Source organism: Carassius auratus, chromosome 42 (assembly GCF_003368295.1).
Source record: "Carassius auratus strain Wakin chromosome 42, ASM336829v1, whole genome shotgun sequence".
Lineage (NCBI taxonomy): Eukaryota > Metazoa > Chordata > Actinopteri > Cypriniformes > Cyprinidae > Carassius > Carassius auratus.
The window spans coordinates 3,916,266-3,988,354 of record NC_039284.1 but is presented as its reverse complement, the minus strand read 5'-3'; the positions used below and the strand labels follow the sequence as shown (position 1 = coordinate 3,988,354).

Here is a 72,089-nt window from a genome sequence, read left to right as displayed (position 1 = left end):
GGGTGGAGGGATGGGGATGAATGACCACATACAGAGAAACACTGTGACCTTTCACCCCTGACTACACACACACACACACACAATGAGTCTGAGGCACATGTGATCTACAAGAGTACAATCCTGAACTGTGTGTCTCTGAGCATTTTAACCCTATAAAGCTACTGTATCATATTTGATAGTCAAGTTTCTATGGCTCTAAATAATCAACATGATCAAACTCCATGTCTTCCTTCTCTGATTGATAGTTTAGAGTCAAATCTCTTCTAGTGTAACTGTAGAAGCGTCCAGCTTCAGCTCGTGTCAAATCTTGTCTGATTGTGATCAAGTAAAGGTCAGAATGAGGTCAGTAATATCTCCAGATGAACTCTTACTGGACTGAAGCAGCTCAGCTTTACTTGATTCTCCATCAATCATGTTTTAGAGTCTCAAATCTGATCCTCAGGATCTTTTGAGGAGCGTTTGTTTCCAGAAGCTTTACTTTCACTGTTCCTCAGTATTATAACTGTCTCATTTGCCGCGTTTCCACCGAAATTACCTGGAACATTTGTACCAGGAACTTTTTTCCCCAGGAACTTTTTTCCCCCCAGACCTGTTGCTTTCTGTGTTTCCACCGCGGTGTAAAGTACCGGGTAGATTAGGCAAATAGACTGGTGACGTAGGTCTGCGTGCGTTTCTCAAAACAAAGTACCGCTGATTAAAAAAAAAAAAAAAAAAGTACGATGATTTTGGACGTGCATCCTTGGTAGTTGGTTCAGACTTTGTGCATTCGTCTCGGGAGTGTGATGTCCGCGACGACGCAAGTCCGGTAAATCTATAAACAGCAGAGTACTTGATAACTCTGCTCGTCATGGCTACTCCAATTTTCCTTACTGTATATTTACAATAAAACGAAATATGATATCAAATACCACTGCCTCCTTTCGTTTTCATTTAAGCATAATAACAGCTGCAGAAATGTACTTAGTTCAGGGATATGTGTATATGCAGCCATTACAATGAAACGAAATATTATATAAATTTGCCTTTTTTATTTTCATTTTAACATATAGATAAATTGAATACAGACCAAAGAAAACCTGTTAGATTTACCCCGCAGCTGAATGATATTTTATGTTTAACCACTAAAGACACATCGGAGCCAGCGGCACACATCAGAAGGTCTATCCCAGGAGAGGCTGCTCTCTGCGGATACATGAGGACTGAGCTTCCGCTGATCGAGTGGAGCTCACCTTCTACGAGATCGGCGAAACACATTTTTAAATAGGCGCTGTCTTTATAAATAAACAACAGATTTGAGTTTTAAACAACTACATTCTCGCCTGAAATACTTTTCAAATTACATTTCATGACACGATAAAACAGTAATATTTTGAAAATGTTGATCTGAATAAATGGTGGTTGAACTCAACCAATGCTGCGTGAACTCAACCAATCAGCATGTTTAGCGCCAAAGTCCCGCCCCCGAAAGTTCCGAAACTTTAAAAAAGTACCGCCTCGCCAGCACGGACTTTCTGGGGGGCATTTTTTTACCCGGAACTTTTATTTAGTTCCTGGTTCCTGCGGTGGAAACACACCAAGTACCGGACCAAGTCCCTAGTTCCTGGGTAAAGTTCCTGCGGTGGAAACGCGGCTATTGATCTACATCACAACCATCAGAGCTTCATCATATAAATTTCAGCAGCTGCACCAGATTGCAGCAGATTTTGATCACTTTGAGTCTCTGAATATGTTAAGCTCTCTCTCTCTCTCTCTCTCTCTTTAATATGTTGTCTGCAGGTTCCATAAATGCCCTTTTTCATATGTCAGGCTTTACAGAATGAAGACAACACGAGCCATATTCAGATAGAAGTAGTTTTCAAAACAATGTTGAAGTCACAGTTCTTCTATGGGTGTTTCAGAAAGTTGTTTTGTGGTTGTGTGCATCATGATTTCATTTCATTTTATTTTAAACATCTTATTGAAATAAACTTTACAGTGAACATTACAGAGATTACAGACATGGCTGCTTATAATGTATTTAAGACTGAGAAGATAAATGAAGGAGATTATCTTACTTAACACTGAAATGGCCAATATTAGCTGTTTAGATGGGTCAGGAAGAAAAAAAAAACAGTTGTGGTAAAACTATATATATATAAAAAAGATATAAGTGATGAAATCATCTAGATACAGTAAGATCAAATAAATGGAAAGTGCCAAAAGTGAAAAATGTGCAGTGTGAAATTTTTATTAAACATTTCAAATCTGGATGTGCCAAAATATAATCCTGCATATGTGAGGAGCACACACAGGAAGTGAGGGCTGTTTGATACACACAGTGAACACAGAGCTTCACACACACACACACACACACACACACACACAAGCTCCTCCTCAAGCGTAACTTTTATGTCAGGTGAAGCTCGGCACATCTCATCTCTGTGAATAGCTCCTCGTCAATTTCAGGTTTAAAGTTTTATGGGAAGGATACTGTTTGATGCAGTCAACCAGCGGTCCATAACAGCAGTCATTTACTGTGCACTGAAAAGAGGGAAGAAATATTACAGTCAGGAAGGGACGGGCCTCTCAGCATCCATCACAAACACCCATCATGCACTGCAGCATGCCACACATCACCTTATTAGCAGTTCAATCAGACTAGCGATAGATTCACATGAGAACATCTCAGAAACTAACACAGACCCTCCAGGTGTTTCACTGACCACCAACTAAAGGATTTAGCAGATTACAGATACAACTAATATAAAGACCACTAGAAGAACAGCAAACAATGAAAATGAAAACAGAAAAAATAGAGCTATCACATGACTCAGAACACTCAGAGTATAGAGCATGATAGTGTTATGAGTATAGTTTATTAGTTTTACCACCACTGATCAATCTGCTTACATTGTATAGTGTGAACATTCTGCCAAAAGTCTTCGTTTGTATTCAATGGAAGAATGAGATTGAGAAATAAATGAAGTTTGTTCGGTGTCGGTACCTGCTCGACGTGCTTCGCTAACAGCAGGTCTGGAACTAAATAGGCTCGCAGGACGTGTCTGGAAGCTGCTGATGGAGAGAGAAGACTGAGCAGGAACACATGCATCAGATCAAAGGTCAGAGTTCAGCTGCAGGGGTCTCGATGAACACTGCAGTATTTCTGTGAGGACACGAGCTGCAATATTCTGCATGTCTTACTCCATTCATTCAACACTAACATTACAAATCAGCCCACGAGCCCTTAGATAGATTCCCTATTACTCCAACACAAAATCCATCATTCTCAAACATATTCAGATTTAATGGATTGAATCACCGTATGTCATTCTAATCATATGTCCGTATGAGAGGAACAGCGGCACTGTGTTCTTAAAAGAACCATTGTTTTCTGAGTGAAGAACATTAATCAGCTCAAGCACCTTCTCCCTCTTTAGAGAACCTTCTGTGGAATGGAAAGATTCCATGGATGTTAAATGATCTTCAAGGAACCACCCATGCTAATAAAGAGCCGAGGTGTAAAAGTTCTTTGCCTTTAGTATAACCAAACAGCACGGCAGAAACACTCAATGTTTTCAAACAAAACTGGTTCCCCAAACACTTCATCCCATCTCAAGAAGTCTTGTTGCCTTTACTGGACACCTCTGTGCTCTAGTAGCTGTTTTCTCAGAGTATGATTGTTTCTCAAAGGCTCTTAAGTAGTAGTTACAGATGTACAGTACTTGTTTGAGATTGAGTCCAAAAGATCAAGACCTTAGCTCTTTAGGCTTTCGTTACACAGCCCTGTCCTCAGCATCCAGTCGCACACAAACACACAATCCTCCTTCACTGGACTCTCTCTCTCTCTCGCCGTCGTAACATCAAATCCCTGCTGGAGGAGAACAAACGCTCGCTGTTATCTTCTTCTTCATCCTCCTGCTGAAAGAAGACGTCAGGAAGAGAGAACAAAGCCAAGTCAGCAGTCCTCTGCACCGGCGGCGCCTGGTTTTTCAGCTCATTTTTCTCAGAGATTGCTGCCTTCACACGCAGATCCATACACTGCTCCGGCGCTCCGCTCGGCATTGAAGAGAGCTATATTTCCCCTTGAGTTAGGACACCTCGTGACAAATGATAATGGATAATCAATAAAGCGGGAAATATGAGGCCGCAAACTTTATGAAGCCGGGAGACATATTACTCCCCAACACCACTGGTTTCCCTTAACAAAGTCACTACGCCGCTGCGCCTAATAATCTGAGGGAAAATCAAAGAAGCCGCAACCACATCAGCAATATTGGCAACTTATTCCACTTTAATGGCATTTTGATTGATTTTTTCCTCTTAATGGTACTTTTATAGATTTGATGCTGGTCCTGCAAAACAGCAGTGTGTAATAGAGCTCCCCGAAGGCAAGCAGCAGCCATTAAAGGCCTTGTCTTACCAGCACTCGTAATTGGAGGTTGACCACCATCGCATTTCACACATCACACAACACCACCTGCCTCAAACGGCCATAGCAGGGCCTTTCCTGAGCGATGGGGTTAAGAAGAGTCGTAAAAAGAGGGTGACCTTGCGGCTGACATTGTGAGGTTTCAGCCAAGCACTGACCTGATGAAAATGGAGGCCAGAGAGCTGATAAATCAGGGCGCTTTTAAAATGAGTTTACTCTAACGCTCATTCATCACGGAACATGATGCCATTTGCAGCGGCGGATCTGCAGCGAGCGAACGGCGCAGTAAATAACAACAGAGCCGAAGATACGAACACGTCGCCGCAGCCTCTGGCATCAGCATACATTTATTAAAGATGCCTCCACGAGCACACACAACACTGTAAACACACCGCGAATTTAATGTAATTGTCCCGTGTCGACATAAATTCAGACTGAGGCGTCCTTATCTGAGGAGGGGAATATTAAAGAGGAAAGACGCCCTCCGCCGGGAGTTGTTCAGGAGCAGGGAAGCGCTGTTTACCAAAAACACAGCCCCCTTTAATAACCTCTGATGAAATGATGAATGAGGCGGAGGAAAACATTGCAACCTCCACTTGCTCTCCGGAAGGATGAGCAAGCCATTATCAGACTCTGAAAAAGCGGACAGAAGCTCATTAGAAAGCAGAGCATGTTGAGGGTCGATCGTCGTAAAAAAATAACGGATGACAATCGTTATCACCCCTGATGCTGATGAGCTCCGGAGTTTGTTTATTAATTAAAAACCCTTCTTCTCATGGTTATAATCAGGACGCCCCCTCCTCCTCGTGAACGCCGTCGTACATCAAACTTCATGATGCGCGAGAGAGGCGCTGGCTGATAATGCGCCCCTACTAAAGCTGATTTTCCATGATGAATCTGGGAGCATATAAATTGGCTAATATCTAAAAACATTTACAGATACTAGAGGAACTGACTACTTGCGGGTCGTGATGGATGAGGCTGTTAGACGCCAGAGGACAGCTCTGCAAATCTCTGCAGCTCCCTTATTTGATTTTCATATTTACTTCTTTAAACCCATCCTCGTCTCCTCGGCACACAGAGAAAACAGTGTTTGTTCCTCCGCCTCTGGTGCGCTGGAGATCGGCTGATGTGCTGGGGCTCCCAGCAGGGTTAGTGGGGCAGGACTGATCTGTCTCCGTCTGATTGCGTCTGATAGCAGGGCTCCAGCTCGACCCGTGTCTGAGCTCCAGACTCCCGCTCGCTGCTCCACGCTAGTAATTACTGTACTTGTCAAGGCAACTGCTTACCTCACCAGCCTCCTGCAGCTGCTAATGAAGAGCCTGCGTCTCAGTATTCACAGGCCAGACTCATCCGCCCACTGCACTTACCTTCACCGAGCACAAGTGCAGATCTGCTTTTGCTGTAGCGATGAGCACGAATACTCGAAAGAGACAGCGATTATCAATCAAGAACTGACGATTACTTTTTCTAATTGGTTATGGTGCCATTTTGGACACCCTTAAAAATTACTGTAAATTGTAAAAGACTGTAAAAATGCTGCAACAAACACCTAATTTGTTTAAGTTTCTGTACTATGCACTGTGAAAAATACTGTTACATATATAAAATGTTAACATGTTGACTAACAAGGTGAATATTATCTGATTGATCTCATTTAAGAGTCTGCCTCAGATCACGCAGCTCAACATTACTGAATATGATTGGGTTATTTGAAATAATCATATTCCTGTTTCTTTTCCAAAACCTTTGATGCGTTATTTATAATAACTAGAAGTGTTATTTCACTCATATCTTTAAGTATGATTTAAATATGTGCATGTGAAGTCCAAAACGAGCAGGTCAATGGTCAACTCAACAAAAAAAGAGAAATGGACTTTAAACAGGTGCAATAAACAAAACGCTGCTTATGTCAAGCATTCACAACCTCAACGCCATCAGCGCTGGAATGAGTGGAAAGCATTATTCACTGGATATTCAGAAACAAATGCCTTTAAAGAAATGAAAAGGGAACGTGAATGGAGCATTCGTCTAATTTAAGCAGAACTGAGGCATCCAGCCCAGAGACACAAACACCAAACAGACTGGAGTAAAAAGCCCAGCAGTGCTTCAGCGTCTGACACGCTTTCGAGGAGAGATCCCCTCCCAGACGTCTGCAGGAGAGGAAGGATTATAGATGTTGATATCATATTCGATATGTGCTGGAAATGCCCTGAATGTATTGATTTATTTACATGCGCATCCATCTGGCCTGGTCTGGGGAAAACACGGACACAACACTCACCGGAGAAAAGACTTCAGAAACAATCTCAAACTCTCTATTGATCCCGCTGAAGCGAGTGGATATATATGCAGCCGTCCCAAAGGCACAATTTCTGTGTCTCTTCAATGCAAACAGGGAAGAAAGGAATGAAAGAAAATAAAAGATGGTGGTGCGTGAGGAGCACGGCTGGCGTATATGAGGCTATTGATCCAAACACAGAGCGAGCCGGGAATGATGGATGCACCTGCCGATAGTGCTGGACAAACCTGTTAGCTAATTGCCAGCAAAGACAATTATCCAGGCATTGTTTGATAAAAGCAACACATTACAAAAGTCTAATATTCATCTGAGCTGGGCTGGTGGGGACGGCTGGCCTAAGTTCAGACCGCTCTTTGGCCACTGACATAGTTGACAGCTATTAATGCAGGATCACAGTTTAGGATTGATCGACTGGAATACTGCAGAAGATCTCCATTCAAACTGAATGTATAAACCGAAGCGATGCACCACCGGTTTCAGAGCAAATATACAACACTGTGACATTTCATTCACTGACGTGTTTCAATCAGCGGTGCTAAAACTGGAAGCACATTTACTAACCTGCCGGCAACCTGCCAAAATAAAAGCTTTTTTAAATAAAATAAAAATGCTGGTGAAAATGTAAATATTAGCATTGCATTTTTATTTTATTTTATCATACTTTAGTATTATTTTGTTTAAAAAATAAATAAATAAATAAGTGCAATAATGCTATTATAATTATTATTATTTTTTCTAGTTCTGTTTAAAGGGTCACACTATGTACAGTGAGTGTGACCTCCAGACACACAGCATCCCTGGTTACCAAATAAAATTAAAACCATAACAGAGCATTTAAAATAACATGTTAAGTAAAAGAAGGAATAAGTTAAAACTGAGTAAAACTAAAATCTTAAAACTATTCACTGCTATTGAGGTGTGATATGGATATGAGTTTATGGACACGTTCAGTGGAATGGATTGTTTTAAGGCACGTGAAGGTGTAATTATAGATGCAACTACAGAAACGAATTATAGATTGCAGGTATTTTTAAATACAGGTACAATATTATAAAAGCACAATAAGCACAATATATCAAATGATTGATTTAAATGTTAGTACACAGTAGTTCAAGACACTTCACATAAAGTGGGTCCAAAAGCTCATTATACTTACTGAATTAATACTAGAGTCTGAAATATTATTTTATATTCTCCCTAATTACGCCATAGTTACAAAAGTAATAAAACAGTTTTCTACAGAGTGCGTCGTGCTGTGCAATGCTTCTGTTTGAGCTTCACGGGGCTTTATCAGAGTGATGATCCGTCAGGACTAAACCTATACGGCTGTGTTTGCCGAAGCATCAGGCCAGTGCAGTCTTGAGGAGATGGTGCGGATTCATAATGAGTTTCCAGCAGAAGAGGGTGGTCTATGTCACACAGTACTCTTCCTTGTTCTACACACAGTCTGACACGCAGTGGATAACAGCGCTCCAAAGTCATCACACGCTTGACTTTGACACACGACTGCGTGGTGCACACATGCACTGGAATCTCTCTGTTGATTAAATCCAGCACACGAGTCTCTGACGCACATGTGTGTGTGTGTGTGTGTGTGTGTGTGAGCAGAGAGGAAGATGGCGGACGCTTTTTGAGTCTCTACACACTGAATGTTCAAAGGACAAGCGTCGTCTGACATCCATGTGCTGAGAAACCATCTTTCCTCCTGTGCATTATAATATTTGGATGAAAAATATCTCCTGAAGCATTTACAGACAAAACAGTTCTGACTTTTTATTTTTGCCATCAATAGTTATGAGCTATAACTCAACAATAATTGACTAACTGGCACTTCTCTTTGCATATTATTATTATTATTATTATTATTATTATTATTCATTTGCTATATAGTTTGTTGAAATGTGTAATAAAGAAATGTCTAATTTGCTCAATTTGCACACACATGATTAATATTTTATTGCTATTGTTAAAATGTCTGTATTGTTGCTCAAAGACACAACTGTGCATTTTGACTATGTATTGACTCGGACTCGAACATATTAGGAATCGAGTCCCAAAATATTTCATGATTATTACTGTATGTTAATATTTCTTTAAATTGATATATGACTGTAGGGCCCTATGATTTCCGCGATGTATAAAACGCGAACGGAATCACGGAATCCAGTCATAAAAACTGAATTTACAGTTTAACGTGGAATGTCACAGAATTTGTCAAATTTTGAATGAATTAATCAAAAGTAGGTCATTGCACTTACATAAAATAGCAATATGGACTAGTACCTGTAAATATTAAGCCGGAACAGTCTGTTTAAATATGAATCCTGCATGTTTTGCGTGTCTGTGTTAATGAATGGCGCAGAAGTGCTTCTTCGTTTATTAACGCACACTGAAGTGCGCGTGATGCTCACAGTGATTTCAGCATCTGTCGTCTCTCTAAATGAGGGTGTGAACACATGAACAACATCTCCAGACCTGTTCTGACAGTCACTTCAGGAGCATTTGACGTTTGATTTGAGTAAAACTAGCGTCATATCACATACACAGAACTGTAAAGGTGTTCACGGTAACCCGTCAAAATAAAAATCCAGTTTAATTTAAATAAAGACAAGTATTTGCCAGAAATGTTCAGCAGAATGTACATAGCCTACTACTACTCAAATGAAACAAACATTATTTTATTAAGGAATAATCACACAACATTTCTTCCATGTTTTATTTTTAATGGCAAATCCCCTTTGTTTACCAAAAAATAAAGTTTGCTTAATTTTCAATAATTAAAATAAAAATGCAATGAATGGCTTCATTAGATAACCAGAAACATGTAAATACACAACAGAATTTTGGGGGTATTTTAAGAAAAAAAAGTAGTTTTTATGCATTTAAATAAATAGACATGCTAAAACACAGAATTAGATGACAATAAAACATGTGGTGAAGAAAAAATAAAATATCTCACAGGGGCCTGTAATTTTTTTTTACTTTTAATAATGTAACTTATTAACTTTTTAAAACATCTGATACATCATCTATTATTCAGTTTGCATATAAGAGCCACAGAGACTTTGTGTGCAGTAAGACTCAAAAAAAGAAACATTCTGTGATATGTGGTCTTTTTACCCTTAACTGATAATATTTTTAAACCTATATCAAGTAAATAAAATATTTTTCTTTAGGTCTTGTCTCAGACCCAATCTCTCTGGTCTTGGTTTTGACTCAGATTTGAATGAACTGGTCTCGACTATAAACACTGACTGATACATCTAAACTTAGATTTTTTCCCTGTATGTTATGCTGGATGTGATGAACCAATGATGTAATTCTGCATGATACCAATAAGATAACTTATTATGTTACAGACAATAACTGACAAATGACCAATATTGCCTTCATACTTTGTTAAAATCAATAACTAACTGTTTAATTGCTGTTGGGTTGCTGAATGTTCTAGTGCAGCGAGAACAGAAAACCGCAAAAGCTCACACATGTGTGGTATTAGTTGAAACTAATCAGCTATCCACATTGATCAGCACATGCCTGATCCTGATAAATGTGCTCCAGGTGTTTCTGTCAGGTGTGTGTTTGGGGAAGTGAGAGTGTGAAGAGGAGGAGGCGCTCAGGTAGACCAGGCTCAGGATAAATGTTGGGTTATAAATAACACCGCACTGATCTGAGCAGCAGTTTAGTGCTGGATCTGGATGGCCTGCAGGACACTTTATTGTCACTCAGTAGTGCTGGCTGGAGCCTGTCTGTCCCTCATTAGGACATAAACTCAGCATAGCAGTTATAAATAGTAGTCTGACCTCGGGTGTGGTCCTTGAAATTTTAAAACATGCAGTAGTTCAACCTCTGATTAAAAAACCTGCTCTAGATCCGTCAGTTCTTGCTAATTTCAGGCCTATTTCCAAATTGCCTTTCCTTTCAAAAATCTTGGAGAAGATTGTGTACAGTCAACTATTGGCCTTTTTGGAAGAACATAATATTCTTGAGGTTTTCCAGTCCGGTTTTAAGACCTTGCACAGCACCGAAACTGCTCTTTTAAGAGTTTTTAATGATATCTTTTTAGCTACTGACTCTGGTGACTGTGTTATCCTTGTGCTTTTAGATCTAACTGCTGCATTTGACACAGTGGATCATGAAATATTGATTTCACGTTTAAGGCAGTGGGTGGGCATCAGTGGCATAGCACTGGAGTGGTTTAGGTCATACTTAGCGGATCGAACTTTTTGTGTTAGCTTAGGTGACTCTGTATCCTCCTCTAGTCCTCTCTTGTGTGGGGTCCCACAGGGCTCAGTCCTCGGCCCTCTACTTTTCTCTCTGTATTTGCTTCCACTTGGTTCCATACTTAGAAAGTATGGCATTTCATTCCACTGTTATGCAGAAGACAGTCAGATTTATGTACCTCTTAAAAAGAAAAATTATAACTCTGTTGGACAACTACTCAATTGTCCCGACGACATAAAGGCCTGGATGGCTCTGAACTTTTTAAATTTTAATGATAAAAAAACAGAAGTGATGGTTTTCGGAGGCACCACTGGGACCCCGCCTGTAGATCTGGGCTCCTTAGCACCCTATATTAAACCTATTATCACAAACCTAGGTGTTAAAGTGGACCCTGAGCTTAAATTTGACAGTCAGATCAAAGCTTTGGTCAAATCAAGCTTCTTTCATTTAAGGCAGCTGGCCAAAATAAAGCCAATTCTGTCAAGACAACATTTTGAAACTGTAATCCACGCCTTTGTAACTACACGGCTGGACTACTGTAACTCACTATATGTGGGGGTTAGTGGGTCCTCCATCACCCGTCTCCAGATGATACTAAATGCAGCAGCACGTCTTTTAACGGGCACACGTAAACATGAGCACATTTCCCCTATTTTAGCTTCATTACACTGGCTGCCTATTCAATTTAGGATCCATTTTAAAATTCTGTTATTTGCTTTTAAATCACTAAATGGTCTTGCTCCGCCATACCTCTCTGAGCTTCTACACTCTTATAAACCCGTCCGCTCTCTCAGATCAGATGATCAGCTGCTCCTGACTGTGCCTAAAACTAAGCGTAAGCTCAGAGGGGACCGTGCCTTTGCTGTTTCTGCCCCTAAACTGTGGAATGATCTGCCTTTGCATGTTAAGCAGGCCTCTTCTTTATCTGTTTTTAAAACCCTTCTTAAAACCCATCTTTTCTCTTTGGCTTTTGACACCTAGTAAGAGGTTGACTTTATTTACTTGTTTCAATTTGTTACTTTGAATGCTTTTATTCTGTGGTTATAAATGGTACATATGTTTATTTTATCTATTTTATTTGTATTTATTTTTTATTTATTTTTCTGTACAGCACTTTGGTCTACTGTGGTTGTTGTAAAGTGCTTAACAAATAAAGTTGGTATGGTATGGTATAAACTCCTCGACTCACCGACTGAAGCCTGGCGCTCCACCAGGAAACACTCCACAATCAGATAAACCAGGAGAGCCAGAGACAGGTCCACCTGACCGACACACACAGAGACGAGCTGATCAACACACCTGTGGTCACTGAGGACCGATACTAGAGGTGCAATCACTTGATCTGATCCTCAGAGTCTTCACTGCTCGACCGCATCCAATAGCACCGTCACTTTATAGAGCCAGTAAGATGAAAATTATAAGCTTCCTATCACTGTTTATAAATCCTGTACATTACGTTTAAATCCATCCAAGGTTAAAAAACATTGTCATTTTGTCAAAATATCATTTTAAAATTACCTCAATTCTCAGAGGTCCCCAAACAGTTCGCGCGAAGCTGTTCAAAAGATTCAGTTTCCTTAAACCCCACCTTTCGGTAGCATACTGTGTTCTGATTGGTGAACTGACATAGTCAGGTTTGATTGGTTGTTCCGCACACAACTTCACGGTAAACTATGCGTTAGCATCTGTTTGGGGTGAATTATGTCTTAGGGTGTACTCACACTGCCAGTTTGAACCGTGCCCGAGTGCGTTTGACCACCAAAGCGCGGTTCGTTTAACTAGTGTGAGTGCTCCGAATCGTGCCCGGGCGCGGCTCGATTGGCCGGTCCAGGCCCGCTTGGAAGAGGTGGGCCAGGGCACGGTTCAGTTGGACTCGGGCGCGGTTCGCATGCAGTGTGAGCGCTAACCGTGCCGGGGCACGGAAAAGGACGCTTTGCATCACGGTTTTGCGACGCTCCAAAACCAACATGGCAGGGAAAGGGTCGCTTTGGTCTACGGCAGAGGTGCAAAACGCATAAAAAAAACAAAAAACTGCAAAGTCCTTGCTGCACTTCAGCTGGTATCTTGCAAACATCCTCATACGAGCAGCACGATTACGTGAAAATGTTCGCGCCACTAAGGCGACACATCTGTTTAACAACAGGCTGTGGACCAAACAACACAAAATTATCCACAAAGAAAACAGATCGATGCACTCCATTGCGTTCATAGAGCGCCGCTCTTCCTGTTTATCCCGAAACCGTCGCACCATAATGACTTAAGTGTGCTCCGGCACGAATGCTGAAACCCTATATGTGAGTGCAGGCCAGAGGGGGAGTGGGGAGGGGGGACAATCGTACTCGGGCCCGGTTCATGGCAACCGTGCCTAGTGTGAGTACACCCTTATTCCTCTCACCGCGAAGCAAACAGTAAAATTTCTTCTGTGTGGGTGTATTCAAGCCGCGCACTTCAGTTTGAATCTGAATAGCGCGTTCAGCGCGGGGGCGTGGTCACATTAGATATAATGAAGAGAGACGTGAAAAACAGACATCGCGTTTTTTTCATATGGATTACTTTATCAAAGATCAGCACTTGTTTAGTTTTAAAGAAGACATGTCTTTCTATAGATATCTCTCTCATGTCTCTTCGTTGAGTATTCACGGAGTTACACTTCATTTTAATGATGTGTTTGTACATGACGATCAGCGCACACAGGCTGCAGACAGCACACATACTGATAAGATGCTCGGGAGAAAACAGACACATAACTTCATAATCATACTTCGCGTTGTGATTCGGAGATGCTCGTTGTTCTAAATAAAGTTGGTAATGAACCCTCTTTTATGGCCAAACGCTTTGAAAATCACGCCTTGTACTCACCGAGATTAGAAAAGCAGTCATCAGTGAAATGTTGTAAGCACAACAAAAGGGATTTGTTGTACTGCTCTGGTATTGTAAATTAATTGTAGCCATTGGTTCTTCTGATCTTCATTCTTTGGCAGTGAAAGTAAAACAAACTTGCCTTTACAATTAAAAACACACTGTCTCCTCGACATGATGCTATCACACCAACCAGAGCGTCTGTGTGTGTGTGGGGGGGGGGCAGGTCAGAGGTCAGTTTCTCTCAAGACGGTAGGCGGAGATTATTATGCAAAGTGTTCTAGTGACGTACATAGAGATGGGCAAAAGATTTGAAATCTATAATGACTCGTTTCAGCGATTCAGAGTCGACTCCTTACTTTAGAAGACAATAACTTTATAAATCGTGTACTTTTTGGTTTAATTACTTGCACATTGTTTACACTGATGGACAGCTACATCATACACTGTAATACAGGTCATTTTTTATTTCCCATCTGTGTGGCTCTTTAAGAGATTGTAGTGAGTTCACTATAGTTAAAAAAACCCTTAAGCATATCAATTGTGTCTATTTTAACATCACTACACTATGGAAGCCTGTTTCTTTTATTGCACATTTCTGACTTTATATGTTCAGATTCTTTAAATATAAATTCAGATTTTTTTCATCTCACAATTGCGAGTTAGAATCTCGCAATTCTTAGTTTTTTTCCTTGCAATTCCTGTGAGATGTACAGGTGCTGGTCATATAATTAGAATATCATCAAAAAGTGGATTTATTTAACTAATTCCATTCTAAAAGTGAAACTTGTATAACACAGGCTGTAACACAGGCTGATATACTTCAAATGTTTATTTCTTTTAATTTTGATGATTAAAACTGACAACTAAGGAAAATCCCAAATTCAGTATCTCAGAAAATTAGAATATTGTGAAAAGGTTGAATATTGAAGACACCTGGTGCCACACTCTAATCAGCTAATTAACTCAAAACACCTGCAAAGGCTTTTAAATGTTCTCTCAGTCTAGTTCTGTAGGCTACACAATCATGGGGAAGACTGCTGACTTGACAGTTGTCCAAAAGACGACCACTGACACCTTGCACAAGGAGGGCAAGACACAAAAGGTCATTGCAAAAGAGGCTGGCTCTTCACAGAGCTCTGTGTCCAAGCACATTAATAGAGAGGAGAAGGGAAGGAAAAGATGTGGTAGAAAAAAGTGCACAAGCAATAGAGATAACCGCAGCCTGGAGAGGATTGTGAAACAAAACCGATTTAAAAACGTGGGGGAGATCGACAAAGAGTGGACTGCAGCTGGAGTCAGTGCTTCAAGAATAACTACACACAGACGTGTGCAAGACATGGGTTTCAGCTTCGCATTCCTTGTGTCAAAACACTCTTGAACAACAGACAGCGTCAGAAGCGTCTAAAGACAAAAAGACAGCTGCTGATTGGTCCACAGTTATGTTCTCTGATGAAAGGGTCCCAGAGTCTGGAGGAAGAGAGGAGAGGCACACAATCCACGTTGCTTGAGGTCCAGTTTAAAGTTTCCTCAGTCAGTGATGGTTTGTGGTATCTTGTCATCTGCTGGTGTTGGTCCACTGTGTTTTCTGAGGTCAAAGGTCAACGCAGTCGTATACCAGGAAGTTTTAGAGCACTTCATGTTTCCTGCTGCTGACCAACTTTATGGAGATGCAGATTTCATTTTCCAACAGGACTCTGCACCTGCACACAGTGCCAAAGTTACCAGTACCTGGTTTAAGGAGCATAGTATCCTTGTTCTTAATTGGCCAGCAAACTCACCTGACCTTAACTCCATAGAAAATGTATTGTGAAGAGGAAGATGTGATGTGCCAGACCCAAGAATGCAGAAAGAGCTGAAGGCCACTATCAGAGCAACCTGGGCTCTCATAACACCTGAGCAGTGCCACAGACTGATCGACAGGATACTGAAATACTGAATTTGGGATTTTCCTTAGTTGTAAATTATAATCATCAAAATTAAAAGAAATAAACATTTGAAATATATCAGTCTGTGTGTAATTAATGAATATAATATACAAGTTTAACTTTTTGATTGCAATTGGACAATTGCCAAAAAAAAAAAAAAAAAGAAAGACTATATGTTCTCAGAATTGTGAGTTTATATCTCAAAGGAATTGTGAGGAGTCACAATTATTTATTTATTTTTTCTTTAGTGGCAGAAACTGGCGTCCGTATTCCACAGTATTACAACTGAAGCAAATCACATTTAAATTTGAAAGACATTATTTGTTACTCCAAAACATTAACACGAGTCTATGTAAGTGCAGATAATGTATAATGTGTTAAATACATAGGAGTATTAAGAGTTAAAAATATTAAGAATTTTATATTTTTTTTTCCCATTTGCATATTAATTTTTTTGCTTCAGTGTCTTTATGGAAGTTATGGAACCAATATTTTATATTTTGAGAAAATAATATTTTGATGCTAAATGGTGTGTTAGAAAAATGTAATTACATTTTCTACATTTGTACACAGACTGTTGTACTGAATGAACTAATCAAGCTCATTCGTTAAATCCATATGATTATGAAGTTATGAATCAAAATATATTTTCAAATACTTAAACTTACACAAAATTTACCACAAAACAACATTAGATCGCAGATTTTTGTATATTTAATTTCATAAATGTTCAGTTTTATGTCAAATTTTTAAGCAAAAACTACTCCATATTGTAAAATAAAACTAGATTTTTAGTTAGATCTTAAGGTTGCAAGGTTAATCCCCTCTTTTCACTAAAAAAGTACTACTTATATTAATTGAAACTGTTAATTTTCTTTTGTTAAAATACTCTAAAATCTTAAATTGAGTCGTATATGCTATAGTAGTTTTCATATCACACAAAACTCAATTCTGAGTGCATTTTGCCATCACACACAATGCTCATTAGACACATGTGTATAGTGTACAAGTGACCAGCATCTGAGAGCCAAAGACAGCATTGTAAAAGTTCTCCTAAGTTCTCTTTTTAAACTACACCTGTGCAGAGCACTGTAGACTGTAGATGCAGGTAAATTAAGTCTCAATAGCAAAGCTCTGTCAGTGATTTGGCTGTGTGCAGCATTCAGTATCCAAGTGTAATGCACAGAAACTTCAGCAAGAGAAAGCCTCTAAAAATACAACAACAAGATGAGAATCTCACTTTAAGCTACAGCGAGGCCTGAAAGCATCTGTTTGAAGGTGAAACACGACTGATGCTCAGCTCCACACCTGCGGCTCACCTTCACAAAGAGAGAAACCTTCCCATCTCCACATCAGACGGCTCACTGAGAGCCAACAGCATTCGGTTTAATAACAACACATCAGGAAACATGAGAACTCAGTACAATTAGCTTGTGAACAAATCTGCACACCTGTCTCTCACCTGTCTAATGGTGCAGCAGGTGAACAAGCAAGTTATTTATATTATAACCCCAAATAATGTAACCAACAACAGCACTAGGATATATGGATCAATCCATTAATATATTTTGATACTTCTTTATGCCTCTATAATTGCCTGGTGTTTGTGTGTCAAGCGATGGACTCTAACTCTCATCAGTTTTTATAGTGACGCTCAGTTGGCGATATATATTGTGCCATAAAGCACTATGACTACAGCAATTAACAGCCCAGAGATCACAGCTGAATGTGAAGCAGCGCATTAAACTGAGTCATGAGACACTCCTGAGGAAGAGCGCAAACCGTTCATCAGTTCAATCACAGAGCTCTGAAGGCATTACTAAACCAATCTTCTCATGAAGAATCACAACAACACGTACAATAACATGCACAAGTTACAACCACAAACAGGGATACAGGCTCTACAGATAACATGATGTGCATTGTGTCATAAATCTGCTCTATAGACATCTGTGAGTGTTTCCTGTGAGGCTAATCACATTTAAACTCACCGTTAAACCTTTACATTTGAAACAGCGCTATAGCACTTTATTGATATCACATTATAAGCAAATCTTTCATATAACTCAATAATATCTTATGGCTGTTTAATAGATGACTTACAGCACACAGAGATTTCTACATGTTGCAGGGACGATTACAAGAAGACTGTACAGTCACTCTACAGTAAAATAATACACAGAAGATACAGATCTTAATGTCAAGATATGAGACTCATAACTCAGAATAATTATGGGAAGTGTAATCAAGTGGATATTAAAAGGTGTTCATAGTGTGTAATTGTGCATATTCTCAAAACAGGTGAGTATTATAACTGTTAATAACAATTATTCATGAATAATATAACATATTCTAAAGTTGTTTTATAAGACAATATGCATGCTTTATAATGCCTTCATTCTTAGAAAAAAGTGTCCCTTTTACTTTCACAATGTTGTGTTGTGCAGCACCTTGTTAACCAACAAAAGAAACGCATCGTTTAATTTCTGTTTTATTATTTTTATTTTAAGTTTTATGCATTTACTTGATCACCACTGTTTTTGATAATAAATGTGTATTAAATCATAAAAAGACAAAATCCAGTAAACAACAGATAGCACAGAATTTCTGAAAAAAAAGATAAATAATAATAATAATAATACATTAAATTAAATAGGACCCTATTATCATTAAAATGTCCACACATTATTAAAACTGACTAGACATGCTTTTGATTAATAAAGATAAAAAATAGAAATGAATGAACTTGAGAAAACAGAGCTGATTTCATGGTTGGGTCAGTAATGAAAGGAAGGAATCAGGACGAAGAGAAAGCTTGTAAAACATGTAAACAGCACACCTAAACACAGATATTAACCACTGACCTCTGTGTCAATAATGGAGCGCAGACGCATTTATGAATGTCACTTATGATAATGACACTGAACTATTTTTCCAAGAAGGATAATTGCATGAAATGATTGGTTAATAGGCCAAACCATTAGCCCAATCTTTATAAGTACTAACAGACTGGGAAAACTCCTGATGAATCTCTGAATCTTCTGGGTTAATGATGTTGCTGGAGACCCGAGCAAAACACTGCTGAAGAATAATAAAGCAGCAGAGAAGGAAAGTGTGTGTTTGAGGGACGAGTCTTGGCTTCGCCGCGGTATCTTCATTAGCACACAGAACAACAGAGAAGAGAGCACAACAAGCCAGGACATGTCAGCCTCCCTGATGCATTCAGCCTCTACGGCTCAGACCAGGCCCGTCATTAACCTCAAACCACAAAGTGTTTGTCAAAGTCAGGTCATCTGGATTCTGGGAGAATAACAAACACCTGATCTATCTGACCACAGAACCCTTCTGCTTTAACTACTGAAATCAACATAGCTATAACTTAAATACATGATATGTAAATATAAATCATTTTTAATTAAATTAGATCCTATTTATTTCAAAGCAAAAATAAAACTAAAATATCAAAACAAAAATATGAATTATAATTGAAGATATGGTTCAGTGGCATGCTTTCTGTTTTATTTTCTTCTCTCTCTCTATTTTTTTCTCTCGAGTCCTGGTTTGATCGTCTCTGATCTAGAGAAGCAGCTCAAATATAAGAAGTTTGATCATTACATTATTCCCAAACTTTCATTTCACAATTTTTTTCCTCACTGCAGTATTTCAACATGTGAAAAACAGTCATAATAAACAAGGACAGTAAATTGCTTTTAGATGTATTAAAAAAAAAAAAAATTACATTTACATTAAATCATTTAGCAGACGCTTTTATCCAAAGCTACTTACAAATGAGAACAATAGAAGCAGTCAGGTCAACAAGAGAACAAAATCAGTATACAAGTGCCATGACAAGTCTCAGTTAGTCTAGTACAGAACGCATAGCCAGGTTTTTAATTTTTATATAAATGAAAAGACATCCATCACAACTCCTAGGTTTCTGGCTGTCCTCGAAGGAGTAATGGTTGACGAGCCTAGCTGTATAGAGAAGTTGTGATGAATCAATTGGTTAGCTGGAATCACCAGGAGTTCTGTCTTCGTAAGGTTAAGCTGGAGGTGATGGTCATTCATCCAGCTAGAAATGTCACTCAGACAGGCTGAAATGCGAGCAGCTACCGTCGGGTCATCTGGCTGGAATGAGAAGTAGAGTTGGGTGTCATCAGCATAGCAGTGATAAGAAAAGCCATGCTTCTGAATGACAGATCCTAATGACGTCATGTAGATGGAGAAGAGAAGTGGTCCAAGTACTGAGCCTTGAGGAACACCAGTAGCAAGGTGTTGTGACTTAGAAACTTCACCCCTCCAAGACACACTGAAGGATCTGTCAGAGAGGTAGGACTTAAACCACAGGAGAGCAGTTCCAGAGATCCCCATCTTTCTGAGGGTGGACAGGAGAATCTGGTGATTAACGGTGTCAAAAGCAGCAGACAGGTCCAGTAAGATGAGTACCGAGGATTTTGAAACTGCTCTCGCTAGTCGCTAGTCTCGTAAATACAGGAAGGTGTACAAAGAGACGAAGGAGATGCTTCGTTTCACGGTCAACTGGTTTACATTAGTCATTTCTATGGGTTTTGAAGCATGGTGAATAAGCTGTATTCTGGTCATTCCTTGGTCATTACGCACTGCATTTAGATGCTCTTGTTGTTCAGATGAGATGTCAGTGTAAAGTGTGTGATGTGTGGAGGGCTGGTTTCTTACCTCTGATAATACACTCTGACCACATCAGGAGTGTGATGCTGCGCTTCATCCTCGTCTGAAACAAACAACACATCGTACTTAATCCAATGAAACCTTTATATCTGGCTTATGTTAAATATCACCACACTCTGCGTCTATTAACCAGTCATCGTGCTGGACTCTATATAGTGTGTGTGTGTGTGTATTCATTTGTATTTATTTACATGCCAGAGTGATGGAGAACTACAGAGCTGAACTAAAGTAGATGAAGATGAACTTCACATTACAGAGAGTTTGTTTGACAGCACAAAGTAGAGTTCATATGTTTTATAACTTGAGATGTTGATCTGGAATCACACTCATATGCGTCTGAACATCAGAACTAGCTGTTTTATAATATTAATTAAACTGATTTTAGTCTTTAGTTTTCAGTGCTTTCATAATGTGTTTTTACACTGATTCAGACTGATTCATTCATTTGATTTGAAACAAATGGTTTTTTGATTTGACTCAATCAAAAACAGGAATTAAGATGGGATTATTCAAATAATGATCAATTTTATTTACACTACCATTGAGAAGTTTGGATTTCCCCCCCAGAAAGTTAATACTTTTATTCATTAAGGATCCATTAAATTGATCAAAAGTGACAGTAAAGACATTTATAACGTTACAATATATTTCTATTTCAAATAAATGCTGTTCTTCTGAACTTTCTATTCATCTGTGAATCCTGAAAAATAAACTGTATGACAGTTTCAACAGAAATATTGAGCAGCACGACTGTGTTCAACACTGATAATAATCAGAAATGTTTCTTGAGCAGTAAATCATCATATTATTCTGATTTCTGAAGATCATGTGACACTGAAGACTGGAGGAATGATGCTGAAAATACGGCGGAGCATCACAGAAATACATTAGAAAACAGATGTTTACATTCTAATAATATTGCACTGTTTTTACAGTAATTGTAATCAAATCAATACAGCCTTGTTGAGCAGAAGACACTTCTTTCAGAAACATTAAAAATGCTCATGAGGTTATGTTCGCTCTGAAATGAGTGTCCTGCGCTGCATTAGATGCAGATCACTGGCTCTGAAGGGTTTCATTTCCTCTTCTACTAAACTACACCCACCCTGGCTTTCATTAGTAAAGCAATTCAGCGGTGTCTTAACCCTAGGACAGCGAGAGCGGCGCTTAAAAACAACTTGTTTAAAACCTACAAGAGTAATTCATGGAGACTCAGCGAGTGAGTGACAGCTGTCGGTGGATGATGAATGGCTCTGCTCTGTGCCATCGATCATCATCGCTGTCAGACGCCCAAAGCGCTCGAGACAGCCCGAGTCAGCAAACATTTAGCACACCGAGCCACACTGCACCGGGAAATTATTATTGTCAGAATAATAATGGTTTAGCATAATTTATTACAGGTCCGGCAAATAAGCAGCGGCTCGATGTTATTAGACAGATGGAAGGGCCGGGCTGGCAGAGGTCCACCGAGACTCAGGCGAGTGTGTGTGTGTGTGTGTGTGTGTGTGTGTGTGTGATCCTCCAAACCAATCACAGAGTTGGCAGTTCAATTACACAGAAATAAGGGGACATTCATCATTCAATTAGGCAGCTGTCAGGCCGCACAAAGGAAGAAAACTTCTAACCTGGTACTCCTGGGAGAAGATGCTCAGAAGAGTGGACGGAGGAAGACTGGAACAAATAAAAGAGGGACAAAGTTAATTACCAGAGTGCATTGCACGCAGACAAAGAGAGAGGAGTGCTTCAAAGCCTGTAATCTGCAGGAACATGGAAACAAGTGTGGCAAAGCTGTTCCAGATGAGCGCTCTGGACAGATGATCTGTGTGAAGCACAGGGTCCGAGTCAAATCAGAGGAGTAACACAACACACCTTTAGACCTCACACTTTCATTTACAAAAGCACAGCACAGTCACTGATGCACAACATCTTCAACACTGAATACTCAAATGTTTTTTCCTAAATATATATATTATACATTTAAAAGATATACAAATATAAATATATATCATTTATTTAAAAAAAAATTTCCCAGTCATTCAAAAGTTTGGGATCGGTATGATTTTTTTTTTTTTTTTTATCAGTCTCTTCTGCTCTCTGCATTTGTTTGATCAAAAATACCAGAAAAACTGTAATATTGTGGAATTTTATTAATATTTAATGTAAAAATATTATGTAAAATATTTTTTCTAATGTAAAAGCAATAGTGTTGCGTTTATAATTTTGTTCAGTGTAATAAAATAAAAAATAAAAATAATATTACAAAAATAATTGTATAAATGCTGTTTGAAATAGTTTAAGATGAAGTCTATGCCAACACTTGGTTCTGGTGAAGATCAGGCCTGGTATCAAATCACAGCTGCAGCCGGCCATATTCCTCACATCTCTCCTCGATCGTATCAAATCAGGACACAAAAGCCACAAAACATGAGTTAAATGAAGTAGATTAGAGACTGATATAACGGTTTCATTCTGATCAGAATCATCAGCTCAGCTCGAGTCGTGGAGAGATCAAATCCAGATCAAACTGTGAAATATTCATGATGACTGAAACTAATCTGCTCCAACCAGTCACTAATTTACTGACATCGGATTCATCATCATTAGCATTTCCTGTTTTAGAGGATATTATTTCCTGATTTATGTTATTTTTCTTCTGCATGTTGGTTTCACCACACGGCTCTGATTTGGCAGTTTTTCAAATATTAACAATCAGTCAGTTTTTTTTTTCCTCTAAGAAAAAATTAGAAAATAGCAGATCTATTTAAGTCGGTGAATATGCATTTTTAACAGAAAAAGAAGTAGCACCATGTGTTTGACCCATTTCTCATTTTTCATTAATTGTCTGTAATCTTAGACGCTTGTGTTTATTTGTGTGTGAGCAGGCTGTGTGAGTTTCCAGTGAGTACTGATGGACACTTGATTGATTCTTTACAGCATGTGATGTGTGTAGCTGTTCATAACTGTGGTTGGCCAGGACTACATCTCAAAAGAAACGCACTAAAGACTACATGCAGTGTAGAAAAACAGCTTGAAGATCAGAGAACATTCCAGTCACGAGCGACCGGCCAAATAACAGCCATTACACGAACACATGAACACATGGACCGGACCTTGACCAGCGCTCTCACACATCTGTTAGGCTTCAGATGGATTACTCCATATAATGATCCTGATTAGGGCCTAATTGCTAAATCTTTAGCCTGTTGAGTTTAAAGGGAGGTAAACTGCCCTTAATATCTGTGAAAACAGTTCTGTGTCAAACAATGGGCCCGACTCTGAATTATGGGCTTGTTTAGACCCACCGTTTAAGGTCTGAGAGTAAATACATCATCAGATGAAAAAGAGCTGTGAGGGACTGAATCTCAATCAACACATGATCCTTCAGTGTTCACTACAACACAGCGCCGCTCACAAGAGTGCTCAGATTTACAATTTAGAAACATAAATACATACATTTATAAATAAAATGGCTTAATCTGTCTGACGAGTTCTCTCAATGCAACAGACATTACAAATCCTCACGGACACCAGGTCTTTACAAAATAGAATACTTTCAGCTCTGAACTATTACATCTGCACACTGCTCTCTTTATTTAATACAGTCTGTATGTGTGGTTAATGATATTTCAGCAAGAACTGATCATATATGAGAGCTAGGGGTGCAACGGTTCAAATAACTCACCGTTCGGTTTGTTTCATGGCTTTACGCTCACGGTTTCACTACGGTTCGGGATGTGCCATGTTTGGGGAAAATAGTACTATACTGATGAACTATACTTTTACAAATAAAAAAAAGAAAATAAGAATAAATAATATGAATACAAGCAACAGCACAAATAAATACAAGAGAGCAATGATGCAAATAAAATAAACAGTGCTTTTTGGGTTTTTAGGAAGGTCTTACATAAATGTTTAGGTACAGATATTGAGTAAAGTAATCAAATGTAAAATATCATTGCATATTTGACTATAAATTAAAGAGTAACCCTTATTAAAGTTGCAAAAGCTGTTCAATCCAGAGCAGTGAGTGATTTCCTAGTCTTTGGTTTGACTCGGATCCAGGTCACTCTCAAGTGTGCACAAGTCTGTCTGAGATGAGGTTTGGAGGAGCACACATCTTCTGGCTCTTGAATGTTTAACTGGCAAGGCTTAAATGAGTTTAGTTTAAGATGCGCGGGAGATGAGGGCATAATGACTGCTCTCGCACTGAACAAACACTCACTGGTTTCTCCACTGATGGCTGTTGTTGAAATCACCCTTTTTAAAACATAAATCAACATAATACATCCAAATTGTAAAAAACCACAAATATATAGGCCACTGTACTGCAACGCTGCAATCGTGCACATGGTTTTTTCAGTTCAGCTACAGCTGGATTCATGCTGAACTCTCGTTGGACACACATCTTCACATGATGGGAATCCCACTCTCCTGCGTTCACAAAGTCAATGGATGTAGTTTGACCGGCCCCTGGATAAAAGCATCTGCCAAATACATACAGTAAATGTGACTCTCAAGTAGTCTTTTTCTTAAGACACAACAGGAAAAGCCTTTATGTAATCACAAGAATGGACTTAAAATACAGAATCAAATCATTCATCCACATCTAATCAAATCAAATTGTTCTGAATGTGCAAACATGATCCCTGAACAGAACTGAGAGGGATTCACACTCCTAATCCAAACATTAGCTGAGACAACAGATAAAAGATTCTGTTGTATTTGATTGTTTCTAGTGTCCTTATTTGCAAGTCATTTAGGATAAAAGCATCTGATTAATGACTAAATGTAAATGTAACATAAAAAAACTATTTCATATTCTATAATCTTCCTGAATTGAGGGAAAATCAAAGGAAGCATTTCAACAGCGTTCAAATAAAGCGCATCATTAGAAGAAGGTCATGAAGAGCGTAATGCTGATGGCCTCCAGCATGTCATTCTCAACATGATAAAACAGAGGGTCTGGAAACACAAGAGCGCTCGGGGAATCATCCGCTCGGGTCATAATTACCCTCCTGACAGATGTGCGTGATGCATTAATATGAGCACCGCTTCATCCAGAGTCACTCCTCAGCTCTCCCAACACTCACCTGTGAAACATTCATTCGTCAAATATTCAAACACAAATCTCCACCTCTGTCCAGACACAGCACTAAATAAGAAAACTGAACCATTTCCAAGTGTGTCGCTTTCACAAACTATTAATAAGAGGAGCTGGCAGTAATTAACCTAATGAATGCCACCTGGCTAATGGAGCGCCGGCACGTCGTGTGTTCTGATAGTCATGAAGAGTGTTTGCCACTGATCCAGACACCGCTCATTTTATTCCCAACGATGTTTGAGAAAACATTTAATGTCAGAATTGCTCCTGAATGTCTGCCAGGGTTAGCAGGAGCACATTCAGGTTAATGAGTAACTTCAGTGAACATCTGGAGATGCAAGCGGCGGTCCGAGCGTCTGATAATCACTTCTTACCAAGAGTTTCCCCCAAGTCAATATTTATCACTAAGTTTGTGCCTCACGCTCTACATATGCAAATCAGCCTAATTACAGACGCAGATAAGTGCAGAGGAACATCTGCCTCGCCTCCTTCAACAGTCAGTAATGAATGTGTCGTTACATCCATCAAACCTCTATCTGCTGGAAGACGAAAGCGTTCACACAGACTGAAAGACTTTAAAATTACACACAACTAAAATTCATATTTGAATGGGATGTCTATGCTTGCTAAAAAAAATTAGTAATCAAAAGAAATGTATACAAATTCAATCCACCCTTAAAAATGAATGGAAACTTTGAATGGAAAGTTCCTAACAATGAACAATACTTCATATATGAATGTATAAATAAGTTCATGTTATTTGATGAAGCTGCATTATTAAAGTGTATAGTTGAATGAGCTTGTGAAGAGTGCAGGGGGCAGCCTGGGGCTCGTGGATCATGTTTAAATGAACACATGAGATGTTCTCCAGCTGTCGCAGTGCTTCTCAATAGTCAGCTCAAACACAGACACGTATAACACAATCCCAGAGCTAATTATGATCGTCTCTGAAAGGTGGCACTCGCAGGGCTTTCTGTGACAGGACGTGTTAAAGTTATTTTGGTCTGGCCTCCAACAATCATTACTGCAGTTTCTCCTGAAAACTGTCAGCGGAGCCAGCGTTACCCATCATGCACTGGGCATCGCCACAGATTACGCTGACCAGCGGCCTCCTGCCTGCAGCAACACTAACATTGCTTGTGCCATTCTGGCCAAGTTGTTCCATTGCAGCACTGCAACTGATCTCAGTATGCACACACAACCTCAGGCCTCGCACACATCTCACACACAACCTCAGGCCTCACACACATCTCACACACAACCTCAGGCCTCACACACATCTCACACACAACCTCAGGCCTCACACACATCTCACACACAACCTCAGGCCTCACACACATCTCACACACAACCTCAGGCCTCACACACATCTCACACACATCTCACACACAACCTCAGGCCTCGCACACATCTCACACACAACCTCAGGCCTCGCACACATCTCACACACATCTCACACACAACCTCAGGCCTCACACACATCTCACACACAACCTCAGGCCTCGCACACATCTCACACACATCTCACACACAACCTCAGGCCTCGCACACATCTCACACACATCTCACACACAACCTCAGGCCTCACACACATCTCACACACAACCTCAGGCCTCGCACACATCTCGCACACATCTCACACACATCTCACACACAACCTCAGGCCTCACACACATCTCACACACAACCTCAGGCCTCACACACATCTCACACACATCTCATACACAACCTCAGGCCTCACACAACCTCAGGCCTCACACACATCTCACACACAACCTCAGGCCACACACATCTCACACAACCTCAGGCCTCACACACATCTCACACACAACCTCAGGCCACACACATCTCACACACAACCTCAGGCCACGCACACATCTCACACACAACCTCAGGCCTCACACACATCTCACACACAACCTCAGGCCTCACACACATCTCACACACAACCTCAGGCCTCACACACAACCTCAGGCCTCACACACATCTCACACACAACCTCAGGCCTCACACACATCTCACACACAACCTCAGGCCTCACACACATCTCACACACAACCTCAGGCCTCGCACACATCTCACACACAACCTCAGGCCTCACACACATCTCACACACAACCTCAGGCCTCACACACATCTCACACACAACCTCAGGCCTCGCACACATCTCACACACAACCTCAGGCCTCACACACATCCCACACACAACCTCAGGCCTCACACACATCTCACACACATCTCACACACAACCTCAGGCCTCACACACATCTCACACACAACCTCAGGCCTCACACACATCTCACACACAACCTCAGGCCTCACACACATCTCACACACAACCTCAGGCCTCACACACATCTCACACACATCTCACACACAACCTCAGGCCTCACACACATCTCACACACAACCTCAGGCCTCGCACACATCTCACACACAACCTCAGGCCTCGCACACATCTCACACACAACCTCAGGCCTCGCACACATCTCACACACAACCTCAGGCCTCACACACATCTCACACACAACCTCAGGCCTCACACACATCTCACACACAACCTCAGGCCTCACACACATCTCACACACAACCTCAGGCCTCACACACATCTCACACACAACCTCAGGCCTCACACACATCTCACACACATCTCACACACAACCTCAGGCCTCGCACACATCTCACACACAACCTCAGGCCTCACACACATCTCACACACATCTCACACACAACCTCAGGCCTCACACACATCTCACACACATCTCACATGGTTTGGACCCTGAAAATGAGTCTGAGCTGTACACCAGATTGATGCGTTTAACTTTCAGACGCACAGAGACAGACGTCTGATCTCTGACCTGTGGGAAACACTGAAAAGACATTAAGCAAGTGATTTCAGTTACATCAGTGATTTGTATTTTGTATAGAGTTAAGGAGGTCAGTTAATTCTAGTGCTTTCACGAATGCTGTTCTCTGCTCGCCGCACAAAGCATGACAGGATTCACTACACGGAAGAATCTCATACCGCTTCTTGCAAATCAAGGATGCTTTCAACATATCAGCCTCGACACCCTGAAAATGCACTCTTGCTCACAGCCTCCTGCTCCTCTGGTCTGAGCACATGAACGCTGGCAGCTCTGTGATTAGAGCGAGAGAGAGGAGCCACAGGCCTGAGCTGACAGATCTGCTTCTGTTCACACTGAAGCCTGAGAGAGGAGAGCACAGTCCAGGGACCATATATATATATATATATATATATATATATATATATATATATATATATATATATATATATATATATATATATATATATAATTTTAAAACCTAATTCCATTCATCTGGATTCCTTTTAAATTAAAATGTAATCATCAAGTAGCATATCTAATTAAACTGAAATCATGAAACTTGCACAATTTAACATAAATGTATTAAAAGACTAACAAAAGTAAAATTTTAGAGCCCCTTGAAATCCATTTCATTTTCCCCATCTGGTGATTTCATTTTAACAATGTTTTAATTTAAATAATAATAATAAATAAATAAAATACAATCAAAATAATTTTTGACACTTAAACTCATAAAACCATAACACTTATAATTTATTAATAGTTAATGAATTTATTGCAATATGTTGTATTTTTTCAGAAATTCTCTGTTGTCTGATTTAATTTATTACATTAACAAGTTTACTGTTAATATTCAAAACATGGGGGAAAAATGTGCAATATTCTTTAAAAAAAATTCTTTTATTACTACTACTTGCATTCAGATGTAAAAATAAGTCCATTCTATACTATACTAACCATTTCTTCAATTTTAATCATACTTTTATTTTGACAGATTGTCAAGCCTGATTTTTGAGTGTCTGTGTGTATTTGATGTTTTCTTTTGTGTCATGTAAATCACAGGCCCCTACCAATGAAGCCCCCTGCTTCAATCCCAGTCGTCCTGTCTCTTCTGGGTGCTCAGGTTCCCACAGCACAGTCTGCGTCTGAGTTCATGAAACAGCAGCCAAACCACACACAAGTGACGCTGAAGCAGTCAGACTCAGAAGGCCTGGTGAAACAGGCTGGTTACCGTCAGTCCCACTCGGCCGCTGGATTAACAGGCATGTAATGTGAGGATAAGGATAAATAATCAATGAGGAGCGCTTCTGCGAGTGTGCCATCACAAACACACCGTCTGCAGCCAAGCAATCAGCATATCAATGGCACCTCGCGCTAGACAAACCCCCGATAACAGAGAAATTAACAAATGCTTGACATTTGCTCGACATCCATTATTCTGACACTTCTTCAGGATTTCAAAAGCCTGAGTGCATCCTTAATCAAAATTCATATTCCCCAAGCGAGCCACTGGCACCATATTGCAGCCCGCCTCAGCGCTGATGAAAACGGCACATTAGGGCCCTTTCAGACGCATTAAGGCCCTTGGTGTGTGTAGACTCAAACACGCCCAAACGGGGAGCATCTGCACGAGTCCCGCTCACAACATCTCCAGTAGTCCTCCTCATTCCGGCTCCGGAGACACATGCAAACTGAGTGGAATGGCATTTTAAAAAAAGGCAGATCATTACACCCAAATTCATTCATGGGGTTGTACGGGGCCCGGCCGCGGCCCCTCTCAGGGGAGGAGTGACAGCGCCTCATATGATCCGGATGGCACTCTTAAGAGTGCTTCATTTCCAATTCTAATGCCGAGGAGTCAGAGGACAGGCCCGGCTGATGCCGCCCATCACGCCCCTCGTCGAGCGCTCACTCAGGGGTGCGGGGATTTGCATGCGTCTCCATTGTGAGACGGGGAGAGTGACAGCACCGTGTCCAATTCCCAGTCCCTCCAGAACAGCCAGAGAACTGCTGACAGACAACATCTGTGTTACGGGACGCACGACAGGAGGACACGCTCTCCAGCGCTGCTCAGACGCATACGCTTCAGACACATAGTCCAGGAAATATCCCCACAGATGACACTTAATCACAATTAATCACATATTAACATCTGTAATCATAAATATACTGACATGTTCAACACCCAAATTGATGCAGAATCAATTTTAAAAAAGTTAAAGAAAACTAGTTTTTTGTTCCTCATTTATTAAGCAGAACATGATTGATCTTGATGATTAATGGGTGCTTCCTTCAGATTGCTAAGCTTCCCATTGCTTTGGTTTCTACTGTAGTAGTGATGGGCGACATGATGATTTTTTTTTAAATAACTGCATGGTTGCATCATGAATTGAGAGTTGGCTGTTAACTTAACATCAGATTACTGTTTCACATTCACAGCACGCTAAAACATCACTTTTACTTGATTTGACAAACTGTGTGTAATTAGAAAGAGTAAAGAGTCCAGCATCAATATTTGATCACTGTTATGATGGAACAACTGCAGTGACAGTCATTTCTTCAATTATGTCTCGAGAGCAAAATAATCAATCAGTAAATATGATATTTTGAATATAATAACAACAGGGATTCATGTTCAGTCAGGTCTGCTGCGGTTTATTTGAGTTCACAGATCTGCACTGAATAGGGCTTAGAGTACAAAACTGCACATACTTGGAGACATATAGTAACTATTTGCTTATTAGCTTGCATATTACTAGCATATTTGCTGTTTTTAAGTACTTATAAAGCACATATGAATATTCTGCATGATCATATTCTAGATCCCATAATCCACTCCATACCTAAACTACATTAGCTACTACCAATTTATAAGAAGCAAATGAGGAGTTTATTGAGGGACAACTCTTAATTATAATGAATAAGTGTTCCCTATTCTAAAGCATTACCTGCATATTGATATATTTACACATTTACTTCATATTTCTTTAGACAGAATCAACTCTATTAATGTTACACTGAATAATGTGATCTGATGAGCATTAGCTGCTTGCAGTCTATCTGTTCTGACAAATATTGGAAAAACGTGATAAACCATCAAACCCCCATCAGCATGATACAGATTTGTGGTCCAACCGCCCAGCACTCGTTTCTAGGATGTTCTGGCTGCTGGATAAAGATGCATATTCTGCTTTCAAATGTGCGTTCTGTGTCAGAATGTCTGTTTTTGTTCTGGTCTGTGTTAGCGATGTCAATATTCGATCATTCCCATGATCGAGCGGCGTCTAAATTAATGATGATTTCATCGTTAACCATACAGCAAACAGCATGACAGGATGAGCAAATGAACTGAAAACGCAGCTTCCTCACACGAATGAACGGGTTGTGTAGTGTGAATAAAAGGCTGGTAGCAGGATTGTAAAATGACTAGATGTGATTCTGATTATTTGATGAACGTGGCTTTTTAAATTAGTTTCATGGTGTTCACTGTTGTATTTTAAAACTCAATCATTGCTCACCACAAGACTAGCAATGTGTGCTAAATAACTAAATAAAGTCAATATTGATTTCCTGAGGACTTTAACTGTAATAGCTCTGATGGGAATTCACTTTCAAAACACTGAGAGCCAATCAGAAGCCATCCTGCTTTAAAGAGCTCCAGCATGTAAAGCGCCAGACGCAATACTGCGGTGTGATTATACTAAAGGAAACATTATCCAGCGTATTCGACAGGACTCTCAAAAGGTGTCCCGAGTGTGCAGCATCCAGGAGAAGACGGAGCATGCAGATGGGATGAGCTCAGGGCCGCTGGGATGAGGAAGGACGAGGACGCCGCTCTGCTCTCAAACAGGGGGTGTATTGGCAGGCCCGAGCCCATGCTAACAGATGATGGATGGCTCAGTAGATACGTTGTGTCTTAAGAGCCTGATTTCCTGCCAGCACAATCAGGAAGCCTCCAGAGCGCCGCTCAGCTGATTGGACGAGCACAATCATTGTGTGAAAACACTACGGTCCACGTTTAGGGATCCCGTCCGCTCAAATAAAACCAACAGTGCTCTTGGCTTCAGTTTGGGTTGTACTTCTGGCTGTCGGGAAAATAAACGCAAGCACTGAACCTGCCTGCAAGACAAAACACAGCGCGAGCGTGAACTAGCAAAGGCCATACATCAGGATATTCCAGGAGGACAATGGCATATAAAGCAGCACATCTGGGGCACGAGACTAATACACACTGCATTCTCCAAACTGCTGACGCCAATAAGAGCGGCGCGCTGAGGGTAGACACATATTCCTGCGGGACGCGGGGGGCGTACTCTATCTGTGATTACAGCACGGTCAAAACAGGAAGCTCCTGCTTCATATGACTTTCTAAGTGACCTCTGAAGAATGACGGCGTCTCGGGGGTCTGACGGGATTACATGTGTTACATTCAATAAAGACACGCTCTCATTGTCACACACACACACACACACACTCACAGGGAAGAGCAATCTGACGACAGATTATTAGATTAGATTAAATACAGACTTGAGCTCAAATGTGTTGGGTTTGTCTCGAGATATTTGGTCTAAAACATCACAGTAAGAATTAGGATTGCATGATTAATCAAAATAAAACTGAAATCATGATATTTTGGCCAAAATGTGCAGACCAAGTCCAACAGTATATTTTTTTATTTAGTAATTTATTTATTTTTTTATTTTGTAATAATAATAATATTGTTATAATTATTTATAGGCGTGTTTATATATTCACAACATTTTGGTCAAACTGCGCAGACTTAGTCCAACAGCAATATTTATTTTATTGTTTTATTTATTTAGTCATTTTTATATTTTCATTTTGTAATAATAATAATTATTATTATTATTATTATTATTTATTTAAAATTTGGCCAAACTGTGCAGAATTAGTCCAAGAGCAAAATTTCTTATTTTATTTTTATGTAGTAATTTTTAATATTAAAATTTATAATCATAATAACAAAAATTGATAGCCATATTGATGATGACGATGTCTGTGACAGACTCATCCACACACACACACGGCTCTGTTAATATATACATATACTGTACATACAGTTAAACAATTCAATGCTCTTCAATTAACCATCACTATTATTGATTATTAAACACCAGCAGTCACATTAACATTTTTAATGTTTTTAAAGAAGTCTCTTCTGCTCATCAAGGCTGCATTTATTTGATCCAAAATACAGCAAAAGCAGTAATATTGTGAAATATGTTTACTATTTAAAATAACTGCTTTCTATTTGAATAGATTGTAAAATGTAGTTTATTTCTGAGATCAAAGCTGAATTTATAGCATTTTTACTCCAGTGTCACTTCTGATTATTATTATTATTATTTAAAACCCTTGAGTACTTTTTTTCTCAGGATTCTTTGATGAAGATAAAGATCCAAAGATCAGCATTTATCTGAAATAAAAGGTTTTTGTAACATTATACACTCTATATCTTTAGATTTACATTTCTAAACTTTCTATTCATCAAAGAAACCTGAAAAAAATTCTACTCAGCTGTTTTCAAGATTGATAATAATAAGACATGTTTCTCAAGCAGTAAAGCATATTTGAATGATTTCTAAAGATCATAAAGACTGGAGGAATGATAGTTAATTATTGTAGTAATTAGCAGTGCTGGTTACCATGGTGACTCTGAACTCTGATCACTAATAAAACATCGAATGCATGCGATTTATTTACATTCAGTCATTAATGCTAAATACTTAGCAAAACATCTGACAGCACAGAGCAAGATCTCAAATACACGCCGGAAGAGAAAATATACTGTTTATGACACGCGTATAATGTGAATATAACCGTGAGGAGAGCTCGAGTCGAACACACACACGCTGTACCTGCGACACACGATCCATCTTTCTATCAGGGGAAATGACTAAAAACACTTTAAGATGCAAACAAGACCGTAAACATTGCAGACGTCCTGTCACACTGCCGCGAAAGCGTTCAAAAGGCACACAAGAGTAAGCGCGCTCCTGATTGGCCGCGAGGACTGATGTCACTGAGTAAAGCTGCAGCTGATTGGAGGATTCTGACGCGAGTCCTGCTGTTGCTGAGAGGAGGAATAATTAAGGCTTGATTCATGGCAAATTCACCGATATAACATTATATAAAGAAGTCATACCTTACAGCAATTAACCTGACAATCTCTCGCTATCAAATTCAGCTTCAGTCAAAGTACAAGTGCAGGATTTATAGAGAAATTACATTATATACACACGAACACACACACACACATAGATACATGCAGTATATAGAAGTTACATTTTCAAGCCAAGGGCAATACTGTATATAAATGTAAATTATGAGCATATGATATATTATGTAACACTTCTGGACAACGTTTAAAGAAAGCATGCTTTATAATATTTAATATTTATTTCTATAAACTACAAACTGATGTATTTAATGTTTGATACACACAACCTGATAATCAAATTGCAAATGAAATGCAATTTAGTTTGAAATCCTGATGTAGTGTTTCACGCAGTGTTGTTTTTGTCTTTATTATAATGCTCCTGTGTCTTAAATCTGTGCCATTACTGTGTTAATACACTTCTTCCTCTGCTTCCAGTCCTTCAGAACGAGACACAGAGAGCACGCTTGAGCTCATTCATGTACGGTGGCACTGCTTCATTCTGACTGCATGCTGATTCATTATTATACACAGCATTCACAGTAATGGACACAAAGCACTGAACTCAAATGACCAAATAAACCTCATGTCAGTTTCACCTCAGACTGGTAAAGTGTATTTCAGCGAATGAAAGCCGGTTCTGATAACAGCCTGAATGTGTTGGGTGAGTAATCCAGAGTGTGTACGGAGGCGTGCGATACGAGAGCGTGACCTTTGATCCCTGAATCACTGAGCAGTCCTCAGCGCTGGGGCCGGGACAACAGCAGATAGACATCAGGGTGACTGCTGTGAAAGAGGAGGGCAGGCCGTGGGGAATGGGCTTAGCCTCGCAGGTATCTGAGGATCAGTGTACGGAGATAAAACCAGAGAGTGTAATGGCTGTACAGAAGCGGATCAGAGGGGAGTGTGACGCTTGCAGAAGCTGCCGTGTGTGTGTGTGTGAGGACGCATGTAAACAGGCCAGAGGAACACACAGCGCCGTTAACCAGCTGTGAAGACGCACAGTAGGAGGTGAATTTGCAAAGCGTGTTGTGTTTGATATCCAGGAGATGCAGAGCTGATCTTTGCACTCGCCGCATAGAGCTGTGCTTCTAATGACACCATTTTAACTTGACACACACACACACACACACACACACACACACACACACACACACACACACACACACACGTTTCGTTCTGTGAAAAGTGTGTTCATCCCATAGGCGTAATGGTTTTTATTCTGTAGAAACTGTATTTTCTATGGCCCTACACCTAACCCTAACCCTCACAGGAAACTTTGTGAATTTTTACTTTCTCAAAAAAACTAATTCTGTAAAGCATTCTGAAAAATGGGGACATGGGTTATGTCCTCATAAGTCACCCTCTCATTATAATACCTGTGTCATACACATGTCATTATACAGAGTTGTGTCCTGATATGACACAAAAACATGCCCACACACACACACACACAGAGACACACACAACAGCCTCACACCTGCGAAACACAACCCACTTCTAAAGTGTGTTTGTTTAGGCTAGTGTACTTATTAATTTTTAATCAGCGTTGAACATCCTGACACGGTTCCCTCAACGTTCAGTGAACGTTCTTCTGGTAACATTATTAGAACGTTCATTCAAAGTTGTCTGGTCTTTAATAACGTTTTTTATTTTTTTTTAAGCACGCTAGAATGTTTTTCTGAAACGTTTTAGCTGGACATTGGTCTTTTTAAAACATTACTATGAATTTACTACTTGCTTCAGAGAACATTAGTTCTGTGTGTCCCTGTGTGAATGTAGTTTTGTATTGTGTCTCAAACACACAAGATGATCGTCTCAGTATATGAGATGTGAACACATCTCCAGAGCTGCTCTGATACAAACACACTCTCAGACAGATCCTCAACAAACTGACTCAGTAAAACATGGATTTAAGAGACATTATGGCAGGAACATTTCTACTGTATCATAAAATGTACTTAATACTCAAATTAATATTATCATTATTTTTCAAGGAATCTCATTCAACCAGATATCTTGTCATTCATGTTTTAATTTATACACTTATGCTCAGCATCTTCATCAAAATTTGACAAAAAATAAAAATGCAATGTTTTGTTATAGATTGTCATATTTTCATTTGATTACATTTTATTAAATAGTTCGTTTTATTAATGATTTTTGACGTATTTTGATGATAAATTTGTGTTCGATCATAAAACACTGAATAAAACTAAATAAATAAATAAAATTGAAAACAGAATTACAGAAAAATAAAATTGCTTCACAGGACCCTAAATTAAAAGAGATTTTACTTTGTGCAACATTTACTTCCCATCATGATAAATATTGATATTGTATGATATATATATATATGTGTGTGTGTGTGTGTGTTTTCTCTAACGTTTATGGAACCAAAAAAAAAAAAAAAAACATTTTAAACACATTTTAAACACATTTTGATCATTCCGAGAATAACTTCATAATAGAGCAAACATTCTTAAATCATATTTCTGATAGCTCATGTCACAGAGCAGCACTCAGGATCAGGTTGGTGGAGGTTTTAGTCCTCTCATAAGTCGGTTGATGTTGATCATATTCGGTCCAGTGAAGGTTATTATTATTGTTATTATTGTTATTGTTATTACTATTATTATTATTATTTTAAACGGTAAGCTATCGAAGCTCTCACACGGGTTTCAGCTCAAATGGCTGCAGTGTTTTCTGGTAAAAGTCTCTCCGTCACATCACTCCCGCCCCTGAAATCCCACAGCTATATTTCACATGAAAGAGTACAAGACTCGGAGATTTTAAAGCTGCTTCTCTCATTTATTTTATTAGCTTTTAATGAACGTAATTAGATGGCAAGTAATTAAATGTAATTGTGCTCGCGACATCCTCCCCCATCGTTGTAAATTGGCCCAAACAACATGTGTGGTATGAGCAAATTTGCTGGATTAATTGGGGATAGATAATATTTTTGGATTGTATTTCACAGTAAATGGCCGCGCGCCGAGACAAAGACAGCAGCGGCTCGCGCTCATTAATCTCTGTCGGGGGAGCGCGCGCTGTCGGGAGCGCGCCTCCGGAGCCGCAGAGAGATGCATCAGGGCCGAGCCTCACTTCTGCGATGAGTGCTAATTACTCTCTGACACAAGACACAAGAACCTGGACAGTGTGGCCTCGCTAGAGCAGACACGCATCTCTGAGTCTGTTCTCTCTGATAGAAACTTCTGAGAAACGCGATGCGAGTTTAATACACACGCGTCCAGTGTCAGGCTTTAAACTAAATAATGATCACACTCGCTACTAAATAACATATCTATCTCTCTCTGTGTGTGTGTGTGTTTATATTTGTTTGTGTGAGTTGTGTCGTCACGCCTCACACTGGGTTTTTTTCCTCTTTTTTTTTTTTTTGTCATCATTTCTAATATCCTGGAGGCATTTTTCTCATTATCAAATATTGTTTGATGTCTTTGTTTGGTGATGATTAATGGCAAACGCTGTAAATGCAGTGTTAGTCTCTCTCTGAAGGAGATGCACGTGTTTTGTGCATGCGGTCATTCCTCAGGACCACACTCGTCTGTCTTCATTCTGCGTGGCTTTTTAAGCTCAGTAAATGAATCTATTAGCGTCTGAGGTTGGAGTATTCGGTTGCATTCTTTCACATCTGCTCCTGTGATTGTGGTTTTTTCCTGCGCTGGTGCAATAATGCTTTTGTGGTTGATATGTTTTTATATAAGAGAGATTGAAAACCCATGATATTCATGACACGGCAAGCAAACAAACAGCGAGACTGAAGATCTGTGCCATTGTATCTCTCTAATGGCATTATCCTGCAGTGAGATCTGAAGGAGAGGAGAATGGCAGATATGAGCAGAAGCATTGTGCGGCGTCTCATTTAAACACATTTGGAGAGCGAGGCAGACAGAGAGAGGCTAAATGAAAGGTTATGCTTTGCCCTGTGTTTGTATTGTCAATAACTGGAGAAGGCTGTCAAGAAAGTGCAGAGATAAAGGTCAATAACTCTGACAAATGTGTTTGTGTTTGAAGAGTGGCTCTGATAGCAGCCACAACACCGACACAAACACCGCAGCTCATAATAACACACTCATTATTATAACAGACAGAAACACAAGCGACCCTCCGTCTGTGTGTGTGTGTGTGTCAGGAAAATGAAGCACACTGGATATTAATCTGCACATTCATAGAATCCATAAACTGATGGTCTTTATCAAAATACACACATTCACACTGCTGTGTGCTTCAGGATCTCTTCATATTATTCACTGTCAAATTAACGCCACAAATAACCTCAAAGTTATTCTGTGTTCTAAATTAATACAACCTACAATTCCATGTATATTCTATATATAATGCAGAATAAATAAAAATAAATTATGCACATATTTTTACCATTTAATTAATGTATTTTTTATAAATATATGTACTATTTAAATAAACAAAATAATGTACTGTGTCTATAGTATTTATTCAAATAGTCTAATTTAAAAAAAAAAAACCTTCTAAATGTAAATAGTAGCAGAATAATTATAGCTACAAGGAAACTGAACAGTGTGTGTGTGTGTGTGTGTGTGTGTGTGTGTGTGTGTGTGTAAAAATAAAAGAAATACTGTTCATTGACCGTTCAAATGATTGTGAAAGATTTCCATCACGTCTAATGTTTGTAGTTTGTAATATAATTTTCAGTTTTATATATATATATATCTTTTCCTTTTTCAACTGGAAAATAAGTGTCCCATTCCTGTGTTTGTTGGTTTTAGGAAGCAGATGATATGAATGTCTGTTTCCACACATTCAGGGGAAGTTGTGTGAAGTGTATGTATAACTCCTGCTGGGGAATAAAATGCATGCAGATGTTTGTATATATTTGTATTTTTTCTCTTGTCTTCTTTCAGTGAGAGGTTGTTTGAGAGTCTGTGCTGGTTCCACTGGGAATGTGAAGTGTGTTTGTGTTCGGTGTGATCTTCTAAACTCAGGGCTGTTTCTGTGTGTTATTGCTCGTGTGTTGTGCGGATCTTTTGTGAAGTAGCTGCTCCGACATTCTTTCATTATCTGGAGCAACAAAGAAAGTCTTTTGTGTGCAGTTTTCCTGCAGGCTCCTCCATCCGTCCATGACTTACTACTGTCCCCTGCTGGCCGTCCACAGCACTGTACAGGACCCCTGCTCTGACCCGAGTGTGTGTGTGTGTGTGTGTGTGTGTGTGTTGAGCTGCAGTCAATGTGTCTGGGGTAACACACACTGGACTGTGTTTGTAATTGTGCTAACACGCTGAGAGGAAGAGCTGCTCCGAACACCTCGTTCTCTGGGTAAATATGGCAGATTTTGTAAGATGATGTGCATGAATGTGTTTGTTCTCTGGTGCAGAGTTAGCTTTGGATCGATCATTAATGTGTCTTCATGTGCAGCTCTTTGTGCTGTTATTATTGCCTTCTCAGGGTGTTTCTGCGGGGGGTTAAACGTCTCGGCTGACAGTTCACGGATGTGCAGTCAGGTTACTCATGTCAAATGACCAATTAAAGGGGCTATAGAGGATGGCAGGGCGGTCTCTCACGGGACACCAATCAAACGAGAGCTCTATCACTCAAATGTAAACTGGATTCATTCATTAGCCATTTCCCAGCCCTATCATTATTCATTACACACGAGCACAGAGAGACACACACACCGTTCAGCTGCACTGCATCACATTCACTGTGACAAGATATTATTCTAATGATTGTTATAGATGCATTTGTAGCATGCATTCTGAATTTAATAAAAACTCAAAAAAAAAGAAAAGTATTGCTTAAAAATCCCTCAGAAATTATCTTTTTAAACCAAATCCTAAAAGTAATGTCACAATGTGTTTAACTGCAAACATATGAAATAATATTATGCACATCTCATACTGAAGCACTGCAATTTAACACATTTATTTCAGTTTATAGCATGCACTCATGATTTTGTATGAACTATAATTACATTTATATTATTTAAAGATCCCTGTGGACTTTTTAAGGATTTTTTTGAAAACGAAATTCCAAAATTAATGTCAATATGGGTTTTACTATATAAATAATTATGAATCTGCACATCTCTTAATACTGAAGCACTGCAATTTAAGGCATTATTTATTTGTAACAGAAGTGAGTGTGTGTGTGTGTGTGTGTGTGTGTGTGTGTGTTTCACCTCCTCTAACACACACGTCTTTCTCTCATTGATCACGCGGGTGAAGATTAGCATCCCGAACCTCAGGAGTGTGTGCTGATCAGTGCTTGACCTCTGACCTCACACCTGCTGCTTAAACACACTAATAGCATTAAGTCATTGAGGCTGTAAACGCACTAAACATCTCTGCTTCAGAAACATATAGAAACACACACACACACACATCGGTGTGCAGTGAAGCGCTGCTGAGTGTTGATGAGCAGAGTGTGTGTGTGTTTCTATATGTTTCTGAACAGACAGAGAAGACGCTCTTTTCTAGATTTGTATGTACATGCTTGTATAGTCGTGTCTTGGCTGTTTTTGAGTGGCTTGTTGAAACAGTGCTGTCCTTCTGAAGGCGTCTGGTGTGCCGTGGAAGCAGAAACAATGCTGGGCAGTGTTACACTAACAGAGATATATGTGCATCTAGAATTACACAGAATTATGACACAATCGCTGCATGATTTACAGTCTGTCAGAGGACAGATATTACAATGGGAGCGTTTGTATCCCATGATGTGACGTGTTTCTGAATGAAACAATGCAGGGTGGGACGGAGACAGTGAATACAGTCAGGTTTTAAGGCTGTTTGTTGGTCTATATTTAGATTAGCAAATGTTGTTAATGTTATTAATGTGTGCATGTGTGTTTGTAGCTGTGCTGAAAGTGTGATGGAGTGTGTTCATGTCTGGTTTATTTTAACAGGTCATAGTATCTGATCAGACGATTGTGGGACTGTAAGTAAAGTCTCCTCTGCTCAGCAGAGCTGCATTAATTTGATCAAAAATAAATAAAATAAAAACAGTGGAATATTATTCTGTAAATCATCTGTTTTCTGTGTGAATCAGTGTATTTCTCTGTAATATATTTCTGTGATGCTCCGCTGTATTTTCAGCATCATTCCTCCAGTCTTCAGTGTCACATGATCTTCAGAAATCAGAATAATATGATGATTTACTGCTCAAGACACATTTCTGATTATTATCAATGTTGAACACAGTTGTGCTGCTCAATATTTTTGTGGAAACTGTGATACATTTTATTTTCCAGGATTCACAGATGAACAGAAAGTTCAGAAGAACAGCATTTCTTTGAATTATTTGAAATTTTCTATAATATTATAAACGTCTTTACTGTCACTTTTGTTCAATTTAATGCATCCTTGATGAATAAAAGTATTAATTTCATTAAAAACCCACATGTGAAGATCATGAAGGTTCTGACACACTCCATTAATTGAGATCTGAATTAAACCGTTGTATTTTCTGCACTTTTGGAGAATGGTTGACTTGTTGACAGTGTCCAGATACGAAGCTAATTGTAAAACGAATTGTGCTGTCACTCTTCAATAGATACGTACATCTAATTATCCACACCTGCTTTATTTTGATCATTTATAGGACTCCATTTACATTTCATTATCAGAACCCAATATTGAATTGAATTCAAATAAACAATCTGACTGATAAAAGCAGCAAACGTCAGATCCTGTCAGACGTGAAGATGTTTCTGAAGAGCTTCTTCATTCGATTTGAGTTTCAATCTCAATTCTGCTGCAGTCACACATCTGTCACTATTATAATGATCTTCCACATGTATCATTATTATTATTATTAAAGTTAAAAAGAGGATGCTTTGTAAATAGATGTTTTAAATAGATATAACACAGCGTGTAGAAATAGCAATCCATTCGTCCACAAATAGTCCTGCATTTCATCTTTCAAAGGCTAGAAATGAATTTTTTTTCCACACAAAGGGAAGCACATCTAAATTTAGGGATGAATCATTTATTCTTCTGATTGTAAAAGAAATCCAGCAGATGAAGAGATCTAGAGGAACGTCATCTCAGGTTGAAATCAAACCCAGTCTAAAAATACTGCAGCGCTCTGACCATCATAATAAACACACACACACACACACACAGCGTTAAGAGTGTGAGGTTTAATGAGTGACACACACACCACAAAGCTTTCTTTCCTCTTCACACAGGCCTTTGTGTGTGAGTGAGCTTGACGGCGCTCTGTGTCTGAAACCTTCCCCGTTACATCACAAGCTGTCAAAGCCTCTACCCATAATGCTCTTGTGCAGCTCAAACTGCTCGGTGTTGTTTTCTCCAGCACTGATGCGTTTGTGCTGATTTTTGCTGTGAAATGTGCGACCAGATATACAAAGGAATGCATGATGTTTATCTGCAAACGTGTGTGCTTTTCACCTGCGAGCGTGCACATGATTGCTCAGACCTTCCACACGGCTGAAAATAAGATCAAACAGATCAAATCACTAATGAAGAAATCAAAGGAAAACTCTTGAGTTGTTTATTAGTTTATCTTTAAATCGATAGTGGTTTTAGGTTCATAAATCTTTTTTTTTTCCATTGATTGTAATTTTTTAAAAATTTAAAATCTATTTTATTATTATTATCTTTACATATGTTTTTCAGTGATAAAAAGCATTGAGAGCTCTTAACTAACCATAAAAAAAATATTTCACTGATGTGCACTCACATGTCACTCTGGTTGATATACTGAATACTGATTTTATATTTGTGATGATTTTTGCTGGTGGTGTGAAAATAAACTGTGTTTGGAAAATTACAGTCATTTTGAGAAGTGTAAAAAGAGTGACCAAATGGACAAATTTAACTTGTAAATACATTTGGACACAGTTTTTACCTACAAACATGCATGTTAATAATTACAATTATTGTAAGGTGCATTCAGAATTAGTTTGGCTTTCACAAGCAAGCATCATTTTTTATTTGACCTATGCAAATCCTTTTAGCATGCAAGTACAAAGAATGATAAAAATAAGAAATATATCCAGATTTTTGCTTCATTAAGGATATTCTACTCATATTGTTTTCTCTCTTGGATGAATCCCTTCTGCTTGTCTTGGTCTCATCTTATTAATATTAAAAGCATGCAGTAATGTGAAAGCACATGGCACATTTCTCCAGCTCCTCGCTCAGGAAGCCTGATTTCCTGACGGCTCTTAACACATGTCAATATGAAAATAAGAGGTGTCAGAGGATAATGGTCAAGGAGGAAGAGCGGGACGTCCACGTCAGGTCTTTAAGAGCCGCCGGCTCCTCTAATGGAGGCAGAAAGTGGCCGTGTCATTCCTGTCAGCATCATGTGTTTTAAGCCAGCCAGGCCTGTAATTCTGTGCCATTAAAAGTGGGGAGGTGAGCGGCTTCCCAGCGGTGTCAACAAATGCCCTCCTCCTCAAGCCTGCTGCTGCACACATCCTCACAGGAAACCTTGTGCTCGGCGTGGAAACATAACCACTGGTTGTGTCACTCCAGCCGTCACCAAGTCAATCACATCACACAGGTGGAATTACAGAGCCGTCAATGTCACCCGCTGCACAGACGACGCTCCGGAGGAGCGGGACACTGTCCTGCTGTTATACACACACATATACATATATATAGAAACTGAACTAAAACCTAAATAATAATACTTATATTATAAATAATATCAAACCTAAATAGTAATTTATATATACATATATAAAAATGTAATATAAATTACAAAAGCACATAAAAAGTAATGAAAATAAAACAATTGAAAACTGAAAAGAAAAACGGAAAAAAATTATTGCATAGATTTTTATTTTTTTATTTTTTTGTCAGCCACTTCTGTTTTTTTTTTTATCATTTTCACAAAACTGAAAGTCATTGCTTTTAAACAAAACAAACCTGTTTTATTTATCTTCATGCATTTATTTTTATCAACACTTGAATGTGTGTAAGTTTCATGAAAAAAGCAACATTACGAACAAGCTGAGACTCGGTCCGGCTCAGATTCAGACAGACGATCAAAAGATAGCAGATCATATCACTTCTGATCTTAAAGGATTCGTTCACTTCCAGAGTAAATATGTCCTGATCATTCCCTCACCCACATGTCACCCGCGATGTTCAACTCTTCAGTCGCAAAGAAATTAAGATTTTAGAGAAAAACGTTCCAGGATTTTCCTCCATATAATGGACTTCAGTAGGATCACTGTGCTGAAGATCGGATCGCAGTCTCAGCGCAGCTTCAGAGAGCTCTACAGCTGAGGAATAAGACTCGTATCTAGAGAAAACATCACTCATTTACTAAAAGAAAGACATACAAATAAACATTTATATACGTTTAACCACAAATGCACATCTTGTGCGTCGTGAGCTAGTGAAAGACAAACTTTTGTGGTTAAGAAGCATATACACGTTTATTTACTTTGTAGAAAAAATGCCCAATAGTTTAGATCAGACTCTGGTATTGTGAAGCTGAAGAAGCTGAAGAAAGAAAGACATGAAGATCTGGGATGACGTGTGGGAGAGTGAATTATCAGGATATTCTCATTCTGAACGTGGACGACTCTTTTAAGATCTTCTCACTTGTCCATAACTAAACTGAACTAATCCAATAAACGAACAGGCTTTCACCCGGATGCTCTCTGCGGCTCCATGATGATGATGATGATGATGATGAAGGTCTGATGTTAAAAACACGTGTTGTCTCTCCTCACTGGGTGCTGTAGTGTGATCCGGGCTGTTTTATGCTGCAGATAAAGATGAGCGGCGGTCTGTCAGAGACACCTGCGGGGGGCCTGTCACCCAAAACTGTGCTGCACAGAGAGATTTAGAAATGGGAAACACCTGTGACCGAACGAGGCCGTGACCAATGGGTGAGGAACGCACTGAACCTCATGTGTTTGTCCTGTAAACAGTCCAGAAACAGACAGTTCACCGAGTTCTCCAGCTTCTCAAAGCTCTGCTCAGATACGAGTCGAGAGGCTCATGGATGGTGCGCTGTTTGTGTGTTAAGAGATGGATATTAGTGATACATTTAGCATTTTACACCTTGCCATATTTGATGAGCTCCGTGTACCAGAAGCTTTCATTCTTTACATAAATTAAATCTGTTCATTGCATCTTTTTCATATATTTTTTTTTTAGGTTTCAAAGTTTTGGTTTAATAGTCTTCCAAAGGAGGGCCAGAAATATCTCAGGTTCCAATAAAAGCATCTCAATTTGTGTTTTGAAGACGAATGGACGTCTTATGGGTTTGGAACAATATTAAGTTGTGACAGAACTTATATTTTTGGGTGAAGTAATACTTTAAGGAGCTTAATTAAATGTGTTGTGCATTGCATGTTAAAGATGAATTGTGTATGTTGTGCTTTACCATATTTAATAAGCTCAGTGTATGTGCATTGATCAGTTTTAATATGTGAATGCATACTTAATTAAATCTTTTCACCACATAACAGATTAATATGGATTACTTCAATAAATCCTTCAAGAGTCAATGTTTTGGTGTAATGGACATCTGATGGAGAGCCAGAAGTGTCTTCATCCGAGCGGATCTCAAGGTTGTGTTGCAGGTCTGGGCTGTTGCAGGTTTGTTTCGGTGCAGTTACCTCACTGTCAAGCCAGAACACATCAGGGTTTGTGGGAACTAGTCAAACATCCCACGACAAAGCCCACAAACACAGACTGAACATGTTCAGTGGCTGAAAACAAACAGCATCAGGGTTGAAGTGTGAAGGAGGCTGGCGTGTTTTCCCCGTCGGGGTGAAGGTTATTGAAATAAATACTCAGCTCTGTATCTGAATGCTGCAGTGTTTAAAGATGGTGTCAAACAAATGTCCTCCTCTCCAGATGAGTTTATCAAAGCCGTCTCGCTGGAGGACACTGTGATTAAAAACACTGGTGTCCTCAGCAGGCCCACCCGCTTCAAAACCCAGCGCTGCCTTTTCACATGAACGCCAAGAAGAGAGGTTTTCATCTTCCCTCAGTGATATTTGAGGCTTATTTTCTGTGTGGTAGCACAATCTTGTGAAGTGTTTGTGAACGCCGCACATCCAGTGATGTATTACGGCTCAGGCTTGTAGAACTCAGATTACAGATTCAATTTCACATGTTGGATGAAATAAATATTTAAAAACTTTTGTAAGTGGGTCGTTACTCACTAGCCAAGTTTCCAAAATGAAAATGCGTAAAAAAATAAAAATAAAAAGTTTTTTTATTCACACTGCTAAAAGCGGTAACCTGCAATTGCTATTACGATATGCTATTTCTGCCAAATTTAACCCAATAAATTAGTGTTGTTGGTATATATATGTGTGTGTGTGTGTGTGTGTGTGTTTATATTCATATATAGGTTGGTGCAATGATATATATATTTTTTTTTTTACTTGAATTAAACTAGTTAACCATTTACCACTTTTTGCAATGCAGATCTACCGGTTTGCAGTGGTCTGCAAAATGATTTCGGTAGCACTTTATTTTACAGTCCTGTTCCTCATGTACATACTATGTACTTATTATAGTAATTACAATAACTATGTAATAACTAGGTACTAACCCTGAACCTACCCCTAAACCTAACCCTACCCCATGTAGTTACCTTGTGTTACCAGAACTTTCTTAGATAAGTACACTATAAGTACATGTAAGTATATGTACTATAAAATAAAGTGTAACCATGATTTCTCATCTTTAATTTAAAAAAAATCAAAATACTTATTTATGTGTCAAAGGTTAAAGTTAAATAGATTACAAAAATGAGCATTTCCATCATTTCCATTCACTCTTGGATGTAAATGTGGCAGATTATATTCATAGTTTGTTTATCTGCGGTTGGTGACACACAACCCAAGTCTGTAGCATATTTATTGATATTATTTTCAGCCCCCCAGGCCAAAAACAGAAGCCACATTTAGGATCTAACCAGCTTTTTGGTTGCTAAAATTGAATGAAAGCATTGAAACAGAATCCAAATCGGTGGAAATGGAGAAGTCAGAAATCGGGAGAAGATTTGAGTGTGTATGTCCAGTGGAGTGAAGCCGTGTGAATGCAGTCGCTTCTACACAAGCACAATGTTGAGTGGTGTGTGTTTGGAAGTGTGTGATTCGTAACACAACATGAGCACACACCGCAGCACTATGAGTGGACATTAGAGTAAGGTGGTCAGCTGAGCTCCTGGCGCTCGGTTAGCTTCTGTGTTGTTCCTCGTAGATGTCTGCAGCTGCTGGGTGAAGTCTCTTCACACCGTCTCGCCGCTCATGGGTTTCTTCATGTGTTGTCAGACACCTCTAGAACATGGAAATCACTTTCTGCTGTTTTAATCAGACGCGTGCGAGGCCTGCGCTAAAACTTCTGTGACAGCGTAATAACGGTGTGTTTGTTTGGAGTGAATGTGTGCCATTTCACTCATCCCTGTCTCTCTCTCTCTGGCAAAATTAATTACTGTATGTTCTGCTTTATGAGCGTGTCAGAGGGAGATGATAAATGACCTGCAATATCAAGAGATCTCACTGCTGGTGGAAGACAGTAGATCCACACACACACACACACACACACAGACATTAATCAATGGCCTCATATTTGTTATTAACTTACTGGAGGAACGATCGCAGCCACAATGTCATTACCAGCGGAACAGGCCCATAATGGAGGTGAACTTCTGAAGGCCTCCATATCAGATGAGATTACAGAGCGCCGTGTAAATCTCTGCCCTCATTACGCTTTCAGAAGAAAGTGAAACATCACGCCGCGTTACGCTCAAATTCATCTTAACGGGATTTAACTCAGCACCTCGCGGACCCAAATACGGCTGTTTAATGGAGCCGAATATGACTGTTTTATGATCTTTGATGGCTCCACATCCGTTCAGACGAGTCAGTGCTGCCGTCACCCATCAGACCCTCGTCAGGGAGCAGAGACATTCATGTTTGTCTCCTGAAAGCACCTTTGAGGAAGCAGATCGGGAAATAAAGCCACCGATGGCGTCTGCAAACAAAGCAGCATGATAAAGCTGCTGGCGCTGCTGATCTGAGGTCAGAGGTCAGAGAGTCTACCTGCAGTCCATCTGTCAGCAGAAACCAAGAGAAACCTCAGGCTAAAGATGAGCTCGCAGCCTCCGCTTTGATTTTCACATCACATCTGATGATGATCACGAGCCATAAAAGAGATATCGGCAAAATAAAACGGTTAAAGGGGAAGGAGTTTACTGCAGGCCGTGTTACATTTGCTCCGTGCCTGGGATATTCTCCTCTTCATTGATTTTTAGTGATGATTGCCTTCCTTATTCATGGAGAGAAATAATCGGCTTTAGGCATTAATTCATGGCTGTGATTGCACTGGTCAGTGTTGACAGATAATATGATAGGAAATATTATTTTGCCAGACAGTGCCATTAATAAAGCAACAACTAACACTTCTATTGTGTGAAGGACGACGTGTTAACATACTTATAATATCTATATTTATACAGAAACCATAATGTATTATTTATATTTATAGATACAAGTGTGATTAATCTCAAATCTCTTTAACAAAAAATGAAAGGAGTTAAACGGACGCATTATGTTAATCAGACATGAACTGTGTTACACTCGTAGACAGATGCACTGGATGAAGGTTCAGATCACATGTCATTTTCAGCACACTCCACTGAAGACACGTCTGTCCCTCACAGCCTCCTTTTCATTCCTGAAACTCATATTAAATATGTGCATTAAAGTGCTGGAAAGATCGAATTCATGAGATGAACACACATGCAAGTCATAATTATGAGTGGGACACCCAGAGCTTCAGGCGTTTCAGTGAGAAGACACAACACAATCTGAAATTAAAAAATCGAAAAGATATTTTTTGTTTTCAAAGTATGTAAAAAAAAAAGCACCATGTACAAATTGTTATGACAGTAAATTTACATCCATTACCTCCATAAAAATAAAATAAATAAAAAACACACCCAATGCATGTTTTTCTCTCATAATTTTGTATATGTTATTAAAAAAAGGTGTTGAATTTCATCCAAAAAGGTGTATCACCCTTTTCTCTGATTTTGACACACATATGATGTTGTTATTACATAAATTCAAGCTTCCCAGGAGGAACTGAACGCACCATGATGTCTTTCAATCAGGCAAGTTATTACATTAACTTCAACATCTGCAGTTATTCACATATTTGATTAGATTCATAAATGGACATGCACACAGTATGTGGTTGACACAGAAGCTGTTATAGTCCTACAGTATTTGTCTTCACTCTATGCACATCTGTACATCATTTGTCTAGTGCATTTGCATCCCGGTGCATTTTCACTAATGGAAATGTATATTTTTTTGGATTTGCACAGCAGTGTCATGGACATCTCTTTGAGGTAAAGACCAGAGTTCATGACTAACTGTACAGTACCCTGCTCCCATCTGAACCACATGCGTGTCTTTAGTGATGCACAGGTGTATCAGCTCAGGTGAGGATGAGGAGGCCGTTGCTTCATCAGGAAACGCGTCACTGTGCTTGAGGGCCGATCTATGATGCGTGTCCTGCGATCTAAACGCGCGCGCACACAAACCCCTGACGCAAAGAGGAAATAATTAAGGCGAGGCGTTCAGAGGAATGCAAATATTATTTTCCGAGCGGCTGCAAAAACAATAACACACCCCCGCGATGCGATGTGTGCCGCACACCCCCACGAGCCCCAAACAACCCTACCCGCGCGCATTAGCATAAAACATGAAGCACAACAAAATGATTACACCTGACAAGTACAGCCGGAGGAAGAACATCGCCAGTGGCAGCCGGTTACTCACGGATCGCGCAATCGTTTCCCCGGCAAGCGAGCGCTCCGTAAGCGGCTTTCCGAGCGTCGCCGCGCCGCTGCCAGCGATTAAACACGGGCCTTTTGTCGGAGCGCGAGAGCCCTCCGCCCCGCGCGCAAATCCCATAACTCGGCCTAAAATCAGGTTACCCTGCACCTCGCTGATAGGGCATTGTGACTGATATGCTCAAATCGATCTGAGGTTGTTTGCGCGCGCGCGCGGCCGCTGTAAAATCGCGCCTCTGCTGTTTTGCATTCTTCTCTTAAATGTGGGTCTTGTAATGCAATTAAGCGGCGCATGTAAGCCGCCCCCGCATCCCCGCGCTATTGTTTCACACACAAAACGAATTCATCTGCCGTCATTCTTGACGCCAGCGTTTAACCCGCGGTGCGCTGGAATAATTCGGGCAGATATTACGCAGAGAATCGGCTCGCCTGGGCTGTCACCGCCGATCCACGCCACGGTTCGTCTTCAAAAAGATGAGCATCAAAACATTAATATCCTTCTTTTTCATTTGAGTGAGGGATGAAAATCCGTAATGTCGAGCTCTCGGATGAAGGATGCTCCCAGATAAAACCGAGAGAGATTATTGAACACTTTCATATTTCTCCCCAGACAGCTGGAGGAATGTTAATATTTGGCGGAATATTTGCGAGCGCAAACTTCGGGAGCGCGAGCTGATAAGAGCAGACAGCGGCGGCGGGAGTGATCTTGCGCGTGACAGATGGTGTCAAAAACCCCGGTGACGCTGTCACGCTGACAAACTTTTCAAAGGAGCAATATACACACGTGCTGTTATTGAAGTGTGCTGTCCCTGCAGTTACGGAGGAGGAGGAGGAGGCCGCTGAATTATGGATTCGGTGCCAACAAACTTTAAACACGTCACTGCGCCGCTCTATATGACAAGAGCCGAGAGGAAGCGTCACGGAAAACCAACATGTGAAGCGATGTCACACACAGCCTTACGGTGATCTGAAAATCAACTTTGATATGATAATTCCTCATTCCGACTGTTTACCCTGCAATAAAAGGCCTGCATTAAGTGAGAATAGAAACGAGGCTCTAGTTTGGGAAGGAAGTCATCTTCAGCTCACTGACAGAAAGTGCATCGGATCTCAGCAATGCATTAAATAAAAAAGAAAATCTGCAAACTTACTCCACTCTAGTTTCACACAGTGTTTCTTTAACTCACTGTAGTGCGGTTTCACATGAAAGGTCACAGGTCACACTGCTATATTCTCTCATGCTTTCATTACAGATATATATTTCACTTAAATCATTGTTTCCAAGCACAAGCTCTTTGTGATTTGTAATGAGCACATTTGGTTTAATCACTGAAACACAACAGTATGATCTTCTTTCAGTTTAGTACTTAAAACAAAAGAGGCAAATGAAAAGTTTGATAGTAATAGCATGATGTTGACACAATTGAAAACACGCCGGAATGTCTGAATAAAAGTAAATCTGTTTAGTACTAAGAGTTTTGAAAATGTACACCCTGCTTGTGAAAACAAATAAAAAACTAAGTGAGAATAGAAACCTAGTCCCTGCGTAGTTTGGGAACAAATATTCAGTCTTCAGCTCACTGAGAGAAAGACTTTGCATCAGTAGATCGATGCATTTGAAACCAGTCGACAAAAACGGTGCGGTGTGGTGCTCAGAAATCTCTCGGACAATCAGCGGACCTGAAACACACTCATGAAAGCACAGATGCTTCTGGTTTCACACAGTGTTATGGTGCATTATTAACATTCTCAGAGTAGCTGCAAGGGACTCGACTACTGTAACAACAACTACTGTAATCTTGCTGAGAAAGTTAGTTAGGCTGTCAGCACGTCTCATTTTCACATCTCATGGACTTCATCAGTTCCTGCGGCCCATCAAAACCAAACAGCTGCCGAATGTTTGCATTGTTTGTGTTTTTCCTGCTGTATATACAGTAGAAGCTGAAAGTGTTTGCTTTTAATGACCCTACAAGATCAGAATACATTGGGAAGAAGAAAAATCTTACTTGATTAAAGTATTTAACTGATTACTGATTTTATTTAGCAAAACTTCAGCTTATGGAAGATGGGTTTCATATGGAAAACTGCATAGAAAACCAAAAAGCTCATAGGAAATAAAGTACACACTGAATACCAGAATATAATACGTTTTTAATGTTTACTTGGTTTTTGATTACAGCAGTAACTTTTGCACGTGTCATGCACAATGTTTTTTTTTTTGCATGATATAATTTGTCATGTTTCATTGCAAAACATGACTAATCGCATAATACAATTAAACAGCTGAATGCATACATTAGTTTTATACTCCAAATGCAAATACACAGTATGCTTCATAAAAGCAGGAGGATGGAGAGGGGGGTGTCTGTAATCACTGAATCCAAACACACACTGGAGGAATCTCATTACCCCGCTCTACACATCCATTCTGTCCTTATCTGGTTTCAATCAGCGCTCTCTCGTTCCAGCAGCTCACAGAAATGTGCTTCTCTTTGTGTGGATGTGAGCGAGCCGTCGGAGCGATGCGTGTTTGTGTTGTCCGTGGTGCTCTTGGAGAGGTCGAGCGTTTCGATGCATCGGTCAGCACTGAATATAAATGCTGTGGAATGGGCCGCGCGGCTGTTTCTCGTCAGCTCTGTGACATCACCAGATGGATGTCTGCTGTGGGAACGGCCCTCGTCCTCCCCCTCCAAACGGCCCACATGTGAACGGACATTAAAACGAAACCCGATCCGGGCCCTGGAATCCGTTAGGTGCCTTTTTTTCCTTTTCCCTGGTTGGTTTTCCCGTAGGTCAGGGAAAGGTGAGCGGCGACACCCCGGGTGAACCGTCTCTGGAATCCCAGATTAAAAAACGCTCCCAGATAACCAGCAGATCTGGAATTCACAATAACAAGCCGGCCATATATCTACCTGTCTCCGGCCTTCCTCCCAGAGAGGCCACCAGGTCAAAGAAATGGCTGCGTTCCATCAACGTCTCTTTTTTCTCCCAAGGAGTCTGAGAGGGTCAGGAACAGAGTCCTGAAGCTGTTTAACTCTGTCTGTGATGTCTAGCGGTTCAGTCGTGTCTGATACCTGCAGCGGTCACACAACATCTGACGTTAGAAATGCTCATTCTGTCGTCATTTACTCTCCATCATGTCGTTCCAAATGTTTAACCTCTTGTGAAATTCAAAAGCAGCCCGATCTGCTCTTTTAAATATAATGAAAGCAAATTGTGACTGGAAACTGTTCAAAATCAAAATTACATCATCATTTACTCTCCCTCACATTAATCCAAAGCTGTGTGAGTTTGTGTCTTCTGTTGAGCACCAAATATGATCTTTTGAAGAATGTTAGTAACCAACAGTTGCTGGTAGCCATTGACCTCCATAGTGTTTTTTTCCATACCACGGAAGTCAATGGAAGAAAATATATTCTCTTGTTTTGGTTGAGTAAATAATCATAGAGTTTTCATTTTTGGGTGGATTATCCATTTAAGCTTCAAAAATAAATGAATAAAATATGTGTGTGTGTGTGTATGTGTGTGTATAAACTACATGAAATTTAAAGAGCCAGTAAGATGAAAATTCTAAGCTTCCTATCACTGTTTATAAATCCTGTACATTAGGTTTAAATCCATCCCAGGTTAAAAAACATTGTCATTTTGTCAAAATATCATTTTAAAATTACCTCAATTCTCAGAGATCCCCAAACGGTTCGCGCGAAGCTGTTCAAAAGATTCAGTTTCCTTAAACCCCACCTTTCGGTAGCATACTGTGTTCTGATTGGTCAACTGACATAGTTTTGATTGGTTGTTCCACACACAACTTCACGGTAAACAATGCGTTAGCATCTGTTTGGGGTGAATTATGTCTTATTCCTCTCACCGCGAAGCAAACAGTAAAATAAAAAACTTGAACAGTCTCGCTGCTCTTTCTCCTGTGTGTATTCAAGCCGCGCGCTTCAGTTTGAATCTGAATAGCGTTCAGCGCAGGGGCGTGGTCACATTAGATATAATGAAGAGAGACGTGAAAAACAGACATCGCGTTGTTTTCATATGGATTACTTTATCACAGAATATCTGTTAGCAGCACTTGTTTAGTTTTAAAGAAGACATGTCTTTCTATAGATATCTCTCTCATGTCTCTTCGTTGAGTATTCACGGAGTTACGCTTCATTTTAATGACGTGTTTGTAAATGAAGATTAGCGCAGACAGGCTGCAGACAGCACACATACTGATAAGACGCTCGGGAGAAAACAAACACATAACTTCATAATCATACTTCGTGTTGTGATTCGGAGATGCTCGTTGTTCTAAATAAAGTTGGTAATGAACCCTCTTTTATGGCCAAATGCTTTGAAAATCCCGCTGTACTCACCGAGATTAGAAAAGCAGTCATCAGTGAAATGTTGTGAACACAACAAGGATTTGTTGTACTGCTCTGGTATTGTGGTAAAAATGAATTTTAGCCATTGGTTCTTCTGATCTTCATTCTTTGGCAGTGAAAATAAAACAAACTTGCCTTTACAATTAAAAACACACCATCTCCTCGACATGATGCTATCACACCAACCAGAGCGTCTGGGATTGGGGGGGGGGCAGGTCAGAGGTCAGTTTCTCCCAGGACGGTAGGCGGAGATTATTATGCAAAGTGCTCCTAGTGACGTACATAGAGATGGGCAAAAGATTTGAAATCTATAACGAATCGTTTCAGCGATTCAGAGTCGACTCCTTACTTTAGAAGCCAATAACTTTATAAATCGTGTACTTTTTGGTTTAATTACTTTGCACATTGTTTACACTGATGGACAGCTACATCATACACTGTAATACAGGTCATTTTTGATTTCCCATCTGTGTGGCTCTTTAACACTGAAAATTTCCCTTGAAAATGGTCACCATTTACTTTATTCACAATAATTTCATGGAAAAGATTGTGGAAATACTTTATCTAACTCTTTGTCTTTATTTGTACTTAAAATATTAATAAGATGTTAATGAAAACTAAAAACTAGAACTTAAAAAATGAAAACTATATAATAACACATAACTACAAAATAATACTAAAAATGATAACAACACAGCACAATTAGTAAAACATTAATTTAAAATGAAAACTGTCGTGTGTGAGTAAATAAGGACAGATCATGAATAGTTTTCTGGATGAACTGTGTCTTTAAGAAGCAGTTTTCTGTGATTGCAGGGTATTTTAGTCTCTGTTTGAAGAAGTACAGAGTCGTCTCACTCGTTCCCTGCTCCTAATGTCCAGAGATATTTCCGTTTGTCCAGATTATTTGCTTATATTTAGCCCTGAAATCCACGAGAACAGCAGAACATGTTTGCACTGGTGGACTGGATTCATTTCTAACTAATCACAGTTGATATCATCAGCATGAAAACACCCATCAGAGTAGTGTCTTATACACAATATTTGATGTCGAATAATACACAAACTATTTTATCTTAGAGACAGCGATTGGTTTTGTGAAGAATAATAACTGCTCAATATATACTGTAGCAGCGTCTCTCAGATGATGTTTGACTGAGATATAGCACAGCTTTTATTGATCAGCCTGGCCAGAAAATAAGGAGTACATCCCGAATCCTCTAATCCAGCTCTCTCCCACGCATTCAGATTATTGGCTTTCCAGTCAGAAATTGAATAGCAATAAAAACTGACTTGCTGCTTTACCTCAGGTCATAAATTTAGCGTGTATCGACAGACCGCAAACAGAAAACAGACTGCCAGGCATTTCATGATTGAGAGCATTGATTGACAAAGTGATTCATTTCCCAAACGATGCCATTGAGAAACCAAATGACTCTTATTTGTGTTGTTTGTTATTTAAGGTCTGGAAACCTTTTGCCATTTTTAAACCTTCGCTGAAAAAAAAAGTTTATTAATAAAGATGTTTGGACTGCTTTTCACAAGAAAATGCTGTTCTTCAAAATGTCATATTTACTTTCTTTGTGTTCATGTGTTAAAATATGACCAGTGATTTCTAAGTGAAAACTGTGTCAAATGTTATTTTCAGTGTGTAGGCCTAAACAAGTAAAGATGACAGTATAGCTGAAAAATAAAAAGCATAGCGGGAGCTGAACTCGAGAGGTGACTGGTGGTGGTTGGGCTCAGAGGAACACAGAAGAGCTCAATCCGTCTCATCTGCGGCCCAGAGTCTCTTCTCCTCTTCAGCTCTGCTGGCGTTCCCGTGTGCAGCGGGATGCTCTTACTGCTCTGGAATGCTGCTGTCAGTCACCTCCCTGAACAGTACATACAGGGGTTAAACTGGGGGAGCTAAATATTGCCCGTTTGTTCTCCATTTCATGTGTGCTCGGCTTCAGCTTTGGTTTGTTCCATCACATCTCAATAGAGAGTGCACTCGCTCACAGACATCTCCAGAGCTCTTCACAGTGTGCATCTGCAGCGTCTCCCAGTGTGCAGGCACTGAACTTTATTCTCTGCAGTATATTTATTAAGAGAACATGACAATCACTCTTCACAGCTCCTCAATACATGAAACCATATGAATTAAACACAAACACTACATACTGACATAGTACTAGGACTATATTACCCTTGAAATGTACAGTACAGACCAAAAGTTTGGACACATCTTCTCATTCAAAGAGTTTCCTTTATTTTCATGACTATGTCACATTGACAGAGTCACACTGAAGGCATCAAGGGCTATTTGACCAAGAAGGAGAGTGATGGGGTGCTGCGCCAGATGACCTGGCCTCCACAGTCACCGGACCTGAACCCAATCCAGATGGTTTAGGGGTGAGCTGGACCGCAGACAGAAGGCAAAAGGGCCAACAAGTGCTAAGCATCTCTCGAGGAACTCCTTCAAGACTGTTGGAAGAGCATTTCAGGTGACTACCTCTTGAAGCTCATCAAGAGAAAGCCAAGAGTGTGCAAAGCAGTAATCAAAGCTAAAGGTGGCTACTTTGAAGAACCTACAATATTACATATTTTCAGTTGTTTCACACTTTTTTGTTACGTATATAATTCCATATATAATTCCACATGTGTTAATTCATAGTTTTGATGCCTTCAGCGTGAATCTACAATTTTCATAGTCATGAAAATAAAGAAAACTCTTTGAATGAGAAGGTGTGTCCAAACTTTTGCTCTGTACTGTACATTGCATCACATTTGCCAAAGCATTTTTTTTTTCATAAACTCAATGCGCTCATATTAATATTCAGTAATTGTCATGCTGCAAAAATTACAGAAAAAATACCAAAAAATCCAAATATATATGTAGCTTCCAGTCTTATTCACTTCCAGTTATTTACCTGCACAAAAGCAGTCTGTTATGCTGTGTGATTTGTTATATTATTATAATTTACACTGTATTATAAATACACTGTTTGTAGTGCAGTTAAAATGATTTTACTAAGAACGAAACAAAATCTGGGAGACCACACACCACCATAATAGAAATCAACATGTAATGTTTAGTAATCAATCAAAGGTCAAAGCTCATTTTGTAATGTAGATTTCTGAGGGGGCACTCTTGTCATAAATTGATCTATTACTTTTCCTACATAATTTTTAACAAACAATATTGGTAAAATATATATTTGGGAGTCTTAGACCTTTCCAACGATATATAGTTTGTCAAGATTAGATTAGATTTGATTGTAATATAGTATAGTCAACTTAGGCGTCCCGTATACGGGACGGGGTGACAATTAACAGGTTAAAGCACATTGATAAAGTCCAGGTGCAAATCCACGTCTCACAGTGACTCACTGAGACATCACAAGCGCAAACCTTTAACCAGTGTGAACAACAATTTAACAAAGTATATATATATATATATATATATATATATATATATATATATATATATATATATATATATATATGCATATTTTGCAGCAAACTAAAAGTATATTTTATATGAACAGTTTTATATTTGAGCATATCTTGTACCTTTGAGTTTTGCTGCACATCAGAGTTTGTAATGTTTTATTCTCCCGTAGCTGGTTGCTTTGGTTCATGGCTCATAATAGACAAAGACTTTTAAAATAACCCTAAAGAAAAATAAATGTGAAAAACAGTTCCAGAAGCAGCGCTGCTGTAAAAGTGGGCAGCACTAATAATGCGCTCTATAGTTTTAGATGAGATGAGATGATCTGGTGTGTTAAATAAATCACATCTTCCAGCAAGGCCACAGTCAACACCACTATTACAATCTGCTGAAGATGTGGTCATGTGTCTGTGAGGTGTTCGGTGTTCATCTGACTGTGCTGGGTCTGAAATGAGAGTTTGAGCGTGTGTGTGTGAGTGTGTGAGAGAGAAAGAGAGTATGTGTGTGTGTGTGTGTGTGTGTGTCTGTCTGTGTGTGTGTGTGTGTGTCGGCTGAAGGTAATGAGAGGCTGAGCTGTCTTGCGCTGTCATTCATAATCCTCCATGTGTATCGTAGCGCACACACTATTTCAAATTATTCTGCAGAGCTAGTCACTATTTTCCTCCCAACAGAATTAATGAGTTATATTTAACCATGCATACCACTTTAATCATTACCTGCAGCGTGCTCATGTGGAAGTCAGGTGCTCTGAAAGAGGACTCTTTTATACCTATTCAGTGTCACATGGGAATCATTTCTATTAGAGACAAAAGCTCAGCTGTTCAGCTCGTCCTCATGGTGTGTGTGGTTTGTAATCAGGAGACAGTGGACGGCAGCGGGTCTCTCAGACTCTGGTTGAGGACAGATCGTCTGAACACACGCTCCGGTTCAGCAGGATCTGTTCTGAGACTGCCCTGGATGCGATAAATCACTGCCAACATGATCAGAAATAATCACATTTTACTAGATTCATTGTACTTCTGCTTGTTTAAAAGGAGTACACTTTAGCATGCTTTTAAAGAGAGTCCTTATTATGTATTTAAAAGTACAGATGTAAGTGTGAACTGAATGTAATGTTTTCAGATGCTTTAATTGTATATTGTTTACAATCAAACCAAACTGTATTATAGTTTAAATTCATTCTAAATGCAATTAGCTGAACTTTAGAGTGCTTTTTAGGACATAATTACTGTAAGTAGGATTAAGTGCATCTTTATATGTAATTTCATAATTACTCCATTGTTTAAATAATGCTGGATGTACTAACAAACATGATCAACTAAAATATACTTTATTGCCATTTCTTGTATGCAATGTAATTAAATATATTTCTAATTTGTAACATGTTGATGTAGTTGCAGTTTAACTCTAAATGCAATGTTGAATAATGTTGAAAGTTGACTTATACATTCGACTAACTAAAAGCAACTTTGCATCTCCATATCAGCTAACTCTCATGAGAGTATGAGTAGACTGTTAGGTTAGGGAGAGTGCAGAATAAGTTAACATACATGCACAGTTATTTACAGTCTGACCATTAGAATAATGTGTTAGCAAGTCAAGTTTTGCTTATCGTTAGTAGAATGTAGACTATCAAAAGTAAGACAAAGGGTTATTAAAACATAATTATTCTAAATAAATCTCAAGTAGAACAATTAATTTGACATTATTACAAAGTGCACTTTTAAACAAATGTACTTAAAGGAGCAGTTCACTTCCAAAATAAAAATGTCCTGATAATTAACATTTGTGGTTAAAAAGTGTTTTTTAAGAAAATGATCAAACTGTTAAAAAAAAGTCCATTATGTGGAGAAAAATTCTGGAAAGTTGTGCTTAAAAAAACTAATTTCTTTGCAAATGTAGAAAGAAAGACATGAACATCTTGAATGATATATGGGGTGAGTAAATGTACATGTCATATATATTATATTATCTGCAAGTACAGTAAAAAAAAAAAAAAAAAAACACTTTCAAGGTGCACATTCAGTACAATGAAGTGACCTTCACAAATGTGGCCACAGTGGAAATGAAGACAAAAATTAAATCAATCCTCCAAAGGTGAACACATGCTTGCCTTTCTGAGGGATTGATATAATTAGCCAATTTTTAGGGGTTTATAAGTTCCCCCAAAACCTTTGGTCCTGTTTTTCTCTATTGTGCCTTAAAAAGTAGTCTATCACATTATTACTTTTTATGGAAAGTAATGTTTTACATAGTTTTGAATGACTTTAGGACTGGGCTTAAACAACCTTTCGTTTCTCTCTGGATGTAAAGGTAGTTTTGTCACGTCATGTTGAATCCCTGGCTTGCAGTGACCACGGGTTTTCTGTTGTGTTTGTCAGTGAGTAAAAAAAAGAAGAGCATTAATGCACATTACCTTTTTGGAAAAGTATATGGTGTAAACTTAAAGGGCAATGCAACAACTGTGTTCAATGTGAACACTTCAGGCAGAACTCAATGAACAAAGAAACCATTGTAGGTAATAACAGCTCCCATAGTTTGGACAGTATGCCTAGTACTCAATATGTGCACTCATGTAGTTTTCTCCCTCTGATTTGCCTGTTGAATCCTCTCAAGGCTCTTTTACACACCAGATACAGACCTCCCCTTTCACCCCATTATCAACATCCCTGGCTTTACATGTCTCCGGGACCCTCGAGTGCTAATGACTCCTGCGGCACATTACTGATGGATGTGTATTTCTAAACAAGACAGATGAGTGCTAGCGGAGATTGATACCCGGACGGCTTCATTCAACAGGCCATCCAGCGGCATGAAGGAGTGACAGCCGCAGCCTCAGGCGCAGGTGAGCTCCACTTCTCAAATCACTCCGACGCATTACACAGCATGTGAGGAACTGCACAGGCCTGCACTCGGTGCATTCCCACATGTCTGGCCTGGATCCAGACCCCCTTCCAAAATATTTGCCCTCAACTTTGCCTGGTTTATTTACTCTGGAGGAATATTTTCCCTGAACAACTCACAAGCTTAGCGTTTGGCAAATACACAGAGCACATGAAATATGGGCACAAGGCTCGGGCCAAGCGAGATGCATGTATAGGCGATGAACTCATGTAAGACCACAGAGAGCTTGGGCATTTTTGGACCAGATATTCTGATCGTGTTGGAGAGGAATCCTGTGTTCCCTCACATGTGCTGTGAGGCAGGGGCTGCGGCGATGGAAGTGCTTTGGGAAGATAAATCCATCAAACTGTGCATGAGGTCATCAATCCGACGTTTCCGCTCACTTTGATGAGTGGAGAAGGGCTTAGCCAAACACGGCTCTCCTGGAGCACTGGGGGGCTGAGTGGACGTGGGCCACGCTTGGGCCGGAGCCACGAGAGAGACGGGCATATTAGAGGAGCACAGAGAGCTTTTGTCTGTCTCGGCACAGTGGGTTTCCTAGCGTTCACTTTATGAGCCGAGTCCGGCGTTATGTGTGACTTAGAATGGAAAGTGAGCGCTTCCCGTTATGACAAGAAGATTTGGGCTGTTTTATCTGTGCATTATAAATTGCTTGCTTGTAAGAATATGTACTGAAATGTCATGGAAACATCTTAATTACACCAAGCACTTTGCTAAGGGCTTGTTCTTGAGTCTTTTTACAATTTTCATTAAATGCATCCAGTCCATTCAAGGCATTTTGGACATTTCAATTAATCATACACCTTTCCTCCTCTTCTTATCCATTTGGCATATGTTTTCAGATATTCCAGATATCTTCAGGAAAGAAGACTTAATCTCAGTCACTGTGCATAAATGTATCCTGAATTAATAATGTTTGTAGTGGAAAACAATAAAATAATAATAAAAATTGCAGTCTACTCACTGTATGACTCTCACATTATCTTATTTTCAGGTGTGCATCTTTTTTGAGGTTTTGTCAAGTTTATACAGTATTTCAGTCTTCATTTGTCATCTGTTTGAATGCTGAATTGCGAGTGTTTTTTCTTCTACATGGAACCAAAGATTAAAACCCATAGCTTTGTCATTATTCCACTTCTGCTTTGCATGCACTGCTATTTACTTCAGGAACTGCAAATGCAGTACTGTAAAGCTGTACTGTATTTGTTTGCCTCTCAGTATTGAGGTTTCCAGATAAACCCTGATTTTGTTTTGACGTGAGATCCAGAGCATCCATGTCTCCCTGGTAAATGCAGTCAAGGGAAAACCCTTCCTTCAGTGCAGTAACTGAAAGGTCAGTCGCAGCACCTGCGTTCATGCCATGGCTGGACATCACGTGATCACACACATATCCGGGCGTCTCGGGTCGTCCTAAACCAGTCAACACCTTCACCTGACCTCCCATTAACCCACACCACAGGAGATCCATTTCCACACAAGCCTGGAAGTTCAATACAAGGAAGGCAAAAACTAACTGTGCAACAGCGTTTTAAAGATTATATGTTTTGAGAAGGAAAAACTGAGGAATGATTTGTGAGGATGGTGATGTTGATGATGCCACCAGGCGCAGAGAGCGATACCATATGTTGGGTCATGTGTGTATCTGGTAAATATTATTATGAGGCAATTCTTCACATCCTCGCTAAGGCTCTCTGAGGAACATAATGTGGAACAGAAGGCCAGTGGTTCAGTCATTGTCCATTGAATTAACCCCAATCAGCTCTGAGGAGCATCCTGACTTTGGGAGGAGTGATGGTGGTGGTGGAGAGCACAGCAAAACAAAGAGCAATGGAGAAGACTGGATCATCTATTGAAACATCTGGAGACATCATTCTAAATGCTTTAGGAATCATCTTCTCCCTTATTTGTAAGATAAATGAGCCTGCTTTCCCCCCGATACGCACCCCTTTACCAGAACCTGCAGTCTTTCATCAGCTCTCTATCAATAATGCACTGTCAGTTTAAGCTGTATCAGATTGTAGTTGATTAAGGCTGTTGCAAACATCTCAACAGTCACGACAGCTTTTTCCCAATGTCTTATCAAAATTACCGAGGGAAATATATGCCTTGTGTTACTGGTCGACTTCATTCTCTCCACAGTAAATATTCAAGTGTTGAACCTTTCAGATGTGCAAGGAACATGTTATTAATCAGAAGCCCGAGGCTCCTGTGTCTCTCAAACAGCACGTCTGTTCGATCTCTGTGCTTTAGTTCCCTGAATGTCAGTGCTGATGACAGGTAGACAGTCCTGAGAAGTCAAAGTGCCGCTGTCAGGTTTCTGATGAATATCCCCGTTCGGTTTTAGCATGATGCATATTCATCAGGTTGCTAGGCCACCGGGCGATTTCATTCCTAATTGTGTCCTCCTCTCAAGCCCTCCGAAGCCCCCGTGGCATCATGGGACAGATGGGGAGATGTCAAAGTGGAATCCAGTGCTTGTCAGAGCTGCTCTTGTGGCTCAAACAGCACAACTTTATTCCAGCACCCTGAGGGACATTCTGAGCCGGATCCCGTAATCACTGTGCTGAAGTCGTGGTCTTCCTTGAACAGCAGGTCTTTGTAGACTTTCAGAGACATGTTCTGACTCTAGGTGCTCATACCTGTGCAAATCCTCCCACACCAAGTAAAGTCAGCTTTCGCTTCATAACTTTCCTTTTTCCTCCGCTGACTCCGTACATGAGCATCAGCACCTTGTCCTAAGGACGTCTCGCCTCGTTATCCTCATCCCCTTATCAACAATAACAGCGCTTTATGAGGTGGCCATTCATCTTTTCCCGTTTGCCCTCATGCGAGAGGCCACGCTTGAGCACGCATCGGTGCTGACACCCCAGTATCCGCTCTTTACCCAGTGGGGTGTGAAAGACCAGGGCTGACCTCACTTCCTGTGGCAGAACACATACACTTCCTTTCAAACCGAGCGGAAAAACTTATGAGGAACAGTATGGAATTCTGTTTCCTGCTGACTGTAATGACTCTCATAATTTGCCTCTTGTGCACCATTGCTGTTTTATTTTTAGCCTGCGGGTCATCTGATTCTTAGACGATGCCTTATACAGATACAATACATGAATGTGTCATTTCTCTACCGAGGCATCTCAGTGTTTCGTTTCATGTTCTCAGGTCAGGTATATTGCAGAAATAAAGCCAGAACCAAACCTGTGCTGTGCACTGAGTCACCTGATATCCAGAGTCATCCACCCACTTCTCCGACTCAACCTGAGATTAACCACAGCGCTTCGGCAGGGGATTGTTTAACATAAGATAAGACTGAACACGGCCTTCTTCTTCCACATCTTCTTCTTTCTTTAGAAGAACTGCAGCCTCCCAGAGGGAAGTGTCTATTGCTCAGGACATCCTCTTCCATTGCTCAGGAGACATACAGTCAAAATATCGACCTGTGAAATAAATGTGGATGGCAGCTCAGATTATTTGATCAATGAGAAGATTGCAGGTTATTGCTTGCTGTATATAAAGGCCTGCATGCATACCATTCAACATATTTGACACAATTAAATGTGGTTGCATGTTGAAAAACCTTCTTTATTAATTTAGGAACATATTAGACTAGTATTACAAGTCTTCTAACTATTATAATTTTTTTCTTTAAGATTTGTCATAACCTTTTTAAGACAGTTGTATAAGAATATAGCTCTAAGACTAATTTGAATCAGAAATATAAGACTCATACCCCCTTGGCTATGTGATAGTTTGCCAGACTACAGTAGTTCTTAAGACACTGTTTTAACATACACTAGGTACTAAGTTCATGCAACTATAGCCACTGCAAAATAAAGCAAAATAATCTATTTGACATCCATGTTTATCCAGTTGTCTGTGAGAAACAGTTGAGATGTTAAAGAGAACTTGTTTGTGATTTTTCTTTCCTGCAGGCTGAATGACACCCTTCCTAAATACTTTTCCTCTGCCTTGAACATTTTGTGAAATGCATGTGACCTGCACTCTGAGGTTAACTAATAATGCAGATATTTGAGAAACATGCTTCCCGAAATCTATTGTATTGAAAAATGTGTTTCCTGGTTGACATGAGTTTCACTTCACCTCCCAATTCAGTGCTATTCACCGCTGTCAAAAATAAAAAGCGTTTGGTATCAGCTTGAAGCACCACATGACCCTCTGAGATTGAGGATCCACCTGCAGTGGCTCAGATGAGCAGAAAGTCAGAAGTGAGGCAGATGGGGTCACAGCGGTCAGTTCGAGGGCACATCCTCTGCAGCTGGAGTCTTCTGCGTGGCTCACCCTCAAGGACTTCTCCTAGGACCGTGTCACGAGAGAAAGGACTCAAACAAGGAACGGTGAAATTGTTTGTGAATTCACTTTCTGTGGTTCAGCTCAGCTGTGGCATTCTTTAAACATCTGTGGGCTTCAAATGAGTTTGATTTGGCCATAAGACAGATCTTGAGTGAGTTATCCCTGCTTTCCAAGATGATGCCAAAACAAGGGTTTGTTTTCCGCCAGATATGCACCTTAGACCAGTGCTTTGATAATCACCTGTCAGAGCCGAGAGGAGTTGACAGACACCTCGCTCGGAATGTTGCATGAAACTATTTCACAGTTCCGTGTCAAAGTTGAGCTACATCAACCAGATCCTCACTAATCTTAGCCGCCAGTCAGCTTTACCTGACAGACAAGAACTCTTCGATGAATGACGCGCTGACGTGTTTTCCTCCGCCAGCATGCTCAAGACGTTTATTTGTGTTGGTCTTTGTTCACATGGATGTGCAGTGCTGAAAGGATTTTGATTGCCTGCGAAAATATTTAGAGAACAGCAAATATTTATGACATCGTTCATGGTGCGGAAACAATACATATATTTGAGAACATTCTCAGGTAATCAGGCGTTACAAAACAAACGGGCGCAGAAAAAGAAAGAAACTTTGGCTGCTGGACAAGATGATCTCAAAGGAAATCTGTCCTTATTTTGGGCCACGTCAATGCGTCAGAGCAGACAGTCTAATGTTCTCACAATAGACGTTAAACATGGACGTGTGCATCATGAAAAGAGTGGAGCTTATGATGACCAGACTGAACTCAAAAGGCATTGTGGGAAAAACACTAGATACTCTTTGTCAGCACTTAAGGTCTGTATAGCTGCGCCTCAGGATATCCCTTTCCTTACAGGAAGTGTCGTGTCCCTCTCTGCTGTTTTAATGGCACAGATAGCAGTGTGTGACTGTCGGTGTGTGATGAGTGTTGTGAGGACACATGAACTGAATATCACCAATCAAGTACCTCTGAATAATTTCATAACTGCATTGATAATATTTTTAGTGGCTGCCTGGCCATTGGTGTGTGGGTGGTCATGAGCATGCTCCGAGCTTTAGGTTGCTGTTAGTAGGTGGTTTCTAGGGCATCGCTAATGTATTTTGGGTGATTTACAGTATATTGTTATACTTGTTGCCAAGGTGTTCTGAGAATATTAACACACTGGTTTTGGAACTCACTAGGGTAATCTAGCCGCTACCATGGATTGTGTATGTTATGGCCTGTGTATTTATATTGTGATGTTGCCATGGTAAAGTGTTCATGGGGTTGTTGGGACATTCATAGATGGTTGCTAGGGTGTCCTGTGTGGTTTCTAGGACATTGGTAGTTGGTTGCTATGATGTGCAGGGTAGTTGCTAATGTGTTGTGGGTGATGAATAGGGTGTTCTAAATGGTTGCTAAAGTGCTCAACATTATTTGATGGTTGCTAGGGTATTACGGATGGTTTTTTGGGATATTGCTATGGTGTTGTGGGTGGTTTCCAGGGCATTATTATGCATGTTGCCAAAGAGTTTCAGATGTTGCCAGGGTGAGATTTGGGTGGTTGTTTAGGTGTTCCTGAGTTGTTGCTAGCATGTTCTAGGTGGTTTTTAAGTGTTGTGGGTGGTTGCTAGGGTTTTCTATGCTTATACAACATTTCTAGATTGTTGTTTGGGTGTTTTTTTTTTACACTATTTGATGGTTGCTATGGTGTTTTTGTTGGTTCTTTGGGCATTTCTAAGGTGTTGTGGGTGGTTGCCAGGATGTTTTGAGTTGTTGATTATTTTTTCTTTATGTTTTTGGAATATTAAAAGATGGTTGCTAGGCTGCTCTGTTTGGTTCAGCATGTTCTAGGTGGTTTTTAAGTGTTGTGAGTGGTTGCTAGGGCATTGCTATGCAGGTTGACCAAAAAGGTTGGATGTTGCTAAGGTGTTCAAACTGACATGCCAATGGTAGGGTGCTCTTGGTGGTTGGTGGGTTGCTCCTAGGTGGGTGTTCCAAGCAGTTGTTTTGTTGTTGTAAATGGTTGCTAAGGTTTTGTGTGTGTGTGTGTTGGTGTGTTTAGAAGACATGGCGATATGGTTGCCTGTTCCTAAGGTAGAAACTATAGTGTTGTAGCTTGTTGCCAGTTCTTTACTATCCGCATTGCCAAAGAGTATGGATGTTACCAAAGTAAGATTTGGGCGGTTGTTAGGGTGTCTGTAGGTGGTTGCTAGGACTCTACTGGATGGTTTGTGTGTTCTGCTTGTATTGGGGGATTGCTTTGCAGGTTGCCAAATATTTCAGATATTGCCCAGGTCTGTTATAGGGTGTGCTTGGTGGTGATTGGGGCATTTTAAAGAGGTTGCTTGAGTGCTCTGGGCTTTTTTTTTTTTTTTTACATGTCACCAGGCTTCTTTACATAAACAATATTAACACACATTTTTTTTTTCAATTGAAACTGCAAAGATGAATTTCCAGATTTGAGCTTCATGTGTCCCATGATTTTTTCAGCTGTTGGTGAATGAGATGTCACTTTTGGAGCAGGACCCAAAGGAGACACAACAGACCTGCCTGTTGCCCCTCTTTCCATCTGCTGTTTCCAGATCAATAGCAGGTCCATTTGCCATATCCCAGCCGAAAGCCCTCATGGAGCAGATGCTAATGATGAGATGATAACTCATCAGTGAGATTTTAAGATAATCAATATGCTGCTGTACATTATGACTTTAATCCACACAACACCACCTTCAGCTTCACCAGCTTCATTCTGTGTCATCTTGTCTGTATCCTTGTAGCGTTTGCCCTTTTTAACGGATTCTGAATTACAACTGTAGCACTGAGGTCTCTGGCTGTCCTTTATCATACGCTTTTCTTATTTTTTTTCAGTTGGTCATAATGCATGTCTTGCGGTTTGCCCTTGGATGATGCAGGACGCCATGACATCATTCCACTAATAGCTTCCCTGGAACTGAGTTGATTCACCATGGGGAGATTTTAGCCTGGGTTTCCACTGTTATGAGCTGTTGCAACAAACACTACTCAAGCCCAGACTTGTGCTTCCTAAACAAGTATTTAATGCCCTCATTAAAGATATATGAAGCTGGTAATCAATAAGACCTCTGGATTACAGCCTCATCTTCCATATGAAGGTGCGAATGGTTACATCATGTTTAACATTACAAATTTCATGCCAGGTTTGTAAACTTAACCGAGATGACCAAGTGAGCCTTCATCAATTACTCCAGACATAAACTTTAATTGACTGAGATCTTTTGGGAGAACTAGTAAGGTTATTGGAGGTAAAAAAAAAAAAAAAAAAAAAGATCATTGGATCTGTCTTACAGTCACGTTCACACATTGCATTATGATGCTAATGGGAACTCAGACCATTTTTTGGTTCATGGCTATATTCCACACTGTAGCACAGGAATTACACGAAAACCTGTAAAATGTTTAAAGTAATTCAGTTTTGTTCACCAAACACAGCCCACCCTCAGGTTTTGTACCTGGTAAATGCTTTATGTTGTTATTAAATATCTTTTGGAAATCCTCTTTTTTTTTTTCATCTCTGAAGATGAGCAGTGAATCACTATTAAAGAGTCCATCAAGCTGTCGGGCAGCACAGGACGGTTCCCTGTAAACACTCGCCTCACACTTCTGAAAGATACAGGACTTTTTATATGTTTCACGCTGACTGCAGTATCTGCTTCTTCACCTCGTTTAATTCTGAACTCAAGGCCGACAGACGACTGCAGTTCTGCTGGATATGAAGAGCACTATGGGAGGTGAAGGGTTGGGGAAACTCGTGGTCACGTCCTGTCTTTAACACTGTCAAGGTCAGTCAAAACTGTCAAAGAAATATTACAATTTCTGTTACAGTGTTGTTTTAGTTTCATTGAGATACTTAAGTTATATAGTTATAGTTTTATTAATATTCAGAGTTTATGTACTCATTTTAATTGTATTACATTTTTTAGTAATTGTGTTGCACATAGTGTCAAATCATTTTTATTGGTTTTATTTATGTCTGTTATATAGTTTTGAATATTTTTTTTCTCAGTTTAGTTTTAGTTATGTTATAACATCAACTAAATAAAATGTTTTTAATATTTTAGTTATTTATTTTATATTAGATTGTTTATCGCCCAGCCCTATGATCTAAACATCTAAACACAAATTAGCTTATGGTTTGAGTTGTAATAGTTTTACCTAACTATAGTCATGGCACCCTTGGTAAATATGATCAAAAAAAGCTGTGAACATTAATCTGTGTTGTTAATCCTTTTGATATTTTATTTATTAAAAATCACAAAAATCTAATCTTTCATTGGATAATTCTTGGATAAGAATTTAAAATGGGGGGAAATATCATTATGAAATAAATGTGTTTCTCAAGTACACGTTGGACACAATTATTGCCCCTAGAAATTCTTATGAGTAAAATATTTCACAACTCCAGGGTGATTATGAACATGAAATTATCCAGCAATGATTTCCTGTTTCACAGAAATATAAATTGGAGGGAAAACAAAGCCCAAATTCCCTTAATCATCCATCACAATGAGAAAAACCAAGGAATATATTTCTGATGTGCAGGAGAAGATAATTGAGCTCCACAAATTGGTGAAGTGGCTTTAAGAAAAGAGCTAGAGCAGTGACAATTCCCATTTCCACCATCAGGACAATAATTAAGAGTTTCCAATCAACAGAAAATGTTATGAAACTGCCTGGAAGAGGACGTGTGTCTATATCGTCCTAATGCACAGTGAGGAGGAGAGTTTGAGAGGCTAAAGACTCTCCAAGGATCACAGCTGGAGAACTGCAGAAAATAGTTGAGTTTCTGGTTCAGAAAACCTTTAAAAAAAGATTGTCAAACAGAACCTACATCACCACATGTTGTTTAGGAGGGTTTCAAGAAAAATCTCCTAGCTCATCCAAAAACAAACTAAAGCATCTTCAGTTATCAGACACGACTGGAACTTCAAATGGGACTGGCTTCTGTGGTCAGATGATACTAAAAATGAGTGTTTTAGCAGTAAACACTCAAGTTGGGTTTGGTAAAAACAGGGATTAAAAAGTACCCCATGTGTTCAATGAAATCTACAGCTGTATTTTTGATGTTGTGGGCCTGTATTTCTGCTGGAGGTCCTGGACATCTTGTTTAGACACAAGACATCATGGATTCTATCAAATACCAACAGATATAAAATCGGTAAGTGACTGACTCTGTTAGAAATCTTTGTTTGGATCATCCAACTGTACAATAATCCAAACACAAACCTCAAAAACAACAAAAAATGGGTCACTGGGCACAAAACCAAGCTTCTGCTAAAGCAATTCCAGTCCTCTGACCTGAACCCTACAGAAAATGAGAGGAGTGAACTGAAGAGGAGAAGCTGGGAATCTGAAGGGTCTGGAGTGATTCTGGATGAAGGAATGGTCTCTGATCTTTCATCAGGTGTTCTCCAACCTCATCAGGCATTATAGGAGAAAATTCACACCTGTTAAACTGGCAAATGGAGGTTTCAAAAAGTATTGAATAAAAGGGGGCTGTTAATTGTGGCCAATGTGTATTAAAGAAAAACATTTATTTCATGATGATACTTCCCCCTATTTTAAATTTTAATTATCCAATGAAAGGTCAGATTTTTGTGAATTTTTAAAATAAAACATCAAAAGGATTAACAATGCAGAAACATTTTCTCAACCTTTTTTGATCATATTTACCAAGGGTGCCAATATTTTTGGCCATGACTGTATTATAACCCTGGTGCATTACAGTGATTTAACCATGTTTGCAGAGTTTAGCTCCAACCTTGATAAACTCAGCTGAATGCAACTGTCTGGTGATGATTGTTCAGGAGTGTTTGATCAGAAGTGAAGCTCTGCAGGAGCTCAGAGTGGAGAAGCATCCTCAGCGCTGAACTGTGATGTTGTGCATCACAGGTGCTGCTGGAGCTGGTGGTTTTATCTGCCAGCTCACCAGATGAGTGATTGTGATGTGATGCTGCATGTGCTTGGCTCGAGGTCAGGACGGCGCGGCTGCTGCTGCTCCAGAGGCCCCGGCTGATTACCGTTCTGGGACCCGGACGCAGAGCGTTTTCATTAGGGAGAGGTCCAAGATCATACAGGAAAGTTCCGGACCATTAATACATTTGAAACGGTAAATGAGGGGTGGGGGAGAGCCAGGGGTTATTTTGAAAGAGGAGAACCCTGAGGAACGGCCATGAGAGTCTCAGTGAATAAATACCCAAATCATCTTAAGCCAATTTTTTCTAGTCCAGAATCTGCAGCCAATTTTCCTACAATTTGCCGTAAATTGTTTGTGAAATCCTCTGCGATCCTACCAGTGGAGGAAACGTGGAGCTGGAGAGGAGAATATTACAGTGCACACATGCACGTGTTGGATTGAACCCAGATAAACAAACACGCACAAAAACCAACAACACACACACAAATAAACACATGATGTGTTACAGATGTGTGTGTGTGTGTTACCAACAAGCTCGGTCACTTGACATGAAATAAAAAAATATAAAGAAATCCTCAGGTCAGTTTCACGCCTTGTTAATATTTCATCTTGCATATTTGTATAATGACTTGTATTGATTTCTCATTTCTTATTTATGGCGTCTGGTGCCACAGTAAAATGCTAATCAGATCCTTGCTTCTCTGAGTTCTGGTATTTCTGTTACAGTAAGGTGAATGTTCAAAGATGCACCTCAGTGTAATGCGGATATT

At 39.7% G+C, this 72,089-nt stretch overlaps 1 long non-coding RNA gene across 1 annotated transcript; it reads left to right on the top strand.

The window, feature by feature from the left end:
- The first annotated feature begins 39,755 nt into the window (after nucleotides 1-39,755).
- On the top strand, nucleotides 39,756-46,728 carry LOC113060442 (uncharacterized). The gene is made up of 3 exons (XR_003278250.1): nucleotides 39,756-39,866; nucleotides 45,301-45,420; nucleotides 46,006-46,728. It is a non-coding gene; the product is annotated as an uncharacterized LOC113060442 (long non-coding RNA).
- The last annotated feature ends 25,361 nt before the right edge of the window (nucleotides 46,729-72,089 follow it).